Source organism: Nuphar pumila, chromosome 7 (genome assembly GCF_984573655.1).
Source record: "Nuphar pumila chromosome 7, dmNupPumi1.hap1.1, whole genome shotgun sequence".
Classification (NCBI taxonomy): domain Eukaryota; kingdom Viridiplantae; phylum Streptophyta; class Magnoliopsida; order Nymphaeales; family Nymphaeaceae; genus Nuphar; species Nuphar pumila.
This window is the reverse complement of record NC_143255.1, coordinates 114,530,937-114,603,025: the sequence shown is the minus strand read 5'-3', so window position 1 is coordinate 114,603,025 and position 72,089 is coordinate 114,530,937. Positions and strand designations below refer to the sequence as shown.

Here is a 72,089-nt window from a genome sequence, read left to right as displayed (position 1 = left end):
TTGAGGTATAAGGGTGGTTAGCGAGAACGATCAGATCTTCAAATTTGAGGCATTCCTTGGGCATTTTGTTCGCTGACAGGATTGGACTGGTCATCAGGTGTAGACGATGGTTCTTGATCATGAGAGTCATTCGGGTTGGTGGGTAAAGGCTCATGGTCTTGAGTATATGGTGGGATGACTTGTAGTTCAAATATTGGTATGGGTATAACATTATCATCATCGATGGAAGAAGCTTTATCATCTTGAAAAGGAAAATTATTTTCATAAAATTTGACATCTCTACTGACAAATATCTTTTGAGATTCAAGATTATAAACCTTATAACCAACTTGACCATATGGATATCCTACAAAGATGTATTGTTTGGCATGAGTGTCAAATTTATGGGTATGATTGATGTTAAATGCATAACATAAGCATCCAAATATTCTTAAATGATCATATTTGGGTGCTTTGTTGTATAGCATCTCATAGGAAGTTTTACCCATCAAGGGTTTTGAGGGAAGTCGATTTATAAGATATGTTTTAGTAATAACACATTTTTCCCAAAACTTGATTGGTAAGTTGGATTGAAATCGGAGGGCTTGAGCCACATTCAATAAATCTCTATGTTTGCGTTCAATAACTCTGTTTTGTTGCGGAATTGCTACGCAACTATGCTCATGGTTGATTCCATTTTCTCTAAGATAGACTTGCATGTTATTTGAAAAAAATTGATTTCATTGTTAGATCTAATGCCCAAAACATTGGTTTGAAATTGATTTTAAATCAACGCAATAAAATTCTTGATGATATTGAATGTCTCAGACTTATACCTCATACGATATACCCACGTGCATCTAAATGGGCTTCTGACATAGATGGAGTTTGATATATACTTTATATGTCGCAATGTAAAAATTTGAATGGTTTGGAAGATGATATGGTCCCATGGGAAAATGACAATTTGGTTTGTTTGGCCTTATTAAAAATGGAACAATGTTCATGAGAAATTTTTTCATTAAATTTATTGGAATCAACAAGAACTTGAAGTTGAGAATTTGATAAATGTCTAAGTCTAAGGTGCCAAATGGAAGGAGATGAAGTATTCAAGGCATGGTTACCATCTTTCTCAAGGATGTAAAGATTTTCTTGCAGCCTACATTGTTTCAATATTCATCTTCAAGTGTGGGTCATGAAATACACAATGATTTTCTTTAAATACGTCCTATGCTAAATCACAGATTAATTTACCAATAGAGATGAGGTTGAATTTGAAATAAGGAACATATAAGACATTATGTAAGGTAATTGTTGATGACAATATGACGTTGCCAATGTCAATAACAGGAAAGGGCGTTCCATCAGGGATGCCGATGGGTGGAAAAGAAATTGGCACAGGTGATGAAAGGTTAGATATTGAATTTGTGATGTGATCTGTCCAATATTCAGATGCAGATAAACAAACTAATAGTTAAGGTATATTACCTGCAAGGTTGGCCATAGATGGAGTGTTTTGGTTTACCTAGATTGACAATGGCTATGATCTTGTAATATTGTTTTTGAGTAAGTTTAGGAAGAGAGGGTCCGAAAATTGGCTTTTCAAGTTTGGTTGTGGAGTGACATACATTGGCATTAGCCTGACTGCTGAAGCGAACATTGAAAGAACCCCTTGATCGGTTAGAAAAACCATGAAGATAATAACATTTTGCCTTGATGTGGCCTAGATGTCCAAAATGTTCGCATTTCAATCTGGTGTGCATCTGGGCTATCTTTGATGTGTCAGCTTTGATAGGCTAATTGCTTCTATCGATTGTTGTGGCAACTAGTTCATGGGTTGGTGTGAGATGAAGGTCACGTTGTCGTTCTTCTTGAATGATCAATGAATAGGCCTTGGACATGTTTGGTAATGGTGTCATGAGGAGTAATTAACTCCAGGTGGCACTAAACTTGTCATTGAAGCCCATTAAAAATTGAATGAGTCTCTCTCGTTGTTAAAGTTCTTGAATGATCTTCATGGCCCCGCATGAGCAAGGTGAAATCTTAACGTATGTGGACATTTCGTCCCATAAACCCTTCAGTTTGGTGAAATACACTGCTACTGAAGATTGTCTTTGCTTGATATTGATTATATTTTTATGGATTTGATATATTCTGAGAGAGTTCGATCGAGAGAAACTCTCATGAAGCTCTGCCCAAACCTCAGCTACGATTTACACATAGATCACATTGGCTGCTAGGTCTTTGTGAATGCAGTTGAGTAACCAGGATAGTACCATATTGTTGCAACGTTCCCACATAGCAATATTTGATGACGATAATTCAGGTTTCGTGATTGATCCATCGACAAAACCCAATTTATTCTTGGCACTTAGTGCCATAACCATTGCTCTACTCCACATCGAGTAGTTGTCTCCAATAAGCTGTTGAGACAGTAGGGATATCCCTAAGTTATCTGAGTGATGGAGGAAAATGGATTAATTGTCGATTCTTTTGTGTTCTCCGATGAACCGACACCGCTATTGATGTTATCAGAAGCCATTGAGGACAACTTGGAGATGATGCACATGGAGTTGATCTCACTTGACTATTACGCGGACCGATAGGATATCGACCCTCTTGATTATTCATGATTTAGTGAAGAAACGAACTATGATACTTCTGGGGATCTTCGGCCAGCACAATAGACTGTCTACCACAATGGGAAGCGAGATTCACCAGTCAGAGATGTCCCTGCTCTGATACCAAGAAAGAAGTTCAAATTGAATTGAATTCCTGATCAATTGAATGTCTTTTACAAAAAGTAAAATACATAAATACAAATGTCAACCTATCGTGGTTGATCGCTTTCCTAAAATGTAGGTAACTAATCAACAAATAGCTAACAACAGATAACGATAAGGAATAAAGATAGTTAACAACAAATAACGATAAAGATAAGCATATGGTTAACAATATTTTTACAACACATTTTTATAGTAGCTAATACTTAGCTATTAGCCTATTACTATAATGATGCTTGTATAACATTATATTCATTATATTTAGTAAATTAATAAAGAGTTGCTCAACCTATTTTTTACTTTAAATAAGAAAGGAAATCATTCGTGCAAGGTGGTTGGGATCAATGTTGTCAGTATCAGAATTAGACATGTATCATATTTCATATTGTATCTTATTGGACCCGTATCTATTGGTATCTGTCTATTTAAAAATGATTTTTTATAAAAAATTCATAAAAATAAAAAATATTAAAAAAATGGAAAACTATAAAAAAATAAAAATTAAAGATTTAAAAAATCAATATAACTCAAAAAAAATACAGAAATAAGCAATCAGCCTGAATAGACGGTGGACGAAGGGTAGTCGATAGGGTTGGTCGAAGTTGAGTGCGGCACCACGACGAAACTGAAAAGGTGAACTGGCGGACAACTTGAAATAAAAAAGGGCAAGAGAAAGGCAAAAACTCAAAAGTGAAAAGACCAGGGCCGCAGGCACTAGGAATAACTAGAAAAGGGGTCGATTCTTTGAATCATTTCGGCCTTAATCGACCTATCGTTTTAAAAGGTCAATTCAGACCCTTGTATTGTAGCAAAAATCTAACGTATGATACATATCAGTTGATACGCACTGATATTGATAACATTGGTTGGGATAGGATTATTGGCCTCAACCCCTCATCAGTCACCCCTCGTAGATATAAAACCTTCGACCCCACCCCCCATCTCCCTCTACTTGATGAGTAAATTTCCTTATCACTTCGACCTTGTAGCAAAGGATGCACACCCTTGGTACTGAAGTCTTAAAGGATGACCTACCTAGGCAATGAAGACTTTAGAACCCTTGTGGTTGTGGGTTAGCTGCTCAACTAATTGGCTATTTGAAACCTCAAATATTTCTTGTTACATTCAATTGTCTTTTCTTCTTTAATGTATTACAAGTACATGCCTTAGTTGGAATAGGATTCAGAGGTCCCATTACATTTTCAACCCCAGCCACAAATCAAGATCGAAGTTGATGCAGGGCGATCTCACAAACAAGAGCAGCATTTGTCATTGTGCAGTGTGTGGATCTATCTTCCACTCGGTTGAACAATGTGAAATGAAGAGACAAATCTCAATTGCTCCTAAAAAAAAGATAGACACAGGATGGAAGCAAGTGAAGATCTCTTAAAGGAGTTGATGCATGATTCAAAAAACTTTGAACCAGCCATATCAGAATCCTTTTATAGACCTCAGTGATGAATAGAGACTAACAACACCTCAAGGAATACACATCAGAGTGCAAGTCTTCCACAATTTGTCTCCAACTCCAAGTACCAGGGAATGGACCTAGATTTTGCCCTACAACAGCGAATGAAACAATACCCTCATTCTTCAGGCAAGACTTAAGTCCCATGGGATCACCGTCCCACTATGTTCCCCGCACAGGAATAAGAAAGGGAAAGAATTGGGATATGCCAGCTATAGGAACAAGGAGGGAAAAGAACATGGAACCAACAATACCACCGGGAGCATGAATCTTCCTAGCAAGCCTCTGAGATGTAGATCAACGGGAAGAAGCCCACGATACAACACTCTAAGGGAAAGAAGAAAGACTCGGTGATCATCAACACCAATTCCTCAGCCATATCCCAACTCAAGACATGCCAGGGGGAACATGAAGTCACATGATCGCAGTCCAAGGATGTTCTGTCAATAATAACAACTGACACGTCAGACAACATGCAAATCGAGGACCCCAACCAGGTAAGTATCTCAAAACTTCCTTCTATCTTCCATCATCTCCTTTCAACGGGGGAAGGAACTTCCAATTGACATCCAACTTGACCCTCCTCTAGATCTCCCCCTACTTGGATTTCCCAACCTGATATCCCTCTTGGAGAACTTGAATCAGACCCATATCAACTCCATTTGGTTAGAAGGAGCATATTGGTGTGAGTTTTGGAAAACCCTTTTTAAAACAATATTTTTAAATAAAATCAAGTGAAAGCCAAACACACAAATTATAAAAACTAGCTCGCACGAGTGGTGGAGTCTTGGTCGATCTTAAGGAACGGAAAATACTTTGTATTCAAACACACAATCTAAACTACTCTTTATTGCCAAAAAGAAAATCAATTAATTGAATTAATAAGGGAGATAATGCAGCCCTCTACGGAGGACTTTAAACAATAATTAATGGTCTTATTACAAACCCAAATAATTGAAATAAAAATAAAAAGTTAATTCTAAAAGAAAGAGAAAATGTCTTCAGTGCTTGAGTCTCCTTGTCCCCTTTGTGTTCCCTTTAATGAAACAGGTAATGCATGTTTTCTTTTGCTCTTTGAGGGCTCCCTGAGGACACTTCTGAGAGCCTGAAGGGACCTCAGAGGGTACTTTAGGGGTACAAAAAGGGCTCTATCGCACATTTCAACGCTTCCCTACAAAACACAAAAACAAGAAACAAAGCAGTACAATGAAAACTAAACAAGAATTTACTAGCTAATGACAAAAAATTCAGCAGAAACAAGATTTGAATTAACTAAACTAAGCTAAGCATAAACTAAACTATGAACTAACTAATAACCTAACATTAAAAGACAAAATAATAAAACAAACTATCTAACTAATCAAAACTAATGTCTAACAAACTAATAAGAGATCAAAACTAACAAACTAAATGAATATAACAAGGTTGTATGGATTTTCAGAATTAAATAAAGCTGGACGTAAAGAATAAAACAAAACTAACTTATGCTAGATATTTAACTAAACACTAAACAAAATAAGAAATTAACTAAAAACTATAAATCAGTTGTTGCTATTCTCTCTTTTTTCTATCTAAACTAACAATATTAAATAGGCTAACGTGGATGACATACCTACTTTGCCTAATTGAATTAAATGAATATTAAGCTACAACAATACTCAGCAAAGAAAAATAAGCAAATGACTACTCTAACCTATTCTCAAGGAAAACGCAAGTAACAAAAAAAAAACATCGGCTATTAACAACTAACTACCTTACATGACAAATCAAAGTCAACTCATTAAAACTGGCCAATTGAATTACACTAACATTAAACTATGGCTGAACACGGCTGCATATCAAATCTAAACGGCTTACCAAAAAATGATACTTAAAAAAAATTGACTCCTATGCACTAATTAAGGATCATGTAAAACAAACAATCGAAGGAAAAAAATCTGAACTGCAACCAAATAAAGTGAATCTAAACTAAATAGTTGTATCCCGAACTAACATTCAACTATCAAAACTATGTTTATTTTAAAACAACAAAACACTTATTAATTAACTATTCAAGAAAACGATTAACTATCAAAATGAAATCTGTATTTTTTTCTTTTTTCTTTTTTTTAGATGCAAGATATGAACTAACCTAATATAAATATGTAGATGATGTGATTCTATAATTTATGCAATGCGAAACAAAAACTATGATGAAAAAGAGGGAGAAGAAATGACCTGTCGCGGATCACCTCCAACGGATGGGTTGAGAAGAAGATGGTTGATCTCAGCTGCACACATGCCTCCCCGATGAAGAAGAAGAAGTTGTTGACGACGAAAGGGGTTTGAAGCAAGAAGAAAAAGAGAAAGAAGAAGAAGAAAGGGGAGAAAAGGTAGAGAAAGAAATAGGCAAAAGGGAAACAGAGAGAGCAAGGGAGAGAGAGAAGAGAGAGGAGGAAAGGGGGGGGGGGGTCCAATGCTGGAAAAAACATCTCATCCTTCTTGGCATAACTATTTATAATGACATATTAGGTTAAAACATATTTTTAAAAATAAGTCTAAATAATTTTCAGTAATTTCCAAAAAGAGGTCTTTTGAAAAACATGTTTCATAAAACAAAACCTCCTAAACCAATAAAAACTTCTACTTAAACTCTTCTAAACTAATTAAAACTCTAATTAAAAATTCTTAAACTAAATAAAACACTGAAAAACGCAGGGCAAGCTTTGAAGTACATGATTTTCTGATAATTTCTATTTCAATATGGTTTCTCGAAACTAATATAAAAATGAGTTTTTGAAGCATTTTTTCACTGGATCATGCATAAATAAAGATGAATAAAATGTGAATATGTATGCATGATCACATATCCAAATCTCCTTCTTTACTGACACGGGAAAGTCTCGAAAAGGAGAATAGGGCATTCCCTCGTCTCAGACAAGGGCCCTACTTTAGACAAGGGGCAACTGCATGTTGAGCTTCTAAAACTCATGTAAATACTTGCTCTATCCAAGCTCTTAGTCTAGAAAAAATGAGGAAACATCCTTGCAAAACCCAAAGGCTATCAATAAAGGAAGGACTTTGCAAGAGGATGCCCTTATGTCAGACACCGAAGAGCCCTCATCAGAACCTCCTAAAAAACCAGGATTTTACCCCTCACCATCCTCGTGAATCTCTATCATGGAATGTCTGGGTTTTTGCCACTAGTTGGCCCGCTGACATATTTTGGACACTGTAAAGTAGTATCAGTTGGACCTAGATTTTCTTTTAGAAACAAAGATGACAAAAGATAAATTAGAGCTCTTATTCAAGGAATTTTTAGACTATGGAATCATAGGGAATTTTGACAATGTTGAAAACAACAAAATTCTATGTTTTTTAAACAAGAACGTTGTAAAGGTTGAGGTGTTTTTTTCATTAAATCAGATTATAATAGTCTTAATGGAACACAAAGAGCATCTGATAGTAGCTTCAGGAGTGTATGGTTGGAATATTGCATCCCAACGAGCCTCTCTATGGCAACAAATGGAAAGGCATCTCAAAGACCAACATTGGATTATAATTGGGGATTTGAACACCACCTACCATGTCATAGAAAAGGTGGGTTCAAAACTAGGTCACGTCATTAATGACCAATTTAACAACTTCTTGGCTATTTGCGGTCTAGTCAAAATTTCTATGCCAAACGCTTCCTTCACTTGGCACAATCATAAAGAAGGCTAAGGATTCTGGGCGGGATCGATGTCTCGTGAATGGCCCTTGGATTCAAAGATTTCTGAACTCAGAGGGCCTTCTGCTGCCCACACTCACATTAGACCATAATGGAGTGTTTATCAAATCTGCTCAGTACATCAAGTGCTCCCCCCTCCCCCCCTTAAGTTTTTCAACTACTGGTCCAAGGAGGAAGAATGTGAGCAAATTATCCAAGCTAATTCAGACCAAAACATTAGGGGTTGTGTGATGTTTGCCTTGACTACCAAATTATCTAATACCAAAAGGGCACTAAGTCAATAGTCAAAAACAAAGATTGATAGTGTAATGCCCTAAAAAAATTAACTTGGAAAATTTAAGAAAATTTTAAAATTTTTATAATTAATCCTTTTTTAGAGTTAAAATGATAGTACAATAGAATATTTGTTTGAAAATATCAAGTTAACGAACCTTGTGTGGGTTACAGGCAAAATATCCAACAAATGAATTAGGTCCCCAAATGTCTCGGATTTGGGTTCACATTTCCACACAATCAATTAAATCCATAATGATTCAAACCAAAGATTAAAATTGAAATAGTTTTATATAAATATCCATATACAAAACACCAAAATGTGATCACGAGCGAACAGAAAGAGACAGTAGAATCTTGACATCGCCATGTCATCGGGTCATCGCCTGTAGCTAGGGGTGGCAATCGAGTCAGGTTGGCGGGTTGACGGGTCAACACGACAGGTTCGCGGGTCATCATACCTCAACACGAACCTGACCCGTTTATTAAACTAGTCGGCTGTGGCAAACACGAACCCAGCCCATTTATTAAATGAGTAACCCGACAAGACACGATTAACCCGTTTAATAAACGGGTCAGGTCGGGTAAACGGGTTGGCAGGTTGTCAAGTCGGTTTTGGGTAAGCGAGTAAACTGGTTGGCGGGCAGGTTGGCCGGTGGGTCAGGGTTGGGTAAACGGGTTGGCGGGTCGGGTTAGGTTCAGGTAAATGGGTAAACGGGTCAACGAGCCACTACCGAGCAGTGCTCCAGTCCCTGTCGTCCATCTTCGTCGGGAAAGCCGACCGGCTCCACCAGATCGTCACCATCATCTCTGAGGCCGCGAAGCAGTCGCTGAAGAGGAAGGGGCTCCACTTCCCACCCTGGCAGAAGCCCGAATACATGCGCGGCAAATGGCTCTCCCCCTACGAGCGGACGAAGTCGAGCCAGGGCGAAGAGGAGAAGAAGGCTGCCACCACCATCGCCGTGAAACCCTCCGACCTCTCTACCACCAGATTTTTCGACGAGTTCGAGTTGCGCTTTAGCGACAATCTCGGCTAGGGAAAAGACGCCATCGGTGGTGGTGGTCAGATGAGGGTGGTGGTGACAGAGTGGACACCGCCGATGATCAAGCCGAAGAGTGCCCACAAGGAAGGCAAGATCATCGCCGGATTAGCCTTTGTTTTCCGAGAGAAACCCTAAATCCCTAATCAAGTATTCAAAAGGAAAAAGGACCCAAAGGTAAATAAGTAAAAGGGTTGGCGGGTCAGGTTCGGGTAAACAGGTTGACCCGCCCGCCTAACCCGTTTATTAAACGGGTCAGACGGGTTGGCAGGTTGGCATACCCTTAACACGAACCCGACCCGTTTAATAAACGGGTTAGGCGGGTCGACCCGTTTACGACACGAAACCGTTTAAGCTGAACCCGAACCCTCCTAAGAAGCAGGTTGGCGGGTTGGGTTGGCGGGTCATGTCAGAAATTGCCACCCCTACCTATAGCAGCTATTTACTCATCACTTGGATTCAATAAAATGGGTTAGACTTATGAAAGCCTAATAGGTATAACAATGTCACATAGTTGTACATAACTAATACATGTATGACGAATAGTCATGCATGTGTGTGTGTGTATATATATATATATATATTTATATATATATATATATATATATATATATATATATTAGTCACATCAATAATATCATAATACATGCAACTTGAACAATATGTTAACTTGTATAAGCAGGGCATCATTTTCATTTTAATTAACAGTGTGAATACCAGGTCTTTGTTTCGATATTATCCTACCAACGAGAAATCATATGATGAATACGTAGAGACAGACTAAGACTATTCGAGGGTTTATTATCTTATGTACATTCATACCCTAAATGACTAGTTGAATCCGCTCCTAAGGGAACAATGTAATAATCGAGAGAGAAATCTTCGGAGGCCACTTGTTTGGATGCATCCCACTCTTCTGTAGAAGAACATGGATCTATCACCTAGGATAAAATTGGTAGTCTGCCCCCTAACTCCGTAGGTTGGGGACCAACCAAGTTATTATCACTGGAAGCATAATAATCACTCAAATGTCCTACAGTGTTTTGTACCACTTACACTCTCCGAGGTAAGACGACTTGTGTAGATGGATTGCAAGTTATTGTTTAGAAGGTTTATTGTATTACCTTACATGTGCCTAATCAATCTAGCACTGATGGCTCAGTAGCCCAAAATATCCTTCTAGGGTACTATCCATCCTGCCATTATAGGCATGAGCATCTATCTCCTAAAGGTAGTTATTTCTTTAATTGCTCGGTCATTTATTACATTTATATGCTCGGGTATAGAAAATTATATAAGCATCTTGCCTATGAAGATGATCTAAAAAATATATGTGCATGATATTTTTTATAGTATTGTGCATTAATGCACAATGAGATTTGTCATAAAGCCCAACTCATCCATCAATATACGGACATGTCTCGCATGTCTTATAGTACAACAATGATGATAATTAAGCCAGTTTTAAAAAAAGATCTACACTTTCGTATATGAAAACTAGCAGGAGTATTTAGGAAAGTATCGCCATCAAAACGATTTCTCGAACCTCAAGTCAAGGTGGATCCAGGTTATTCCCATATGCATTTTGAAGAACTTGACATACATGTGACTGAAGCCAATATAATTGAAGTCTCACATTTACCGGTTCAAGATAGATTCATTTGTATAGTTCTAAATCATATAAAAAACTCAATCTTTTTTAACAACTTTCAAAGTTTGAACTACGCAGTGTTAATGTTTCGTAAAGTTTGATATTTGAAAGTGTCTGATGCATGCAAATGTAAATTATCGTGCACATGTGAACATAAATCTTTTGTTTATTTCATAAATTATCGGATGCATGCGAACGTAAAATTCTGCACACATGCAAACATAAATCTCTTATTTATTTTATAAATTATCTAATACATACAAACATAAAATCTTGTATGCATGTGGACATAAATCTCTTATTTATTTTGTAAATTATTGGATGCATACGAACGTAAAATCTCTCATGCATGCAAACGTAAATCTCTTGTTTATTTTGAAAATTATCAGATGCATGTGAATGTAAAATCTCGCACGCATGCAGACATAAATTACTTGTTTATTTTACAAATTATTAGATGCATGCAAATATAAAATTTTGTTTGCGAACTTAAGTTAACATACAAAACATGTGTTCGTAAGTCGATGTATAAATGTATTTTTGAATAAATGAATTAAAGTACGCATATGCACATAAAAGTGTGTGTGCATAAGTAAATCATGCATAATCTAAATAAAGCGAGCATACACAAAACTATGTAAGTAAATAGATACATGTGTAATTTAAATAAAATAACATCTGCATAAATAACAACATAAATAAATACATGTATAATTTAAATAAAATAAATATATGCAAAACTAAATACGTAAATAAATGCATGTATAATTTAAGTAAAGAAGCATAGTATATAAATAAATGCACACAAATATAACAGCATCTACATAGATGCTATCGTAAATAAATGTAGACCTAATTTAAATAAAGCATCTCTACCTAAATAGATCATATATATATATATATTAATTAATTAATTAATATTGATATACTTAATACTAGAACAAGATCGTATAAGTATGGTCATGTGATGTGATTACTTGGTGAATCAGAATATAGGCAGAGGCTCGTTTGTGCCTCGTAATTCGTACCACTCGATTCATAAGGTCTTGTATTGTTATGTACGTATGTTGGCCATGGTAAGTGTGTTTGTGACCGTGGGGCCCACCTGACCAGGCAGCGAAGACATTGATTCTCGAGCTGCCGCTTTTTTCTTTCCTTTTTTCCTTGCCTGTCACAGCAAGGGAGCGGAGCGAGGGATACTGAGGGTAGACCTCACAAATGCAAGGGACCACCACGGCAGGGGGAGGGAGAGTCTTGCCAAAAACAAAAAAGGGAAGAAGAGGGAGGGGAAGAGCCAGACGACTTTTCCTCTTCTCGGAGAAACAGAAAAGGGGAGAAGAGAGGAGAGAGGGAAAGCAGTGGGAAGAGGGAGATAACCACGTGAGAGAGGCGGTTGGCTGGGTGAAGAATCGAATGGGGTCCGGTTGGGAGCTGTCTTCCGATAACTTAGTGGCTGGCGGCGGTTTGGGTACTTTGTAATAGAGAAACGAGGAGGAAGAAAGGGGGGCCTGCAGGGTGGTTATTGAACAGGGAACACACCCAAGGGAAATGGGGTTCCTGCTGAACAGAAGGTCGGCTGGGTGCACCGGCTGGCAGGCGATGGTGATAGCCTCCGGTTCACCGGAAGGGACAAGGCTCAGCAAGATATCGAGGGGGGGTAATGTTTTTGATGAAAAACTTTAGGGGAGAGGGGGGTTTAAATAGAGGGTGAGGCGGTGGGTGTTTTTGGTCCAACCCAAACGGTTTGTTAGGGTGAGAAAGAGAGGGTGTCTTGGGCGTTGATGCTTAGATTTGGATTGGATCCAACCCCAACCCATAGTATTTAAACATTTTGGGTGGTGGGTGTGCATATGATTGGATTTGGGTTGAATCCATTTAGATCCAACCCCAATCCAAAGTGTTTAAACACTCTTAAACAAAACATGTGATTTGGGGTTTGATCGGATTGGGTTGGGTTCATTTGGATCCAACTCAATCCATCATACTTTTATTATATATATATATATATATATAATTGGACAGTCTATATGTATCCAATTCTTGGCCTGATGTGTTTAACAATTTGGATCTCTTCTGGATATAACTTGTTTTGTGATTGGATTCACTTAATGGATCCAAATCTCAAACTTATGGTTTGATTAACCTGGATCTCTTTCTAGATCCAACTCAAATCTAGGCTTGTTGATTTGGGCTGATCATCCTCTCCAAGACTTTCTCATTATGTTGACCATCACTTTTGTAATGACTTTGTATATAAGGTTATATAGACCTATAGGTTGAAATTGACTTAAATGGTTGGCTCCCTCATTCTAATAAATCATGACAATATGAGTATAATTGATGCTTTTAAACTTTGAAAAAAAATTATTGACTACCTTCAATAAATCCTCTCATACAATATGTCAATATTTTCGTAAAAAAAACCTTGGGAAACCATTAGGGCTCGGGGCATTAGAGGCATCAAGCTCAAAAACCGATGTCTTAATCTCCTCTAGTGACAAGGTTTATGTCAATTGATTATTCTCATTGAGGGAGACCCCTGGTTTCCCGCATGCCAAAAAGTTGAGTCATTCTCATAGGGTTTTCTGGAAGAGATCGGTAAAGAAGGCCACTGCTTTCTTCTTGATGTCTTCTTGGTTATTGATCTGGGATGAGATATGATTCTTCTTTATATTGTGGTTGTAGATGGAGTGGAAGAATTTTGTGTTTTTGTCTCCCTCTTCTTGTCAGAAACATCAAGCTTTTTTATGCCACATAGATTCTTTCATTTCTTGGAGAGCTTGGAGTGAGTCACGAAGCTGAATTTGCTTCCTATTTCCCTACTTTCAATTCTTCTTGACAATCCTCTAATTCTTTTTGAACTGATTTGATCCTTTATGGTGTGTTGCCTATAAACTCAACATTTTTTGTTAAATTTTTTGAAATAATAAGGGGTTATCCTAGTACTTTTTGGATATAATTATCAATGATTTTATCAAGTTATTTAAGATGTATGAGCTTTTTAAATATCATTAGATTTGGATCTCGATGGGGGGCCACAAAGATCAAGCCTCATGAAACCCATTTCAAAATGTGCATTTGGGATGTCTGAGATCCACTGAATCTTCTAGTTAATTGAGTTTGGATCCAAAGAGAGATATGAATGTTTTCTAAAACAATATAGTAAAGACTAATGTCCATATAGGCCAAAGCATTCCTATTGACCCATGAAATGGTGGATTCATTGCTCTTGAGTAAAAAGAGAAATCATTTTTAAAAAAAAGACCTTGCAAATGCGATTTCTAGGAGAAAATGCTTCAATTTTTATTTTTTATTTTGCCCTTAGTTGGATTGCTAGAATCATGCAATTCGTGAGAACAACCTTGTATGTTGTCATTGTAAATGGTGAAGCAACAACATAGTTTAAGGGAAGCAAAGGCATTAGGCAAGGGGACCACCTGTCCCAAGCTGATCTTTTGAAATAGGACATATGCAGTGCAGAGCTCTACTGAATGGAAAATGCATCGAGTGTAGGAACGTGCGGTATGTGTTCGCTTGATCAGTGACGTGCGGTGGTAGCACGACATGCGATAGGCATCAGTATTGTCGTTAGTGCATTGCTGTGTGGTGGCACAAACGTGGAGCGTTGTTTGGTTAAGTAATGATAGTGGATCACAGATTGTTGCCTTTGGAGATTTGGTTAAGGATCTTTCGGCTTGCAAGAAGTCCCACGCGTAGCGGTTGAATGCAATGAGGTGCATATGGGTTAGGGCTAATTCCCTCAGGAATCACTTTAGGTGGTTTCAACCGAGTATGGTGACTCAGGGCTAGGCAAGTGAATGCTTAGGCACAGGCGAATGAGTCTGGGTGGTGCTCTTCGTTATGGTGTTCAATCATCAACTGGTCTTCGGATTGAGGGCCGCAAGGTCTTGTTTCTTCAGTAACAAGGTTTTGTTGTGGCGTACGCATGAAGTCACAATATGTTCTATGGCACGCAAGGCTAAGGCAAAGTTTGTACCTCTTTCGAAAGTAATAGCTAGTATGAAACAGTTATGCACCAAGCATCATAAACTACATGGAATGTGTATTTAAAAATATACTTGATTAGCTTTCACTAGACAGTTGCACACGGGGTGGTGCGTAAGGCCAATGAAAATGATTTAGCACATGGAAAGATGTTGGTACGTGGACTTTGGCCGTTAGGCTAACCAGCTTGGCGCGTTGCGGGTTTACGAAGCATTTTATACCCGTAACATAGCGATAGAAAGGCTTGCGGTGGTAAGGAAGGACCATTATGCTGCACTGACTTATTGAAAAAAGTAAGCCCATGACACCACCTCTCCTCTTATTTATTTCTCATGATCATGGAACGCCTCACGATCTCATTGCCTTGTAAGAGAAAATCATTACATCCATAAGGGACTTCAAATGACATCATTCATACGATCCCTATTCTTCTTCTTAAAGGATCAAAAGCGCTCTATTATTTTTTTTTTTTTTAAAGTATGGTTTCCTTTGAAAGGGCTTCAGGCTTGCAGACCAGTAAAGAGAAAACAATCTTCATCACATGCAATTTGACCCCTGATAAAGTAACGACAATTAGGGACTGGAGCGGGTGGCAGCCCAAAAATCTTCCAGTCTTATATCTTGGCCTTCCTCTTTTCAAAGGGCAACTCAGGAAACATCTATGTGACTCACTCCTTATAAGATTTTGTTCCAAACTGAGACATGGAATGGAAGACTGTTATCTCTAGCAGCCAAAGTTATCCAAGCATTCCTATATATTAGATGGGGTCTTTTGGGCTTCAAGTGTAACAAATTCTGGTGAAAAAATCACCAGACATTTCTTCTGGCAAGGTACATCAGAGAAGTCAGGTCCATTTGATAAGTTAGGAAAAGGTTTGCAAGCTCCTTTTTGAAAAAGGTTTTGACATTCAGAACATTCAGGAAATGAACAAGGCATGTATAGGCAAACGATTATGGAAAATTGTGAATAATCATCAATCACCATGGGGCCAACTCATAAAATGCAAATACCTTCAAAATGAATCCATTTGGGTACCTCAAAATAGTATAAAATCCTCCTATGCTTGGAAAGGCATCACCCAAGGAGCATGGGAATTATCGAACAGGTAAAATGGGAAGTGGGTGTAAAAAACCAGAGAGATTTCTGGTTCGACCTTTGGTGTGACCAGGGGCCACTAGTTAATCATCCCCCGCGGAGTACTAAAGGGGTTCTATACCACAATTTACTGGGACAGAAGACAAATTACTACATGACCACCAATTGCTCTCCTCAATGTGTTTACAAGGAAGGTATTCTACGAACACCTCAAATTATGTGATCTAAGGTAAATAATAAAAAATGGAATCCTGCAGGCATTGATAAGCTAATCTGGAACCACAAGGGAATTTCTCGATCAAGTCTGCATGGGAATCCTTAAGGGCCAGAGGACAGGAAAATCAGACTTTCAAGAAAATCTTGTCCAAAGGTTTTTTTTCTCAAGAGTTGCTTTCACACTCAGATGGGCAATGGAGGATGTTCTGCTCACCCAAGATAGGCTACAACACAAGGGGTTCCAGCTCCCCATTCGATGCAAACTTTGCAAAGGTGCAACAGAAAACTCGGTCCATCTATTCCTAAGATGCCCCTTTACAGCTAGGATTTGAAGACAGATTACAGACTTACTCGGTGTCACATGGCGACCACCAGAATGCCATAGACTCCTGTTACTCAAAGAGATTCAAGGATAAAATAGTAGAGTGTTGGGAGGAGAACTTTTCAGGTGGTGTAAGATAAGAAACACCCAAATCTTTGGTGTCTCTGCCCAAAAAGATTACAATAAAATGAAATCAGAAAGCATTCATATGATTAAAGAACAAGATGAAATCACAATCGGCTGGAGGCATTTGTGTAAATGGTTTCCGCCCAAACCGGGATGGATTCAGGTATCCATTACAGGCATATTCCACTACCATTTGCATTACAGATACATCATCATCTGTAACCACTCTGGTGGCTTCTCAAGAGATGGGTGCTTCTCAAACAAGAGTCCCCTACACGCCAAGGAGTGGTTGGGATGGAGTGTTGTCTTGAAACAGGTAAAACACAATGCCAAAGTATTGCTGGAATCAGGCAAGAGAGACCTACTAGCAAGAGTCACAAGGTTTTTGAAAGGTAGAGATCAGGGAAGAGATATCCCAATGAAGTTAAAACTTAAAAGCCTTTTGTACAGTTTTGATTTTATTTCTGTAGAAACAACAAAATGCAAAATCACATTGCAAAATTTTTGGCCAAAATGGCGAGGCGGGATCCAAAAATCATGAAAAGATCACCCCAGACTGGTACGTGCCTTGGTTTTCTACAAAAAATACAAGTACGTGCGTTAGGTGTAAAAGCTTTCTTTTTGCCTTTTATTGGCTAAATAATATTCAGACATTTATAAAAACATGCCTATTTTCATCTATTTACAAGTACACACCTACCTTTTGAAAAATATAGGCATTTTATAAAAACATACCTAGTTTGACCTAATTACAAATACACACCTATCCTTTAGAAAATATACATTTAATGGCATGAATTTCTCTCTCTCTCTCTCTCTCTCTCTGCGTGTGTGCAGCCCATGATGTCTCCGTTACCAAATATTAGCCTAAAAATAATTTGATATAGAGTTTTTTTATTCAAAAGGTTAGACGTGTATTAGTAAATACATGAAAGGGTAGGCATGTCTTTGAAAGTTTTTCGTTTAACGATTTTTGTTCACTCAAAAATAATCAACTCATGATTTTAAAGCCAAGTTTCCTATCCCAATGCTGCTATCATGGGTTTTATGGTGGAAACATATTTTTGTTATGATTCATTTATTAAAACTCATACACCAATCAAATCGATTTAACTAGAAATTTTGTTCCTCGTCATTAAATTTTATGACACTACATGTGACCAGTGTTGTGAGAGGTGCGCCTAGGTACCTGAAGCGTACGCCTCAGAGGCGAAGCACAAACTTAAGGTACCGAGGTGCTTTAGTGAGGCGTTTGAGTCTTGAAGCGCACGCTTCACATGGATGAAGCGCACGCCTCACGTCGAGGCGCGCTTCGCTTCAAAAGCGTACGCATCATGTTGCTCTTCCATCTTTGATGCGCGGTAGCCAGAACCTCAGCTTTTGGCGGCTCGTTGGAGCCGAAGTTGGTGGTGCCAGCAGCTGCAGTGGATGAGAAGAAGAAGCGGCCAGCCTTTGGGCTATCAAGGAACAACAATGTTAAAGACGAAATATTGTCTTTCTCCTCTGCGATCGTCCTTCCATCCAGGGTGAAGTCGGGGAGAGACTCGGACCACTCCGACCTCAAGGCATCGGTGCGGGAGGCAGAAAGTTGTCAGGTGGATCTCGAGAAGCAACCGAGGAAGCGGGGTAGGAAGCCAGCCAACGGGCCAAACCTAATCGAAACGGTGAGGAGTTTACCTCTTAAGATGCCTTGGCGAAAATCCAGAATACGACAGGGATTACGGTGAAAGATGGGGCTCGACTGGGTCTACAGGTGATAGCATCTCGTCGTAGGCCTCCGGCGATTGGCGCTGAAGGAAGACAATGGCAGTCGGCTTCCGATCGGCGCTCAAACAGGGGAAGGAAGAAGAAAGAAGTGAAGGGAGAGATGAATGATAAGAGAGACTGCCGATGATGTGGCAGTGGCGTCGGAGGTCAAGGCTGGCTGGCCTTCGGTCGGCGTCCGAATAAGGAAAAGAAAAGGAGAAGGGAAGGGGAAGAAGGAGAAAAGGGGAGGAAGAAAGTGAGTTGCGAACATTGAACAAAAAAAAGAAATGGGGGTTTAGGGTTTGTTTACCGTGTGAAGGTTTGGATCGAACCCGGTTTGATCTTAACCCAAAAGATCTAATATAAAGGGGAGGAAGAAGGTTTGTTTACCGTGTGAAGGTTCGGATCGAACCTGGTTCGGATCGGATCCGGTTCTGTTTCAAATCGGCGAGGGCCGATTCGATCTAAATTGGCCGATTCAGACTGATTTTATTTGTTTCTATCGCCCAGAGATGATGTTTATGCTTACGTTCATCAATGGAGGTGTGCAACTATTTGTTCATATAGAATTTTTATTTTGATCATGAAGCTTACGCTTCAACGCCTCGAGGCTCGCTTCATAACAGGCTCAACGTCTCGCTTCGCCTCATCGCATTTAACAACCTTGCATGTGACATTAATGTTTTGCCGTTCTAAAAAGATGTTTAATCATGAAAAGTATCTAACGTAAGGCATGTTTTCTATGTTTCTTTAGTAGGGTGTAGGAGTTGATTCTGTTTAAGACCTACATGATGTTAAACCTTTTATATTAATGTTAACAATATTAAACTAATTAAAATAACCAAAATGCTCTTAAAAGTAATTATTAAAATGCATGGTTACTGCTTGGGATAAAGTGAGTATTTTACTTTAGAGAAAAATAAAATATTAGATATAATTTTGGAACATCAAGATATCTTTTTGCGGCAGTTATTCTCAACAGTAGGGGTGGGCATCGGGCCTGCCTGGCCTGGCCTGCTAATGGACTGGGCTGACACGGTCAACTGCTTGAACCATTTACTAACGGGTCAGGTTTTGCCCAGTTATTAACATACTCGGGTTTGGAGAGAACCCAACGGGCCAATTTGAAGCTGTTGACCCAATCTTAAAATGCACAAATGCTTGACTGAAACTAAGTGTTTATGAGAATAGCTGCAACTAATTATCAATTAATGTAACTAATTAGGTAAATAATAATAATTAACAAATAGCAAGTTTTCATGCAACTAATTAAGTAAATAATAATAATTATTAGTAACAGTTAATTTTTTAAAATTTTATATTATTAAAAAATTTAATAAATAACTCAAACCTATAGAGCCGGTCTGGTAGCCCGTGGGCCAGGCTCGAGCCTAAAATCATGGCCCAAACACGGCCCATGGCGGTCCGGGTCGGCTTGGCCCATCGGACTGCCGGCCGATTGCCCACCCTTAGTCATCAGTTTGCATTCGGGTTTACATCCCTTTGAGGAGGTTTTTTCATTATTATATGAAAGAATATCTTTTAATAATTTGATTTTGAAAAATAAAATAAACTTTTTTAATTTCAAAAAATAACAATTTATTTAAAAAATGCGATTAATGTTTTATTCATTTCAATCAGTTAAATGTTACTAGCGTTAATATAAATTTTTTTAAAGTAAGACGAGTCATGTATGCATGTATACCCATCAAGCTATTAAACCAATTCATTACCATACGTAAAAAGAAGAACCAGTGTTTTTTTTTTTCTTTTGTTTCTTTGATGGCCGATTTCCCCAACAACCGGTCCACGCCAAGGAAAAGTGATTGTGTAAAAGCCTCACCAGCAAAAGGGCATAGAATTCCATGTGAAATAGGGAAGAGAGAAAACTACAGTCTCTGTCTACAACTTCCCTTTCTTTCTCACAAATTTACCCACATTATTCTGCAGGAAAAGTCCGCCTCTCTAGAGAAAGAGTGAGATTTCCTAGCAGGGAAGAGGAAGAGGAAGAGGAAGAGGAAGAGGAAGAGGAATTGGTTTTGGTGGTTCTTCTTCTTCGTCCTCTCTCTTCTGGGTGCGTCGTCGGCTTGGTGGGTGGGGATTGGTTAATGGGGGCGAACCTGTCGAGCCTGACGGACGGCAGCGGAGCGCCACTGAAGTCCGGGCTGAGGGACATCCCCGAGAGCTGCATCGCGGCCGTGTTCATGTACCTCAGCCCCCCCGAGATCTGCAAGCTCGCCCGCCTCAACCGATCCTTCCGCAGCGCCGCCTCCGCCGACTTCGTCTGGGAGTCGAAGCTCCCCTCCAACTACAGGTACCTCCTCGCCAAGCTCTTCCCGGAACCCCTCGACTCCCTCAGCAAGAAGGACACCTTCGCCATCCTCAGCCGCCCCAACTCCTTCGATGTGGGCACCAAGGTCTGATTCATCCTCTCTATCGCCTGCCCACATGCCTCGTTGTCGTCGTCGTTCGGAGTTCAGTTTTTTTTTGTTCTGTCTGGGGTATCAGTGGATCTTGACGAGATTGTGATGAATTTGGAGGCATTTTTATTGTGAAACAGTCATTTTGAATCATAGATTGGTCTTGGTGCCGTTTCATAAAGGAATTTGGGTTGTTCGTGAAACTGAACCTAGTGGAATATCGGCTCGGAATTGGGGTTCGGCGTAGTTTTTTTGTGGTTTGCTGCTCAATCCTACATTGATCTCATGCTGTTACCGTTCAGAATTGGGTGAATCGAGAAAAAAACACACTAGGATGTGGAGGAGGTGAGGATGGGAAGACAAGTTACTGAACCCAGCAAGATTATTGGCATACTTGGTTAATGGTTGTAATGCAACACTTAACTTTTCTAGTGGGCTGCTTAACCCTATATCAACCTCGTGCTGCTCCATAAAGAATTAGGTGAATCATGACCCTGAACCTAGCAAGATTTGTGATGTATTTGGGCGATGGTCCAAATTCAATCTACTGACAACCATGGCGTGCTTTTCACTCCTTGTATGGCACTTGTAGGCTAGTGGCAGATTGAGTGGGTACCAGATGTTGATGTTGGTGGCTGCATGTTTAAGCATCTACAAATCTACGCCTGATCAAATAATTCTGCATGAACTATGTGAGGATTCTGCAGACTTTCCAATTTTGCAGTTTGTCAGCAATAATGTGCCAATAAACGTTTAGAAGTTAAGAACACGCTAAAGAACTAAATTGATTTGCGAACTTCTAATATAGGTTTTGCTTATAGTTTCAAGTTGAAGAAGAAAGACAAAATAGCTAAAGCCAGAAAGCTCTTTGGATACTTAGTTGGAGAATTACTGATCATGTTGGGTTGATCAAACCTGTCTTTCAAATTGTCAGATATGCCCACTTGTATTTATGCTAGTGTTTATGTTTTGTGCGATGGATTCAGCCCTCGTTTCTGTCTCTCAGTATCCTTCATGCCTTTTTAAGATGATCCATCTCTATCTAGCCAAGACAACTAAGAAATGATTAGTGAAATTACTCATAGGGACACATCTATCCAGATAGAGGACAGTCTAGATTGATTCATACTTAGATCTCTCTCCATATGAGTATCTCTTTGATAGATATTGGTTTCACAAAAAGGAGCAATGCAGTTCGCATTTGACCTCTCTTTGATGAGTTCCAGTACCAGCATGTAGGACATTCTCTTACTGCTGAAGTTTGAATGATGTGTTGTTTACATCTATCACCTAATTCAAAGAACTGCTAGCTGGTCTATTTCATGGTCAATGTGCTGAAAAAATCTGGCTGGTTCATATGTATTTTTAAGAACATTCTAGAGCAATCACAAACTAGAGTCTAGATAATCTCTCCAAGTTCTCTCTCTCTCTCTATTTATATATGTCACCTACTTTGGATAGATTAGGCAGACAAACATCCTAACCTATTTTAGTGAAGGAATGACATATTGGTTTACAATCATCCATTAGTTTGTTAAGGATTAAATGCAGACTTCGATGTAGATCAAATGGCTGTTCATGCATTTTAATCTTTGGAAGCTCAAATAGAAGCTCATTTACTTATGTTTTCTCATACAAATCTCTTATATCTAGCCCTTGGGAATCCCATTTCCATACCAACTCAAGATATGCTTATGGTAGTCTATGTACTAATGATGGGAAATCATAGAGTCATTCGTGCAAATAGGTATAGGGATTGTAATTCAATCAGTTAGAGCACCAAAGTGTCAAGGCGGAAGTTGCAGGTTTAAGCCCCATCAGTCATGTATCGCCCTGGGATCCTATCAATTGATTTATTTATTTCTCCACCTTTTGCGTAAAGGGGGAGACAGAGTAGGATCTAATTTCCAATAGAAGGATCCTTATTTCAAATTTCTTATCAGGTAAAGGAAGCTCAATTACTAATTGGAAACAATCTCTTCATCACGTCCAAGGTGCAATTTGGATTATCAATTTATTCAGCTCAATCAAGGAAGGAAGATACATATACTAATAAAAGATCAAACAAAGATGTTGTCCTGTTTTTAGGCTGGAGAAGAGAAAATAGAACAAATAATCCTTTTTTTTCATGTTTCTGTCATTCAAGAAGATTAGATCATCACAAAACCTTAGCTTAGAACTTAATTTGTTTTCTAGTTCACTTCTACTATTTGGATATGTGACAAGTGGAGTATTGCTTGAACATTATTCACATGATATATATATATATATATATATATATATATATATATATATATATATATAATGTGTATATATATTCTATGTCATCATCATCATGCCTTATCCTGGGTTGACTTTGACCTAGCCCAACTATGAATAGAGAATATGTATATATATGTTACAAACCCTTTTCTGCACCAGGTCTGACCAGCGAGATCCGCTTCAGCCAAGACCTGCCCAGCTGAGACTGCTCCGAGGGAGTTTCCTTTTCTCTCAGGACTCCCAGAGAAACCCACCCAACCGTGAGCAGCCCTCCTAGAGTTCTCTCTAGGGCGGAAACTGTGTATTTTTACCTTTTTGCCCTCTTGTAAATCTATAAACAAATGTACTTTGCTTATTTTATTTTAATAAGTTTATTCAAAGATTTCTCTAAGCTTCATTCTTTATTCGTGTTCTTGTTCTCTAGGGAACGTGTTTTCCCTCGCCTCTCTTCCACGCCCTTCATCGACTCTGAGGGAACACCTTTTCTCCCTCTCTTGTCGTTGACCCCCATCCACCTCACGCTTCCCTGTGTAGCCGACCAGAAGAGACGACTTCCTCTCTCCCCCAACACTCACTCCCTTCTTGCTCGTGGTGCGTGCCTCTCTCTGAAGCCATGCCTCACGTTTAGCTCATCGAAATCCGTAGAACTGTCCTCTGTGGGAGTCGGGTTCTAACAGTGGTGGTATCAGAGCACCATTCCTGGAGCCCCACCGATCAACCAACCGAAAGGACATTCGGCAACAAAGGCCCACGCCCTTCTCAGTTGTACACAACAGATCCAGCCATAACCAAGAGTGATTTGCATCAACTGTGACAATCTTCACCCAAGATATCTCCTCCGATCATTCCAAGGAGATCACATCGGCATCAGGTTCTTCGATTCACGTACTTTCAAATTGTTTTTTGAATCGTTATAATCCAACCTTCGATGACCTCGATCAAACTTCCGAAAGTCAGGCCAAATTTTTGCCTCTTCTTAGGAAGTATCGACACAACTGTCAGTCCCAAAAAATGACCTTAGTTAGCCCTATCTGTCCTAAACCGAACCCAATTTATGGATAAAAAAATCATATCCTAATTTATAGATATTAGTTATTACCATTTTATCGAAACCGGTCAGATCTAGTGTTTGAATCCTGGTGACTTAATATGCCCATTGGTGGCTTTTGTGATCTTTTGTATTTGCCATTGTTTGGCTTGTGTATTGTCCCTTTGTGGACTTGTGCTTGTGCACTACTTTTTGATCATTGTATGCCCTTGGTGGCCCTTTTGTATTGCTCTTGCTTTCATTACATGGTATCAGAGCCAAGATATGACCATCTTGGTTTTTGGCTTTTAATGATGGATTCAAGATCATTTGATTGAGGTATGGCTTGGAGATAAGAGAATCTTAATCCGGTAAGTATTTTAAAATCTTTGTATATTTTTCGTTTTCGTTGCCTTTCTCATGCATTTTGTATGAGAAAGCATTTGGTTATGGATTTTCTTAAAGAAATTTATTAAGAATTGTTTGATTGTTGTTCCTTCAATTTTTTTTTGAAATATTCTATTATTTTTGGTTGATTATAAGCACATGATTGAGTTTTTTGGAATTTCTTTGTATATGTTTTCTTTTTTTTCAAAATTTATTTTGTTTTTGTCCTTATCTTAGACTTTGTTTAACTCATATTGGTGTTTTTTTTTAATCTTACTAAATATTTTAATATGATTTGAAATATTTATTTTAATTTTGTATAATGGTTTTGTGGGTGATCTTATGAGATCCTGCTTAACTTGTGTTTGAACTTTCTTTGACATGCTCTTATGTGAAACCTAGATACTTTATTTGAGAAGTATTATGGTTACATGTAGTTGCTTCGTAGTGATCATGAGTATCTTTTTATTTTTTGGAAATTTGAGTTTGTATACATGATTTTGTCTGATTGACATATGATCTTTGTGCACTTGTGATTGCCTTAAAGTTTGCAACCATTAATGAATGATTTTATTATTTGTGCATAAAGTTTTAAGCATGTTTTCTTCATGTATGACTTCTTTTTATTATGAGAATTATGCACTCATCCTTGTGGTATTTACATTGAACTCTTCTATGAGATTTATGAATGTATTTTAATGTGCATTTCAAACATTATTAAAAATATTTATTGTATTCTCTCTTGTTGGCCATTTAGTAGCCCTTGTGATTGGGCCCATTTTTGGCTTGTGTTTGTGCCTCTTGTGAGGTGTTTATTACATTAGTTGTTTTTGTAATGAAGTATGCGGAAATATAACCCAAGAATGCAAAAGCATTAACAAAGTCCAATAATGGACAAACACGATGGCACAAGAGGAATATAAGAAGTCCACAATGGGACAATACAAAACCTTTAAAAAGGTAACATAAACAAGTAAAGAATAAGATTTTTATCGAAGAGAGCTTGAGAACACTTGAGAAATATAAAGGGGGGTCATCCCTATTTATACACATCAAAGGAAAGAGTGAGAGACCATTGGGGGCTCCCATATGGAGTCGTTGGGAGCCCCCAGCGATCATATTTATGACCGTTGGGGGCCCTAACGACTCTATGGTGGGCCCCAATGTATTTAAAAAAGAGAAAATAAAAAACAAAAAATACATTTAATTAAAAACGCAAATCTAACTTAGTAAAATAGTTGTTTCTAGAAACAACTATGTGAAATGACAAAAATACCCCTATTGTGTGTGTATATATATATATATATATATATATATATATATATATATATATATATAAGAACATATATTTTAACATCCTCCCTCAAACTTTACGGGGAAATAATCGAAAGTTTGTTAAGAAGAAAAATAAAACGCGGAGCCGAAAAAGCTTTAGTGAAGAAATCCGTCAACTGGTACTCTAAGGTGACATATGACAAAGTAATAGTTTTTCTCAAATATTCACCACGAACATAGTGACAGTCCATCTCAATATGTTTAGTATGCTCATGGAAGGTGTGGTTGCTTGTGATGTAAATTGCAGTTTTGTTGTTGTAGCACATCTTCGAAGGTGTGGAGATGACTATGCCCATATCACTAAGAAGACTTTGAAGCCACACAAGCTCCATGGTTGTAGTGGTCATTGCACAATATTCGGCTTCAGTTGAGGATAGAGATACTTTGTGTTGTTGCTTGCATGTTCATGAAATCATAGTCGCTTAAAAATACTCAAAAACCTGTAGTTGAGACTCTATCATTGGGATTTTCACTCCAATCAGCATCTGTATAGGCATATAAATCAAATGAAGAGGATGAGGAAAAAAACCCTTTGGTTATAGTATTCTTGATATATCTGATAATTATTAAGACAACGCTCATGTGCATAGTGGTAGGAGCATGTTGAAACTGACTGACGGAATAAACTGCATGAGCAATGTCTGGCCGAGTGATGGATAAGTATATGAGTGACCCAACAAATTGGCGGTAAGGGGTAGGATCTTCGAAAAGAGTCACATCTTCTAGCCTCAATTTGACGTTAATGACTTCTGGGGTTTATATCTTCTTATCGTTTGAAATACCAGACTTAGTATAAATGTCAGCAACAAGTTTCATTTGAGAAAGAATGTACCCTCTAAGAGAGTACGCAACTTCAATACCCAAGCAGTATCTTAAGAAACCTAAATCAGATATATCAAAATTTTCTTTTAAAACATTCTTAATCTCATTGATTCATTGCTTATCACTTCCAGTGATAATCATATCATCTACATAGAGTAGAAGAATAACAACCATAGAACCTGTAATTTTTACAAAAAGAGCACTGTTAGTATAATATGAATGAAAACCCAGATGAGTCATCACATTTCTAAATTTATCATGCCAAGCTTTTGGAGCTTGTTTTAGACCATATAAGGCTTTTTTAAGTTTAAGAATTTTTTCTTTTCCAATGCAAACCCCCGGCGGAGGATCCATATAAACTTCTTTATTTAATTCACCATTTAAAAAAGCATTTTTCACATCTAGTTGATAAATAGGCTATTGTTTAATAGATGCAATGGCTATTAGAGTCTTAACACTAGTCATCCTAGCAACGGGAGCAAATGTTTCTTTGTAGTCAATACCATATTCTTGAGAGTATCCCTTAGCCACTAGTTTAGCTTTGTAATGTTCTAAAGACCCATCATTCTTGGTTTTAACTTTGAAAACCCATCTGCATCCTATGGATTTCTTTCTTATAGGTAATGAAGTTATCTCCCAAGTTTTAACTTTTTCAAGAGCATTAAGTTCTAAATTCATAGTTTCAACCCATTGAGGAAGATTTTTTGCTTCATTATAATGAGATAGTTCATGAAATGAATGTAATGCAATTAAACATGACCTATATTTTGGTGTTAATGTGTCATAGGAAACAAATCTACTTGGTGGATTGGAAATCCGATTGGATCTCCTAAGAGAGGTTTCCTCTAAGTTTGAATTTTAAGAATATTTTTCTAAAGCATGTAGTGGTTTTCTTTGATTATGCCGGGTATAAGTTTGCATAGATCTATCAACAATATCATCATTTATATGTATTTCTTCTATATTCTCTGTAGAAGGTAGATGATATGCATAGACACCTAGAGAGAGAGAGAGAGAGAGAGAGAGAGAGAGAGAGCTGCAAAATTAAGAGAACTCATTAAAGTGTTATTAAGGCTAATCTCTATGTTAAATAGAGAGAGGCCAAAAAGAGAAATTACATATAAGTCCCTCATTAAATTAAAATTTCAGATAACCTCTAATCTAAGAAAACTTAAACTTAAAACCTCTTAATCTCAACACTCCCCCTCAAGCTGGAGCATAGATATCAATCATGCTTAGCTTGTCACAACATTTTGAGAAATTTGGTCTAGCAAGAGGCTTTGTAAACATATCTGCAACTTGGTCCTCCGACTTTAGATATTTGGTAGAGATATGGGATATAAGGTACATTGTCGTGTCCCCTTGCGTAGAGCAATACGCCTGTTATCATCATCATGAAGATCACTATTGTCAGTAGTACTTACCTCAAGAGAAGAAGAGGATGGAGGCACGAGCAGAAGTGGAGTTCTACGTACATATACCAATGGAGGGTTATTAAATCGTGAAGAGGATGAAGTTTGGTTCGGTACCAAGGGCACAAATTCTATAGGAAAAGGAGGTATAGGTAAGGGAAAAGGGTCAGCTGGACCAACCTGCAGCGGGGAACCGGAACTAGAGAAATATGGAGTGGATTCCAAGAAAGATACATCCGCACTGACATACTCTCGGCGAGAAATAGGATCATAACATCGATATCCCTTTTGATTTTTTGGATAACCTATAAATATGCATTTTGTAGCTTGAGCAAATAATTTATCACCGTCAGGACCAAGTTTGTGTACAAAACAAACACATCCAAATATTTTTGGTGAGAAAGAGAAGAGTGGGTCATTAGGTTTTAGGATATGTAATGGAATTTGATCACCCACAGAAGATGAATGCATGCGGATGATCAGATAACAAGCAGTGGTAATCGCATCACCCCAATATAACGCAGGAACATTGGATTGAATCATATTGGTCATGGCAACATCAAGCAGGTGCCGATGTTTTAGCTCAGCCACCCCATTTTGTTGAGATGAATAGGCACAGAAAGTTTGGGGTTGAATGCCATGATCTTGGTAAAATTGTAACAAAAGTTTTGATTTAAACTCAAGAGCATTATCAGTGCGAACAATCTTGACAATAGATTCAAACTGAGTTTTTATTTCAAGAATTAAGGATTTGATAATACTTGGAACTTCAGATCGTTCTTTTATTAAAAACACCCAAGACAACTTAGAGAAGTCATCAACAATAACAAGATAATATCGACACTGAGTCCTAGTAGGAATCTTACTAGGACCCCATACATCTACATGAAGAAGTTCAAAGACTTTATGAGTAGACTGACTCTGACTTGAAGGGAACGAACTTTGATGATGCTTGCCCAACTGACATGCTTCACACTGAAATGATGTAGTGGAAGGAATTTGAGGAAAGACAGAACGAAGCTTTGACAATGAAGGATGACCAAGACGTCGATGCCACTGAACAGGACTGGATGAGTGTTCCACTGCAGCATGAACAGTCCCCACTGGATGATGTAGGTAGTAGACTCCATTTTCTTCATAGCCTCCACCAATCTTCTTCCCCGTCAGCAAATCCTGAAAATGACAACCCATCGGATCAAATATCACTCTACAGTTTAATTCTTTTGTAAGACAACTAACAGAGAGTAAACTTTGAGGAAAGTTGGGAGCATAAAGAACATTTTTCAACTGTAAGGAGGAGGATATAGAAATATTTCCCTGACCAACAACCGGTGAGGAACTCCCATCGGTTAATGAGACTTCTCGATGAACAGTAATATCCTTTAGATCTGAAAAAACAAGCTAATTTTCACACAAGTGTCTGGATGCACTAGAGTCAATAATCCACTTACTGTCATTCGGATGAAGATGATTCCCTGTTGAGTAGGCAACACCGGCTACAGGAGGGGCGAAACTCAAGGGGCGAAGAGCTATCAGCTCATCATATTCAGCTCGACTGAGGGTGATACTGTCACTTGCAGAGATATTATCATGTACATTTGTTGCCTCTAGTGTAGCTACATTTGCTTTAGGAGCATATGACTTTGATGAAGAAGTGGTTGGCCGACCATGTTTATCCCAACAACGATCTTCTAAATGTCCAGATTTTCCACAGAATGTACATTGAAGCTTTCCTCTGCCTCCTATACCTCGGCCACGACCTCGTCCTCTGATATTCTGAATATTTCCACGCCCATAACCAGATGAGACAACTAGAGCAGATGACTGAGTCACATGCTGAGATTGTGGAAGAGAGATCGCAAGTCTACTCAGACGATTGTATGCATCAATAAGAGTAGATACATCTGATCTAGTCAACATTTGGACTTTTGCAACAGAGAATTCTAAAGATAGACCTGTAAGAAACCGAGCAACCATAGTCTGTTCTTGATGATCCTTTTGCTTTGAGCAACAAAGAGGCCTGTGAGCATTGAGTCTTTCAAATGCAACTTTGACGGAGGCATAGTACTGGGCCAAGGTCTGATCTCCCTGCTGTAAATTATATATCTCTTGTTCGACTTGCAGGATACGACTCACATTAGTCTCTTGTGAGTATGTATCTCGAAGATTATCCCACATCTGTTTGGTTGTATTATAGTAAATTAAACCATCTGCAATATGGGGTTCGACACTATTCATGATCCATGACATAACTATGTCATTATCTTCATCTCAAGTAACATATTTTCTCACTTTTTCAGTGGGTTCGTCTTTCAACAAAATATGTTTTCTACGATGTCCAGATACCGACATCATAAAAGTTTTGGACCACCTGGAATAGTTAGTTTCATTCAACCTTACAGAAGAGCCGTACGAGAAGGGATTGGCAAAAGCCTTATACTCCCCAATATGTTCAATTTTGGAATCACATTTCGAAGTTTCAGCCATACTGAAGATTTAATACTATTTCAGCTGCAAAAAAAAAATTAGATTCACTCACTTGAACAACAAGTTTTATAATCACGCGTCAGGCAAGTCCGCGATTACACAGATTTCCACACCAGAGATAAAATCTGGACAAGCTTCAAGCAACACAGGGAATATCGTGTGTTACCATCACGCATCAGCCAATATGACCACCAGCAGCTGTACCCAACACAGACTGCCACAACAGTAATGAACAGCAGCCCACAAACAGGGATATTTTTCAACACAACAGAGAATCATGTCTGCTGCCCAACACAGAATCCCACGACAGTAATGAACAACAACCCACAAACAGGGATATTCTCCAACACAGCAGGGAATCACGCCTGCTGTTTCCACGACAGAAAGACAACTGATACTAACATGCTTCTTTCACAGCACGCATGTTAAAAAAAAACACAACACAGCAGGGAATCACGACTGCTGAAATCCATATTCAGAAATAAAACAACCAACTGAAATCCAGGGAATCACGATCAACGATAATATGCAGACGCAAAAAAAAAATCACGACAGCTGCTGCTCCCAGACATATAAAGCTCGACAACCAACAAGAATTTCAATTCTTCAGGGCACAATTAAAAAAAATCAGTCATATCTTGATCACAAGCAACATCACAGGAAATGAGATTGCCGCTGCTCCCAAACAGCAGGAAGTCACGGCAAAAAAAAATTCAAAACTCAGGGGCTCGATGGTTATGGCTACCAGACCAAAGACACACATCCACATCTGCTCCCTTAGATCTGATGCCAGATCTGGGTCATGACGTTGGTCAGATCCCAAATCTGTTATCAGATCTTACACACAAAAAAAATTGCACACCTGATTCCAATATTTTTTTTTTCGTTGGTGTAGATCAATCACTATCGATCACGCTCCCGAGATCAATGACTTTGATACCATGTAGAAGGTAGATGATATGCACAGACACCTAGAGAGAGAGAGAGAGAGAGAGAGAGAGAGAGAGAGAGAGAGAGACGACTGCAAAATTAAGAGAACTCGTTAAAGTGTTATTAGGGCTAATCTCTATGTTAAATAAAGAGATGCCAAAACGAGAAATTACATATAAGTCCCTCATTAAATTAAAATTTCAGATAACCTCTAATCTAAGAAAACTTAAACTTAAAACCTCTTAATCTCAACATTCTCATTATCATTTCCATTGACATTTAGGGGATTATCCCCTCCGTCATCCATGAAATTATCATAAGAGTTTAACTCTTCTTGAGATAAAAGATCAAATAAAAAAGTATATTCAACTTCATCATTGTCTTTGGTCTTTTCAAAACCATTTTCATTTTCTAAAAAGGTTAAATCTTTAGAAACATATAGTTTGTTGTTTTTAGGGTCAAAACATCTATATCCTTTTTGGTTTTCTCCATAACCCAAGAATACACATTTAATAGCTTTTGAAGACAATTTATCTCTTTTATAAAAAAAAGACAAAGCACTTACAACCAAAGATCCTTTATCTATTGAAGTCGGGTGTTCTTTCAAATAATTTTTCATAGGAGGATATGTTTTGTAAGAACGATGAGACCATTCTATTTATTAAATAGGTTGATGTGAGAGTGGCCTTGGCCTAGAAACTTTTTGGAATGTCTTTAGAAATAAGTAGTGTCCTAGTGGTTTTTAACATGTGTCTATGTTTATTTTCGGCTAATCCATTTTGTTGGGGGGTTCTATGACATGATTTTTGATGATAAATTTCATTTTATTCTAAATAACTTTGAAATTCATTTGATAAATATTCACCACCCGAATTGGATCTAAGGATAGAGATGTTTGAAAATTGATTTTTAACAATCATATAATTTTTTTTAAAAAAGGAAAAGACATCAAATTTAAAATTAAGAAAGTATATCCATACATATCTAGTGAAATCATCAATAAAGGTTACATAATATGAGTATCCTCCTTTTGATATGACGGGAGAAGGTCTCCAAACATCCGAATGTACTAATTCAAAAGGTCTCTTAGAAACAAAAGGTCTATTTGGAATAAAGGAGTAGATTTCATTTTTCCAAAGATATAATCCTTAAAAGCAAAATTTTTCTCATTAAATTTTTTTTTTCCAAAGAGAAAAAAGTATATTTTAGAGAAACTTGGATGTCCAAGTCTTTTATGCAAGTTTCAATATTTTATCTTGGACATAATTACAAAAAGAGTTGGTAGAAAGATTTAAATAGTTCATGTAGTAGAGATCTCCCTTCCTATGGCCTTGTCCAATCAGCTTCCCGGACTGGAGATCCTGCGCGGAACAACCCTTAGATGAGAAGAAGATTCCACATCCATGATCGAAAATTTGAAAAACAAAAAGAAGATTTAAATTTAGTCGTGAAACAACTCTTACATTTGGCAAAAAAAAGTTTTTAGAAGAGTTTAAAGTTCCAATACTTTTAATTTGTAAAGATGTTCCATCGGCAGTTGAAACTTAAAAGGTTTTTGAATTAGTGCATAAGTTGGATAAACCATTCTCAAGAGATGTCATATGAAAAGAAGCTCCCGAGTCAAAGATCCAAGAAGACATACCTTGAGGTGAAGAAGAGGCAATTGCGGCACCCGATGTAGATGGGGATTCGAGTAGAATTTGAAGTGCCTCCGATAATTAAGCAAGCAAAAAGAAATCATTTCCTTTGGTTGGTTCTTCCTTCCTTGGTGTAGCTTCTTCAACGAAAGCAACCTTGTTCTTTGGGGCTTCATGTAAGTTGGGACAATTAGGCCAGATATGTTTTGGTTCATGGCAATGATGACAAATGACTTTCCTATAGCTTTCATTATAGCCATTTTGCCTCTCAATGTGTGGAGGTTTGTAAGTTTTAACATAATTGTCGGGCTTGAATACAGCTAATACTTCATCTCCTCCTTTTATCATGTCAAGACGAGTTTTCTCTTGGCATATTTCGGCAACGACATCTTCTAAGGAAAGAGGTTTAGATTTATGAAGAAGGAAAGATCTAACTTGTTCATATTCGAGCCTAAGCCCGTGTAAAAATTGAAAAAAGTGTTCTTTTTTCATTGTTTTCTTCTAAGTTCAACATCTTCACTAACAACCCACTTGGGTTCAGGAAGAGATAATTCATCCCACAAGGGACTAAGGGTGCTAAAATAATCACGAACACTCATGTCCCCTTGCTTCATGGTACATATTTTTTCTTGAAGAAAAAAATTGTTTTGTAAGGTCTTTTTGAGTATACATACCTTTCATAAAAAACCATGCCTTGTTTGCCTTGCGGAATTTGGCTACGTTGGCACATATCTTGAGCTCCATGTTGTTCATAAACCATACAAGGATTTTTGTATGTTTACTTTCTCAATCCTCTATCTTGGATTGGTGATCTTCAATGGCTTTGGTGCGTGCATTTTCTTCAAGAGCCTTTTCTTGTCTTCCTTTCATTTTGGTAAGTTTGAGTTGTGGTTCCGGAATGAAGCCCATCACGTATCCCTAAAGCTTTTTGCCATTGAGATTGTTCTTCATGGCGGATGCCCACATCATATAGTTGGTGCCATTTAACTTGAAGGATAGATCAATCCTATGTTCATTCTCCATAGTGACTTAGAATACGAGCAAGCGATATGAAAAAGATTCCCGAATCACAATCTATCAATAGATAGCTTTAACGAAAATCAAGAGCACAACCTTGCTCTGATACCATGTAATGAAGTATGCGAAAATATAACTTAAGAATGTAAAAGCATTAACAAAGTCCAATAATGGACAAGCACAATAGCACAAGAGGAATATAAGTAAGAAGTCCATAATGAGACAATACAAAAGCCTTAAAAAGGCAACATAAACAAGTAAAGAATAAGATCTTTATTGAAGAGAGCTTGAGAACACTTGAGAAATACAAAGGAGGAGAACCCCTATTTATACACATCAGGATCTTTATTGGGGGCTCCCACATGGAGTCATGGGGAGCCCCCAACGATTCTATGGTGGGCCCTTAATGTATTTCAAAAGAGAAAATAAAAAAACAAGAAATTCATTTAATTAAAAAAAGAAAATCTAACCTAGTAAAATAGTTGTTTCTAGAAATAACTATGTGAAATGAAAAAAATACCCCTATATATAGTACATATATTTTAACAATTTTATGAGTGTACTTGTTGCACTTGAATCATTTGTGCCCTACATGCTTAGTGTATTATGCTCATTAACTTTTGAAAAAAGTTTTTTTTTTTGTGAGGCCTCTCTTTAGAGTTTAGAGACCTTAGTGGAATTTATGCCTTTGATTGTGCTGGTTCTTGTTCTCATGGCTCTTTAGTGATCATTAACTTGTTTTTACATCATGTTACCTCACATGGAGATTTAAGCATTATGCTTGTAACTTGTCATATGATTGCATCTCTATTGCATGGATTTTCTAAACATATTCGAGGATTCAAACCCTTGTTATTTGACTTGATTTGAAACTTTTATTGTCAAATCAGTTATTGTCTCCTTCATCCTTGGAAAGAGATTTCCAAGGTTTTCTTATTGCCTCTTGGTTTTGTCTTAGTCTATCTCCTTTTATTCGATGCATCCATTATTTTGTTTGGCCTTTTTGAGGTGAGTTGTGTGCATCTCGTTGTTGTGGAACCAGAGATATTCGTTGGGGTGAGTTGTGTGTACCTCATTTTTTTGTTAGTTTAGATTGCCGATTTATGAGTGCAGTATTGGCACTTGTCTTGGCTTTGACTGACAATTGTACAATTGTTTGATCTTTGGTTCTATGAGTGAGTTGTATCACTCAGTTGTTTATATGGCCCTTGTTGTTTATTGGATGTTCGTATTATTCTTTGATAGCTAAACTATTATTTTCTTATGACCATTGTGGTTTCTATGTATTAATATTGCAAAATTGATTGTTCGTACCTTGATTTGAATATTATTTTTAAATCATAATTTTTATCTCCTTATTTACATTAGTTTGTTTTTTTATTACAAGCTCTCGTATACCTATCTTGTTTTCTTTCTTTTCCTCTTATTTGAGTGTCATTTTTCTTTGGACATGGAATCTGTCTTACAACCATGTGTGGTGAGTTATATGCACTTGTTGTAGCTGATGGTATTGTTTGCGGTTTTACAACAATTTGTGAGGTGAGGTGTGTGTCCTCTTGTGGTTGTAGCATATATTTGTTGTCAGTTTAGATAGTTTGTATTGTTGGTGCATGGTCACTGATATGGTTATTGCTGACATTTGTGGTCACTGATATGGTTATTGCTGACATTTGTTTTTGATCTCTTGTCTTAGGCGTTGATACACTTAAATTTTTAGAATGTTGAGTTGAAGGTCAATGAAGTGATTGTTTGTGGTGAGCAAACTATTGTTGAGATTTGCAAATATCATTTCTTTTATGATTTGTTGGATGTGAGATTTTTGAAAAATCTCATGTATTTTCTAATCGTTTCCGCTGCCCTTTTGCCTTTGTATGGCAAATGGTTATTCATTGAAATATTTTCATGCATTTTTATGTGCATTAAGTATGCTTTAATTGCATGTTGGATATATATGTTGAGGGTATTTAGATTTGTTCCATGTTGGTTAACTTTCATTTTTTTATGAATTTAATTAGTTATTCTTTTATTGTGAGCTCTTACATTTAATATGCATGTTGTCGTGTTTTGCTTAGTATAGTTAATGATTCGTACCTTTATATGAAATGTTTACTTAAGCCTTTGGGACTATTTATGCAAAATTGTTTATATTTTCTTGATATTTTATGTCTAATATGTGCTTGTCTTTTGGACTTTAGTAGTCGAAATTCTAATATGATCAATATTTATGTTTTCTTGAAAAATATGCTGATTTTATGGTTATGATTGTCTAAACTAGAATTTTTAAAAATTGCTTTTGAAGTGTATTTCTTGTGTCTATCTTAATTGCTATTATACCTTGTTTGAATTATTGCTAATTTTTTTTTTAATTTTATTTTTAAATTATTGCTTAAAGTTATTTTTCTTGATATTCGCTTTTAAAATTGTTTAGTTTATATATGGTACTTTTATGTTTTGTTGGCATGCTTAACCATCCTCTCTTTATATATATATATATACATATATATATATATATATATATATATATATATATATATATATATTTGGTTCATATCGCTGACCCCAATTGTTTTGGGATGAAGGCGTAGTTGTTGTATATATATATATAAAATTTGATATTATATCTATCTACTTTAATTTGTGTTGTTCAAAATATATTTGTTTTGAAATTATATACATATAATCTATAACTATTTTTAATTTTTGTTTTGTTAAAACTTTCTCTTAAAACTATTTAGTTAAGATATTTTCCTTTGTATATGTTGAAGGATGGATGAGAAGCACCGAACCTTGGGTAGAGGAAGAGAGAGAGAGAGACGGCTGTACAGAAAGTAAACTTCGTATTTTATTAGGGCAGCTACTCTCTATGTTAAATAGAGAGAAGCCAAAAAGAAGAAATTACATCTAAGTCCATTATTAAATAAAATTTCAAATAACCTCTAATTTAATAAGGCTTAAACTTAAAACCACCTATTCTCAACACTCCCCCTCAAGCTGGAGCATAGATATCGATCATGCTCAGCTTGTCACAACAATGGAAGAAACTAGGTCTCGCAAGGGCCTTGGTAAAGACATCAACAACTTGATCTTCGGAAGATACATGATCTGTGCAAATATAACCAGCCTGAATCAAGTCACGTACATAGTGACAGTCAATTTCAATATGTTTAGTCCTTTCATGAAACACTGGGTTGTTGGCAATATATGTAGCAGCCCTATTGTCACACATCATCAACATAGGTAGGGATACTTTCTCCTGAAGCTCGATCAAGACTGATTTTACCCACATAATCTCAGCTGCAGTCTGAGCCATTGCTCGGTATTCAGATTCAGCACTCGACCTGGCTACAACTGTTTGTTTCTTACTCCTCCAAGTAACAAGATTTCCTCCCACAAACACACAGAATCCAGATGTTGACTTCCTATCTTCAACCGATCCTGCATAATCGGCGTCAGTGTACGCAACAACGTCCAAAGATGGATTTCGTTTAAACAACAGACCTTTACCAGGAGATGCCTTTAAGTACCGAAGAACCATCATAGCTGCATCCCAGTGAACTTTTGTAGGTTTGTCCATGAACTGACTGATTTTACTCACAGCTAATGAAATGTCAGGTCTAGTAACAGTCACATATAGCAACTTACCCACCAAGGATCTAAAGCTGACACTGTCCACATACTCAGACTTCTCATCGAACATGTGAGTTTTGGGATCCATTGGAATATTAGCTGGCTTAGCTCCTAGCATTCCAGTCTCTTTTAATAAGTCCAACACATACTTTCTTGAGACAACACTAAGCCCTCTTTGTTTCTTGCAGCTTCGATACCCAGAAAATATCGAAGGTGACCAAGATCTTTAGTAACAAAGTGTTTCTGAAGATGATCTTTTGTGGCAGAAATATCTTGGGCACTGCTCCCTGTTAATATGATGTCATCGACATATACCACCATAACAACAATTTCAGCACTGGTTTTCTTGATAAACAAGGAGTGATCTGAAGCTGACCTGACAAAGCCAAAACTCGACATTACCTCAAATAATTTGTGAAACCATGCCCTTGGACTCTGCTTCAGACCATAAATAGCCTTCTTCAACTTGCACACCTTCTTACACTCCCCCTGAACCTCGAAGCCTGGGGGTTGTTGCATTTAGACAGTTTCATGCAAATCCCCATACAAAAAGGCATTCTTGACATCCAACTGAAACAAGGGTCATCCATGGTGCACAGCAACAGAAAGAACAAGACGAATAGTGCCAAGACGAGCAACTGGGGAGAAAGTTTCAAAAAAGTCAACACCATAAGTCTGAGTATATCCTTTTGCAACCAACCGGGCTTTGTACCGTTCAATTGACCCATCCGAGTTATATTTAATGGTATATACCCATTTGCAGCCAACAATATCTGCATCAGTAGGAGGATCAACCAAGTCCCAAGTGCCCCTAGAACATAGGGCATCCATCTCATCCTGCATAGTCTGCATCCATTTGGGGTCGAATAGAGCCTGACTGTGATGAAGCGGAACAGAGGAGGCAGACAAAGCCGAGATAAAATTCTTCATAGAAGCCCCAAGATTAACTTCAGAAACAAACTGAGAAATGGGATGAAGGGTGCACTGTCTTTTCCTTTTTCGCAGAGCAATAGGAAGATCCTCATCAAGAGCAGAAACTTCAGTATGCTCAGAGATACTTGCCTCAGGAGAAGGAGATAATGGGGGCATGGAGGTAGGTGGTAACCTGTGAGTATACACTATAGGAGGGTTTCTGTATCGAGACTCCCCAGAGGATGGAGCCACAGGCTTTGGAGTGAACGACTCTAAAGGAAAAGGGGGAATTGGCAAAGGAAGGCCATCACCCTGACTCTCCTGTAACCTTGGAGTAGTACTCGAAAAATAAGGAATAGACTCAAAGAAGGTAACGTCCGCACTGACATACTCTTTATGAGATATAGGGTCATAGCAACGATATCCTTTTTGGTTCTTAAGATACCCAAGGAAAACACATTTAATAGACTGCGCAGCAAGTTTATCTCGATCAGGACCCAGCTTATGCACAAAACACACACATCCAAAAACTTTAGGGGGGATAGGAAAGAGAGGAGCCTCTGGATGGAGAATTTGAATTGGGATCTGGTCTTCTACAGAACTTGACGGCATGCGATTTATAAGAAACCCGGCTGTCAAAACCGCATCGCCCCAGTATGTAGCAGGCATATTGGATTGAATCATAAGGCACCGAGCAACATTAAGGATTTGTCTATGTTTCCTCTCAGCCACCCCATTTTGCTGGGAGGTATGGGGACATGTAAATTGAGGTTGAATCCCATTAACAGAGTAGAATTCAAGTAAGTCTTTGGATTTGAACTCAAGAGCATTATCAATGTGAACAATTTTAACACATATGTCAAATTGAGTTTTTATCTCTGCAATTAAAGATTTAAGAATGACAGGACCTTGAGACCGATCTTTTAAGAGGAACACCCACGATAGTCTCGAGAAGTCATCAACAATAACTAGATAATAACGACATTGAGACCTATTCGGAATCCTACTCGGACCCCACACATCTACATGAAGAAGATCAAACAATCCTTGACTTGATGGACTCTGACTGGAGGGAAAAGAGCTTCGACAATGTTTTCCCAATTGACATGTTTCACAATGAAAAGAAACTGAGGGAGGTATATGAGGAATGACACGACGAAGTTTTGTCACTGGAAGGTGACCCAAACGATGATGCCACAATAGTGGACTTGAGGATGATGTAACAGCAGAATCGGCCGAAATCTCTGGTTGGTGCAGGTAATACAGACCACCTTCCTCATAGCCGCCACCAATCCTTCTTCCCGTCAGCAAGTCCTGAAAGGTGGATCCCATAGGATAAAAAATCACTCTACAATTCAACTCTTTTGTCATTCGACTGACGAATAATAAATTCTGTGAAAACGAAAGAGCATGAAGAACATGCGACAATTGAAGAGTAGGGGTAATAGACATGTTTCCCTGCCCTACAATTGGGGAAGAGCTACCATCAGCAAGACGTACCCCTTTTTGACCTGTCACAGGTTTTAAACTCAAAAAATTGCTCGAATTTCCGCACAAGTGACCAGAGGCTCCAGAATCAATGATCCACCTACCACCTTGACCAGATAGGCCATCACCTGCCGAGCACACAACCTCCGCAACAGAAGACTTTGAATTGGATGATCGTAAAGCAAGGAGCTCGTCATATTCAGCCCTGCTAAGAGTTACATAATCATTGGAGGAATCTGCATCTGATTTAACCACTTGAGCCATAATATAAAGTAATGGGCTTAATTCACACAATGCAGGAGCAACCACACGCACATACCCACAATCAACTACGAACCCGACTATATCAAGTTTTGACTTCACCAATGAAATCCAAGGATGGCTATAGGTTGTAAATCAAGATCACACATCCAACACGACTTAGCGTGTGTTACCATCACACATCCGCCACTACGACAACCAGTAGCATTACTCAACTCAGACTCCCACGTCAAAAGACAAGGATCCCACAAACTGAATATTTTTCAACACCGCAGGGAATCACGCCTGCTGATTCCAAAAAAAATATATTAACATGCTGCTTTCGTGTTGGATGTGAAATCAGTCAGATCTAATTCTTTCTCCCCACGCTTGCTGCTTCCACGACATGAGTACAACCAAAACTAACATGTTTCTTTCACAAAAAAAAAATTACGACAGCATGGATGGTAGGAGCTGTCAATGCAGTCTCCTTGTGGTGATACATAAGCAGGTTCACAACTCAGAGGTACTTTGAATAAAAACTGGTAAGGGTCTGCCTAACTTAGCTTTCAAAGAAAATCACAAAAAAAAATCACGACCCAGCAGATAATCACGACAGGTGCTGAAATCACGACAAAAGCTGAACTTACGACAACTGTAAATCATGACAGTTGCTGCTGAAATCATATAGGTAGATGTTGTAACTCACGACAACATGAAAAAAAAAATGCACGACCCTGCAGAAATCACGGTAGATGCTGAAATCACGACAGATGAAGAAGGAAGATCATTTCTTCAAGGGACACGATACAAAATCACGGCAGCAGCACATACAATCTGTTATAAGCTGCCACACCCAACAATCACGGCATGGCTCAAGGGTTACGACTGCCAGATCTGAAGCCACACTCCCACGATGCTCCCTTAGATCTGATGACACATCTTAAAAGAAAACTGACCTGATTTGAATATAGATCAATCGTAGATTGTTCACGATCGATCACGCTCCCACGATCGACTGCTTTGATACCATGTTGAAGGATGAATGAGAAGCACCGAACCTTGGGTAGAGGAAGAGAGAGAGAGAGAGAGAGAGAGAGAGAGAGAGAGAGAGAGAGAGAGACGGCTGCACAGAAAGTAAACTTCGTATTTTATTAGGGCAGCTACTCTCTATGTTAAATAGAGAGAAGCCAAAAGGAAGAAATTACATCCAAGCCCATTATTAAATAAAATTTCAAATAACCTCTAATTTAATAAGGCTTAAACTTAAAACCACCTATTCTCAACAGTATAGTTGGAACCTTTGTTTTTGTTCTCTAAGCAGGTTCTTAAAAATGATAAGGGTTGAGAAAGTAATTTTCGGATGCATCATAAAGATAGAAATTACCAATTGAAGACATTGGAAGATTTAAATTCTTTCTATTGTTTTTCTTGTATTTACAAACTTCTGGTTACTCACCATAAGTTTGAGGGGGAGTGTTAAAATATGTTGTATATATATCAGTGTTATAAAAAACATGCCTTGAGGCGCAAAAGGCACGCCTCGCTTTGAGGCGCGGCCCTCTGTGCCTCAAGGCGCAAGCCTGAGGTGCAATTTTTTTTTGTTACAACAAGATTTCTGAGGCATAATCTTCTTGAAACTGGTTATGGCCCCTAGGGATTTGCATTTCTTTAGTTTTTATGAGTAATTATTGGTACTGTTCTTGTAAATGAAATGTTGGCTGCTTCGTTTATGAGTAGGGAATCTATCATGCTCCATTGGAATTAATTTCTTTTCATAGAACCCAACAACTGACATTGATTTTGATTTACAGTAGTTTGAATTATTTCTTATGAACCCAGTAGTTGACGATGATTTTGATTTCAACAGCTTGAACTATTTGCAGTTGAATTTTTTGTATTATTTATTTTATAAATCCTAGCATGTTAACGTTAATGTTGTTAAATTTACAACATCTTGATTCTTATTCAGTTGGAATTTCTTTTCATAAAACCCAACATCTTAGTGCTAATGCTGTTTGTATTTTTCTTTTTCATACAGTTTGGATGACTTGTCAAAAACCCCAGTAGGTAGCGTTAATTCTAGTTTTGATTTCAGCAGCTTGATGTCCTTTGTAAAACTGAATATATATATATATATATATATATATATACAGTAGTTTTATCTTTATTTTATTTGTGGGTGTTGGTTTTAATCATAACACAATATATAGATGTTTGCTATAAAAGTTATGTTGCTAGAATTTCTGTTGATAAATTCATTATCGATAAAGTGTATCTCTGCTGGAATTTCTGTGGATATAAATCCCTATGGTTAACATGATTGTTGCTGGGATTTCGGTTGAGAAAATCTCTACTGTCAACATGTGTTTCTGTTGAGATTTGCCTTGAAAAAGTCTCTATTGTTTAAAGTATATTTCTGTTGAGATTTTTTGTTGAGAAATCCCTGCTATAACATAAATTACTGCTGAGATTTTTGGTTGAAAAAATCCCTATAGTCAATGTGAAATTCTGTGAGATTTATGTCGAGAAAACCTTAATGTCATGTATTTCCAGTTATTTCAGTTATGTAATCAGTTTCGTAGAATAATCTCATATATTTTAATTTTTGTAGGTGAATCTCATATATTTTCCAGTTATTTCAGATATGTAATCAGTTTCTTAGTATATTTTAACTTTTTTTGGTTAATCGCATATATTTTCCAGTTATATAATCAGTTTTTAGTTACCTTTATATGTTAATCTCATATTTTTTAGTACTTATTTGAGATTTTCTATTTCTTATTGGTTGTTATTTCATCAATAAAACATTTCTTTATTTATTTGTATTTTTAGATATTTTTTTAAAGTTTAAAAAAAAAATTTGAGGCTTACTGTTTATGCCTCTCCTCGGTTTTTGGTGGAGCGCCTCGCAACGCCTCAACACTTTTCACAACACTGATATATATATACAAAAAACAAAAAACAAAAATAATAAGAACAAAAAAAAGTCCCTAGTGGACATACATATTTACAAGTGAAAAGATTATTTTACCCTTTAGTGGGCATTACAAAGAACATGAAGAAAACACACACACACACACACACACACACACACACACACACACACACACACATATATATATATATATGTATAGTAATCATATGTTTAACATAATTGTCTTTTTCATTTTTTTTATTGTTATTTTTTCTTTTATTATTTTTGGTAAGTGCATTATGGTCCTTTGGACCGTATAGACGTTAGGGTCTCCCCAAAGGCTATATTTACCCCTCTTTGGCCCTCTCATGTGTATGAATAGGGACATCCCTTTGTATGTTATGCATTTTTTCATTGCTTTTCTAAGCATTTTCTCTTAATAAAGATATATTATTTTTTGTGTTTGTGTTCTTTTGTGTATGCCCATTGGTGGCTTTTGTGATCTTTTGTATTTGCCATTGTTTGGCTTGTGCATTGTCCTTTTGTGTACTTGTGCTTGTGCACTCCCTTTTGATCATTGTATGCCCTTGGTGGCCCTTTTGTATTCCTCTTGCTTTCATTGCATTTGTCCTTCTACACTTACTAGATCTTGTTTAATGAATTAACCGTTCATTCATTATGAGGATATACTAAGGTATATTAGCTGCATTATTTCTGACTTCAGCTACCTTAGCTCATCCATCATGCTATGTGACCGGTTACTTCCATAGGGTTCCTTGTAGCATCAAAGAACACAATTTTTGCTGATGAAAAGGTGGTAATAGTATACCAAAAGAGTGAATTTCACTAGTTAATGCTAGTGCTTCACTGTAGATATTGTATTTATTAAATATCCATAGGGGATTTGGATTCAAGCTAGATGGGAACCCTTGATTTTCTCTATTAGATGTAGTAGTGCCTTTTTCATCTTCTGTAGTCTATCAGTGGTGTTAGATAGTGGCACAATTGACATAACATTGTTTCTTAGAGGAATTGAATGCTAACCTATGTAACATGGACTCTTCTAGCAGCTCTCCGCACCCAGTGCGATATTTGGACATGGCTTCCTTTGTGTCAGGTGAAGTCAACCACACTGAGGTCCAAAAGTAGATTTAATTAACCCTAACCAAGTCTTTATATATATATATATATAAATGCACACACATACACGTAGTGTTAACTTAAAACTGTTAAAAACTATATATATACCCTCCCTCCCTGCACTCCATGCCCAAGTTTTTTTAAAGTGCCGCCGTATCCACACCTGTATCTGCACTCACACCCATGTGAGATAGATTCTGACCATGGTGCAATTATGTTGTAAATTGTTGATTTTGCAACATAAGGTTTATAGTTTCACTGGCATGCATCTAATAAATAGCTTAACTTACGGTAATCTGTATTATGAAGTGCCTTTATCCATGCCATCATTGTTTGCCTTGGTTATAAATAATTTCGTTGGCATTGTAAAACTTGGTTGGTCCCTGTGCATTTTGTACTTTCTTATGCTGCCACACCACCCACAGATAAATTTCATCATATTACCAAAGGAAACTTGGGTTCTTAGTATCTTAGTCCATCTGGTTAAAAGTGCTCCTAGCTTGCCTAGTCACCTAGGTGACCTAGGCATTGGTCCAGCAGTAGCACGTAGATGGGGGTGGACTAAAAATTAAAGTATTGAATGTTGTAAATTTTTTACTCATAACATTAACAGATCACAATAATTTTTTAACCATAATTTTCTAAAAAAAATCAATCTTTCCCATAACTTGTAAGATTTTTTTTTTCATTATTGATAAATAATGCATTTATTTGTGTTTCTACTTTATAGGCAGTGCATTTGTGCTACCTAGATCTTTTGACTGCATAGACTTTACATCCATCTAGTAAACAAAAGAACTGGACTCCAGTGTCATTACTACAAAACTAAGGTGTTAACAATTCATTGTTGATCTTCAGGAAGTTTGGTTGGAGAAGACCACAGGTGCCGTCTGCTTGGCAGTTTCTTCTAAAGCCATGCTGATAACAGGAATTGATGACCGCAGATACTGGAATTTTATTCCCAGTGATGAATCCAGGTAGAAATTCATTATCAATGAATTAGGAGAATGTGTGGTAGAACTGCTTTTTTACCAGTATCTGTTTTCTTGGCCATTTTCAGTCAACATGGACCTCAGATCAGTAAAAAATATGTGTACTATTGCTAAATCAACTAAGAAAAGTGTTCTTTTGTTTGTTTGAAAGCGTTTCTTTTTCCTTTTCCTTTTTCTTTTCCTTTTCTCCTGATGCCAATAACTGGACGTTCTTTGGACTGTTTTTGACTGAACAACTTGGTTGAGCTAATAATTGGGTCTGGGTGTTCATAGGATAACCTGACAAGCTTTTATGCTTTATGTGTCTCATTTGAGGACTAACTGAAAGGTCTTGGACCGTTCAACCACCAGACCAGGTAGTCCAAGGTCTTCCCAAGTCTTTTTGCTCAAGTATGTGTGGTGCGTGACTTGGATACGTTGTCAATTAACATTGACTTTTTTCCAACCTTTGATGCTCTGTAGCAAAGCTAGAGGGACTGCTAGGTTAGAGTTGAGCCTTCTGTTAGTTTATGTTGTTCAGTTACAAGGTGATACCATGGACTAGATGACTACACATCACAAGCTTTGTGTTTTTTTTCTTTAACTGAGTGCCATTTTCTTTAAAGGCAAGGTGTTTCATGTAACTATTACAATGGCAATTAAAACCAAGGAGCAATTAGGGGTGGACAGCTTGTTGGCTTGGGTTCTGGGTCTGAATTGCTTTTTTGTTTTACAACTTTTATGATGAGATTCTCTAACCCAAAGTTATAAGTATTGTATCGTTATCCGTATTGATCAGTCCCAAAGTAACACCTTATCGTATTGTAAACGTATCGTAAATTTTTAATAAAAAATTATAAAATTTTAAAAAAATCTAAAAAAATCAGAAAAATTTAGCATAAATTATAAAAAAATCATCACATAAAGCAATGATGAATTGCACAAAATACAACCATAAATTCACATATGATCCTAAAACTAAACTATCTTCTAGAGCCTATTTGTCAAACATCAGGATAATATTTTCTCAGTTCTGCATCCAACTGTCGCTCGATGATCTCTTTATGTTGGGCCATTTTTTTTGCAAGTGGGTTGTCATCATCATCTTCAGAATCTGGAACAATGGTTGGAAGTCCTTTAACTTTGCATTTTTGTAAAATTCTTCTTTGAATTTCTTCTAGTTTAGCGATAACATTAGCATAAAAGTGGCAAAAATAAATGAAAAATCACATGGTCGTACATTTTGATCTTGACTTGCAATATGTTGCTTAAATCTATGCAGCCTACCTCTAATAATAGTACTACAAAACAAACATATCAAATTCAATGGTAACCTTAGTCGTTGTACATCATTAATGCTTATGCAGTATTGCCATGCAGGATCATCTATAATATGACATGAACGTGAAGACGATATTGAAGGATCTAAAATAAAACAAAACCAATTAAAAAACTCAATAAGAAACAAAAAAATAAGAAGCACAACTGCCAAAAATAAGCCAAGCTTGAATATCTCATGTTCGGTTTGTTCAGCTCGTTTACCAGCCCTACTTACACCCCTAACCACAGCTGCCAATTATGCCTTCAAAAACAAAACTTCTTTCAGCAAGAGAATTTTAAAAAATTTAATTGTTTTTCACAGCATGGCTATTATTTTACATGATACTATATCTGTAGCCTTCCATTTGTTGTATGCAATTCCCAGTTTCCTCAGTGTCTGCCTTCTCATGCCTTTGGGGAACTTTATTATTTCTCTCTGAGTTCTTAGAAAGGTAAAGATAATCTAAACAAATATGCTCAGCAAGTTCTTCAACTATATTTTTTAGTAATACCTGTTTCACCCATTAAAGGGATGATAAAAATTCAAATTACACGTCCACTTGCCCTTCATCATTCTTAGGTTGTAGGGCTTAAAGTTGATGTCAGGCAGAGATTTCTTGAAGTGGAACTTGGAAGGTTTCTTGCCAGCAGTCTTTCAAGGTTTGCCTCTGCATCATGGATCCATTCAGTGCCCCATGAAGAAGCCTGGTATAGGATGGAACCTTGTATATCAAGTGGATCAAGGAATTATTTTTCTTGAGTTATACTTTCAAAGCAGGGAGTGAAAAGTGTGTTAGATTCTTGGTAATGTAGGTTGACACATTCAGGGTCTGACACTTTAGATAAATGGATATATCAGCTAATTAGGTTTACCTGGAGGTGCAATCATTATGCATTGTCCACTAAACATGCAACATTGTTGAGGCATTTGTAAATGCCACTGCTGCTTACACTTGTCAAAGCCATCTTAAATGTTGGTTTTTCTCTCTCATGCCTGCTGCATTTCTAGTAGCAGCAGTATTCCTTCATGCAATTCTTTAGTGGTTGAGAAGTTTAATCACACTCAGTGTTATAAAAAATGCACCTTGAGGCGCAAAAGGCATGCCTCGCCTTGAGGCGCGGCCCTTTGTGCTTCAAGGCGCAAGCCTGAGGCACAAAATTTTATTTTATTTATTTATTTATTTATTAAGATTTCTAAGACATAATCAACAAGATTTTTGTAGGTTAATCTCATATATTTTCCAGTTATTTCAGTTATGTAATCAGTTTCTTAATATATTTTAACTTTTGTTGGTTAATCTCATATATTTTCCAGTTAGGTAATCAGTTAACATATAAAAGTAACTAACTTTTATATGTTAATCTCATATTTTTTAGAATAATCTCATATATTTTAACTTTTGTAGGTTAATCTCATATATGTTCCAGTTATTTCAGTTATGTAATCAGTTTCTTAGTATATTTTAACTTTTGTTGGTTAATCTCATATATTTTCTAGTTATCTAATCAGTTTTTATATGTTACTTAAAGTAACATATAAAAGTAACTTTCTTTTATATGTTAATATCATATTTTTTAGAATAATCTCATATATTTTAACTTTTGTAGGTTAATCTCATATATTTTTCAGTTATGTAATCTGTGTTTAGTTATTTTTATATGTTAATCTCATATTTTTAGTATTTATTTGAGATTTTCTATTTCTTATTGGTTGCTATTTCATCAATAAGGCATTTCTTTATTTATTTGTATTTTTAGATATTTCATCAATAAAGCATTTCTTTATTTATTTGTATTTTTAGATATTTTTTTATAATTTTTTAAAGTTTTCAATTTTTTTTGAGGCTTACGCTTTATGCCTCGCCTCGGTTTTTGGTGGAGCGCCTGGCTACGCCTCAACGCTTTTCAGAACACTGATCACACTGTTTTAAGATGATAGGACACTTGCTTGCTTTCAGGTTCCATGAAATTGCGTATCTTCAGCAGATATGGTGGTTTGAAGTAGATGGTGAGTTCGAGTTCCAATTCCCAGCTGGAACATACAGCCTTTTCTTTAGGCTCCAGTTAGGACGGCCCACCAAGAGACTAGGCCGCCGTGTCTGTAACTTTGAACATGTCCATGGATGGGATCTAAAGCCGGTACGCTTTCAACTCTCAACATCTGATGGCCAACATGCGTTCTCCCAGTGCTATTTAGAAGATCCTGAGCAGAGTGGAAGCGAAGGGGTCACGAAACACATACGGGGGAACTGGATGAATTATCATGTGGGTGACTTTGTCATCGGGTGTTCTCATGCTCCCACCAAGATTAAATTTTCAATGACTCAGATTGACTGTACTCACTCTAAAGGTGGTCTTTGTGTGGATTGTGTATTGATATTTCCAAGTGAATATACTGGAAAGAGACAATTTTGCTAGGTTGGAGGTATGGTATACTCCTTAGAAAGGAAATACAGAGGCCTGGGAGGAGCTCAGTATTCTCGTCGGTTTTTGGTTCGAGGAGCAATTCTGCCAGGATGGTAATGTTTACTAGTGCGGTTATTTTATATAAAGTTATTTTTCAGGGTTCTCTTTAATGTATAAAATGAATTCATTCTCATCACAAGTTTGATCTCGAGTTTCCTGAAACTGCCCGTGCAACACTGATGTGCATCGAGGGGATTGTGTTGGTTGTTGGTTATCATTTGTGTTATAGTATTTTTGTACTCCATTGGCGACTTGGATTCTTTGTGTATTGGGTTATATGTAATGTATAAAATGAGTTCAATTCTCATCAAATGTTTATGTGAGATTTCTATGGTTTCATGCTGGTTTCATCTATGGTTACATAATAGTATATCTACATAAATAGGTACCGTAACACAGGTTTTGATTTGAAGTTATGCCAGATATTGTTGGAGCTGACTCCCTTTAAGATGGTAGCAATTAGAACTGGGAAATGAGACGAGCGGTTCGTGGTTCGGCTCACAAAGAGCTCGTCCATATTTGTAAATTAGGTTTGACATGCCAAACATGAACAATAGGTATTTGTCTAAGGTTGGCTGGCACATGATCATTAAGTGGTAATAAATATATGTTGTATCAATGTGAACAAGTTAAAGTGTTTGGCTTCAAGCAATAGGCTAATAGTTCAAATCCAATTGATTCTAGTTTTGAGACAATATATATATATATATATATATATATATATATATATATATATATATATATATATATATATATATATATATATATATATATATATATATATTAAATGAGAGCTTGCACTTGGCTCAATATGTCTAGAGTTCAAATCCTATTATTTCCAGCTGTGGAACAATGTATTTTTTTGCATAGGAGCTAGCTCAAAATCTGTTGATTTAGTTCAAGCTCATCATGCCTTTCAATTCAGCTCAACAAGTCACAAAAGCTAGCACAGCTTGAACACTCCTTGTTCGGCTCACCTGGCAGCCGTAGTGGCAATCTTCCTAGTTTTGTGTCGTTGAAAATCTTCATAGTGTATGGGCTCACCTATGCGCTTGAGTACGCTAAGAGTAGCTATGAACTTGATAGGTGCGATCTAGGTACAGATAGGCATGAACCATCGACCAAAAGAAAACAAAAAAGAAAGGGCCTTTGCAGCAGCGAGCAAACCCCCTGCTAAAAACTTTTTTTTGTTGATATGTAATCCTCATTTTGCAGTTGGTACCTCTCTCTCTCAAGGTTTTTAAAGGTACAAGGTGTTGAAATCTATAACGATATAGAAGGATATTGCCTATTACACATAGCAGTTTTCAAAATAATTGCTCATTTCATGGAGCGGTTGCAATCCCAAAGATTATCGCTTTTAAATAATGTGATAATCTATACTTTTCAAAATTATCATTTATCCTTATCCGATTTTGATTATTTCTTATATTGGTTATATGTACTTGTATAAATGTATGAGTTAAAGAGATTGAATAAATTGAAAAAGTAAAAAGGGAAAGAGAGAGAGGATGTGAGAGTTTTTTCTCTTACATGACCTTCAGTCGAACCATTCTTCATTTCTCCTCTTTAATCTCATTTAATTTTTATTCAATCAATTTTTTATTTTTTAACATGGTATCAGAGTAAGACTGGATCCATCTTTTCCAACTTGAAGTCTGCAGTCTTTTCATAGACAAGTTTGTACTATAATCATCACAATATACATATTCTAACGATTTTGTTTCAAATTGTAACCTATCTGATGCTTCATTGTTGTGTTATCACCACTGAAACATTGATTTGTTTAATCATCTCCATCATACACTATGAAGGTTTGCATAGGAGCTAGCTCAAAATCTGTTGATTTAGTTCAAGCTCATCATGCCTTTCAATTCAGCTCAACAAGTCACAAAAGCAAGCACAGCTTGAACACTCCTTGTTCGGCTCTTTCGGCTCACCTGGCAGCCATAGTGGCAATCTTCCTAGTTTTGTGTCGTTGAAAACCTTCATAGTGTATGGGCTCACCTATGCGCTTGAGTACGCTAAGAGTAGCTATGAACTTGATAGGTGCGATCTAGGTACAGATAGGCATGAACCATCGACCAAAAGAAAACAAAAAAGAAAGGGCCTTTGCAGCAGCGAGCAAACCCCCTGCTAAAAACTTTTTTTTGTTGATATGTAATCCTCATTTTGCAGTTGGTACCTCTCTCTCTCAAGGTTTTTAAAGGTACAAGGTGTTGAAATCTATACCGATATAGAAGGATATTGCCTATTACACATAGCAGTTTTCAAAATAATTGCTCATTTCATGGAGCGGTTGCAATCCCAAAGATTATCGCTTTCAAATAATGTGATAATCTATAGTTTTCAAAATTATCATTTATCCTTATCCGATTTTGATTATTTCTTATATTGGTTACATGTACTTGTATAAATGTATGAGTTAAAGAGATTGAATAAATTGAAAAAGTAAAAAGGGAAAGAGAGAGAGGATGTGAGAGTTTTTTCTCTTACATGTTGACCTTCAGTCGAACCATTCTTCATTTCTCCTCTTTAATCTCATTTAATTTTTATTCAATCAATTTTTTATTTTTTAACATGGTATCAGAGTAAGACTGGATCCATCTTTTCCAACTTGAAGTTTGCAGTCTTTTCATAGACAAGTTTGTACTATAATCATCACGATATACATATTCTAACGATTTTGTTTCAAATTGTAACCTATCTGATGCTTCGTTGTTGTGTTATCACCACTGAAACATTGATTTGTTTAATCATCTCCATCAATTTTAGTAGATATTTTTATGTTTTCAAGTTGAAAATTCTCTTCGTTCATCCTCTAACTTAAGAGGGTGTGTTGAAACATATAACGATACAAAAGGACATCACCTATCACAAATAACAGTTTTCAAGATATTTTCTTATCTTAGGGGGTGGTTGCATTACCAAATATTATCATTTATCAAGAAAAGTGATAATTTATAGTTTTCAAAATTATCACATATCTTTATCCCATATTGATTATTTTCTATATTGGTTATAGATAAAAACTCTTTGTATGTATCATGTACTTCTGTAAATGTGCATGTAAGCTGAGAGATTGAATAAATTGAAAAAATAAAAAGAGAAAGAGAGAATATGTGAGAGTTTTTTCTCATGGATGTAGGTCTTTTGCCGAACCACATGTATGATTGTTATTTCTCTATTTCTCTTCTCTAATCTCTTATTTAATTTTTATTTAATCAATTCTTTATTTTTTTAACTTGAAGCGTAAAGAAGCATTTTTCAAATATATTAGCAAGTGTTTATGCTGGCTGTCACGATGCCTTCATCTTAGTACCCTCACCGCCTGTGTATAACTGTTTAGTTATACACTACTGGTCCCAAGCCCAGATAAAGGAGGAGGGTTGCGGTAGGCCAGTGACAATCAACATAAAAACTTAGTCACACCCTATGAATATAAACCGATATGAGAATTTCGTTGGAGCGTTCCCTACTGAGCGATGTGATATACTCTATAGGCCCGGAGGCAGTGATAAATGGGTAAGGGTTGCTAGGTCGTCGCCCAGAAGCAATGCGTCACACCGATGCCCGGGTGTGGTGTCAAATAGGAAAGGAGTCCCTCACTTTGTTGGACGGGTGAGGGTAAAGAAGATAGTTCAAGACCATAAAATTAGGTTAGCCACTTGGAACATAGGGTCTTTAACTGGTAAGTTGGTAGAGTTAGTAGATGTTATATGTAGGAGAAAAAAAAATATTTTATGTCTACAAGAGACCAAATGGGTAGATGAGAAAGCAAAAGTGATAGAACCTTGGGGATATAAGATTTGGTATACAGGAATAAATAGGAATAGGAATGGAGTAGGGATTGTTATTAGTCGTGAGTTTATAGATAATGTAGTTGAGGTCCGTAGGAAGGGTGATAGGATTTTACTTATTAAATTAGTATTAGGTGTATTATTAATATTATTAGTGTTTATGCACCTCAAGTAGGTTTAGATAATTCCATTAAGCATCAATTTTGGGAAGATTTAGATGGAGTAGTACAAGAGATATCTTATAGAGAAAAGCTTTTCATCGGCGGTGACCTTAATGGACATGTAGGCAATAGTAGAGATGGATTTGAGAGTATCCATGGAGGCTATAGTATAGGAGAAAGAAACGAAAGTGGAGGAAAAATTTTAGATTTTGGTTTGTCCTATGATATGATCTTAGCAAACACTTGGTTTAGGAAGAGGGAGTCTCACCTAGTAACATTTAAAAGTGGGGTTAATATGAGCCAGATAGATTTTTTCCTACTTAGAAAGAGAGATAGGGGTTGTTGCATCGATTGTAAGGTTATACCGAGAAAAAGTGTAGCTACACAATATAGAGTCTTAATTTTAGATCTTAGAATTAAAAAATGCTGCAAAATGGATAGACATAGGATAGATCCTAGAATTAAGTGGTGGGCACTGAAAGGAGCTAAACAAGGAATGTTTGTAGAGCAGGTAGTTAAGGAAGTTGATTGGTGTCTCGAGAAGGATTCAAAATCAATGTGAAATAAGATAGCGGGTGGCATGAGAAAGATGACTAAGAAAGTATTGGGTGACTCTAAAGGCGATGCACTGCTAAGTAAGGATACATCATGGTGGAATGAGGATGTCAAATTAGCTATTAAGGTTAAAAGAGAGTGTTATAGAAATCTAAGTAAGAGTCGTGATAATGAGAATTTGAAGAAGTATATGATAGCAAAGAAGGAAGCTAAAAAAGTAGTTTGAAACGCGAGTGATAAGGTATATAAGGAGATTTATGACAAGTTGGATACCAAAGAGGGCGAGAAGAATATTTATAGGCTTGCAAAGATGAGAGATAAGAAATCAAGGGATCTGGGTATGGTTAGATGTATCAAAGATGAAACGCAAAGGGTTTTAGTCAAAGATGAGGAGATTAAGGAGAGATGAAAAGATTATTTTGATAAGCTATTTAATGAAAGTCATGCTCAGGATCTTGGAGACTTCTCCATTCCTTTTCATTAGATGAATCATGATTTCATGCATAAAATTCAAAAGAAAGAAATTGCAGAGGCTTTGAAGAAAATGAAATCAAGAAGGGTAGTTGGCCCAGATGGTATACCTATCGAGGCTTGAAAAATACTTGGGTGAGAAAGGTTTAGAATGGTTGACAAATCTTTTTAACAAGATTTGGCAGACAAATAAGATGCCTAATGAGTGGAGGAAGAATACTTTGGTGCCTCTATATAAGAATAAGGGTGATATACAAGATTGCACAAACTATCATGGTATAAAACTCATGAGTCATACTATGAAACTTTGAGAGAGGGTGATTGAGTATAGGTTGAGGAAGGTTGTCATTATATCGAAGAATCAATTTGGTTTTATGCCTGAAAGACCAACTATGGAAGCTATACATCTTTTTAGACAACTTATTGAGAGATATAAAGAGAGGAACAAAGATTTGCATATGGTTTTTATTGATTTAGAGAAGGCATACAATAGAGTACCTAGGGATGTTCTCTGGTGGACAATGATGAAGAAATGTGTTTCTCTCAAGTACATTAGTATAATTAAAGATATGTACGAAGGAGTAGTAACCAATGTCTGCACTTATGGAGGAATGACAACCATTTTTTCTATAACGGTTGGGTTACATCAAGGATCTGCATTAAGCCCTTTCCTATTTGCTATAGTGATGGATGAACTTACGAGACCAATTCAAGAAAATGTGTCATGGTGTATGTTGTTTGCTGATGATATTGTTTTGATTGATGAGTCTGGAGCTGGGGTTAATGCTAAGTTAGAATTATGGAGACAGACATTAGAAGCAAGATGTTTTAAGTTGAGTAAGAGTAAGACAAAATATATGAAATGTCGGTTTAGTAAGCAACGAAGTAGTGATGGGAGTGTAGTGAAGCTTGGTGAGCAAGAAATACCGGTGGATGACTGTTTCAAATATTTGGAATCTATCATTCAAAAGTATGAAGAAATTGATGGAAATGTAAATCATAGGATAAAGGTTGGGTGGATGAAATGAAAAAGTGCAACTGGAGTGTTGTGCAATCGTAGAATGTCATTGCGGTTGAAGGGAAAGTTTTGTAGGATGATAATTAGGCCCGCTTTACTATATGGTACAGAATGTTGGGTTGACAAGAGACATCATATTCAAAAAATGAATGTAGCTGAGATGCGTATGCTTAGATGGATGTGTGAAAATACAATAAAAGATAAAATTCGAAACAAGGAGATACGTTAGAAGGTAGGCGTTGCATCTATTGAAAACAAGATGAGAGAGAATCGTTTACGGTGGTTTGGACATATTCGGTGAAGGCCTAATGATGTTCTAGTTAGAAGGATGAAGAAATGAGAAAATATATTAGTTAAAAGAGGTCGGGGTAAGTCTAAGAAGACTTGGATGGAGATGATAGGAAAAGATATGAATGCTTTGAACATTATTAAGGACATGGCATTGGATAGAAATGATTGGAGGAGAATGATTCATGTAGAAGACCCAGAATGATTTTCTTTTTTGGTTTATATCGCCGACCCCAATTATTTTGGGATGAAGACGTAGTAGTAGTTGTTGTTGTTGTTGTATTAGCAAGGCATAAGCATGCTTATTTTTTAAAATTTAAGTTTTAAAAAATTAATAAACACACAACTACTAAAATAACTAGAATAAATTAAACAAAAAAATATTATATCTAATTACAAAAAGCAAAAATAAACTTAAAACATAATTTTTGGTGTCTCTTTCGCACTTTTTAAGAAACTTTTTTTACTCAAAATATAGCCAAAAAAATTTGGTAAATGAGCTTTTTGGAGAAAAAACAACAAATGGTTAAGATATGAAATATAGTCCAGGACTCAGTGGAAAAAAAAATCTAACGAAAAAGAAATACAGTTTAGGAAAGCATATGACTGAGGTATTTTTTTATTACCTACCCCCTTAAAACTTATAAAATTACGTAAGGGCCTAAAACAAGTACCCACCATAAAAAGTAAAAGGTATAAAAGGGAAAAATCAGTACTCATTTTAAAAGCTAAATGAGGCATGGGCCTCTCCGAGAAACTCACGCCTCATGTGAAATGGAAAGCTGAAAAGGCACAGGCCTCACTTTTTTCCCGTTTCCTTCTACCACCGTTGTTTCATCTGGGATCTGCGGCGGATCCGACGGTGGTGAAAGAAGAGAGTCGAGGGAGAGGACGAATCCGGCGGATCAGAGGTGGAAGGCGGGAGGCGGAGGGAGAGGAGGCAGGGAAGGAGCAGCGGGAAAAGGATGACATGTGGTGGCGTGGTGGTGGGGACGACTCTTGTTTTCAACAAAGTTTATATATTTTACTGGTTTTACATATTCTAGTTATTCTATATTATATATAATATAGCGAGTGATAGCTGCATAACTCTCAGGTGCACAGCTGCCTGCGCAATTGCGCTGACCGTCCATCACGGGGCATGATAGACAGCCACAAAAAAAAGCAAAACCACGCTATTTGTGCATTTTTGCCCTTTTACGCAGGTTTTGACCGTCGCTAAAGTAAAGGTCTTAGCGGAAACTGAGACCTTTAGGTGGACAAAACCACCTCTAAAAACACTAAAACTCGCAAATAGCGCGTTTTAGCTTTTTTTTAGCATTTTGCATTAGCCGTCTATCAAGTTCCGCGATGGATGGCCAACACAATTGCACAACTACTACTTTTTTTCTCTCTTTATATATATATATATATATATATATATATATATATATATATATATATATATATATATATATATATATATATATATATATATATATATATATGAATGACTTTCTCTACCCTAGGTACTAAGCTATGTCTTTGGGGATGAATTCAGGTGGAAATGGCTTGTAGGTGGTCAGAAATCAAATCTGAGGGGATTCAGACCATGGTTTAAACACAATTGCTCATCCTTGAGTGACTCGGCCGGGTCATGATAACTTTATATTTTATATAAAAGATATAAATATACCTTTGTAATATGTATATTTTATAATATTTTACCAATATATTATATATAATATTCATTATATGATATTTTTATAATATATTTAATGCATAATTTTATTAATACATGTATGACCATATTTTTATATATAATATATATATATATATAGGCATGACTCGCATATAGAAATTGTCAGATGCTCAAGAAACCCATCTCAATTATTTGAGAAACTATGACATCTCAATTATAAATTGAGTATCAATTCGTTTCTGTCAATATTTTTACAAGTTATAGTTCAGTGGCTAGTGATTTGAACAGAGTTCTTGTATTTTATAATTTATAACTTTGGGCTGCTTGCTTCTTATTCGGTGCAATCACCATGGTACCTTTTCTCTATAGTAAAATTTTAAGAAATGTTAAAAAATTCACCTAAACTTTAAGTCGTAATTAAAAAAATAAACTTTTTCATATTCTTAATAACATACCTAAATTTTTTTACTGTTAATAAAAAAATGAGGATTTGCTTCCATTAAATGCAAGCTCCAGTTATACCAAAACATAGATCTGTTTTTATTATCACCAAAACTAAAGTGCATTTTTGAAACATTTTAAAAAAAAATATTGTCTTGAGGATAAACAAGTAACCTTATCCTATTAACTCAACTTGGGTTAAAAGGGTTTCCTATCTCCCACCTTTATCAAAGTGGGTCGTCAAAGAAAAGTCAAAACTTAATGAGTTTAATGGGGAAACCTGAAACAGGTCTTGGATCTCTTGATCTTAGATCAATAGGTGTTAATAAAAATCCAGGTCAATTGTCAAATAGTATTATTGTATTGGGCCTTGGATTTTTGTTTTTGGGGGTTTATCTCTTGAGATTCGTATTATTTGGATTAGCTTCCTTTAGGAAGATCTTTATAATTTGTTATTTTGATTAATGAATGGGTTGGGGTCTGCCTAACCCCAGCTTGCCTATCCAAAAAAAAAAAACTTTGGGTTAATGATAACCCAAGTTAATTTGATGAAAATGTGCTTTTAATTAATGAAGCTTAAATTTAGGTGTGTTTTTAACAATATCAAAAAAACCCTGCAATTCTTTTATATCACCAAAACTTTAGGCATGTTTTTTGAAAATTTCTCTACATTTTATCGTTAATTTGCAAACCTCTGAAAATTCTTCTCTCCTGAGAAGAAATGGTTTCATTTCTCAGGTGAAAGAATGCTTTTCATACTCTATTTTTGTTTTTTTATAATGAGGAACCCTTACCAAGAACAGGATCGCTTAATAGGCCTGTACCCTTGTGAGGTAGACCCCGGGTGAGGGTGACACCCAAGCCCTTATGGAGCCCACTAATTAGAGGTACCCGCGCACCCTTGAGAGTGAGAGTCAAACTAGAGACATCTGAATTCATCAGTCAGATTCATTAAAGCAAGTAGGATCTGATTAATTGTTATTATCGAAGGCTAAAGGCACCTCAAATCTCATCTTCAGAAGATCACGAATGGTCGTTCTTCACAAATGTAACTGACAGCCAAATGACTCCTCAAATCTCGTATTCAGAGGATCACGGCCAAATGACTGTTATCTCACGATAAAGACTCCTCAAATCTCATGATTGGTTAGCCAAATGCGCTAACTGTTTGTTATCTTTTATGTAAACCGTGTATGGCTAAGTGATAAAAATACCACAAATGTAGTTATTGTAAAACTTTCCTTTAATAAAAATTAAACACACATCTCATGGTAGAGTGTGAGTGTGCATTTCTCAAACACTGTTCTTCTTTCATAGTATTAGAGCCACCTTCTCCAATGAGCAAAACAATGACATCCAATTCAGCAAACTCGTTTGTTTCAATGATATTCACTACGTCAGCAACTCACTGGAATCCAGTGGCAAGTCTAGTCTCAATTAAACTGAATCGAGAAAACTATATTCTTTAGCGTTCGCAGTTAAAGTCAGTCATGGTGAGTCAAGACCGCTTAGATTTTGTCGATGGGTCATCTTCTCAACCCATTGAATTTGCCACCGACAAGGAAGGAAGGAAGATAGTCAATCCTGACTATCACACCTGGCAAAAAGCTAACCAGCTGGATCACAACTACCATCTCCAAAGCAGTCCTTGGACAAATCATGAGATTTATGTCTGCCCGTGATGCCTCGGTAGCGTTGGAGAAAGCCGATGGTTCGCAGTCACCATTACGAATCATGATGTTGAAGGAGTTAACTTTTATCAAGAAAAAATCAATGGACATATTCACATATCTTAACAAAATCATATTTTTATCTGATTTGTTGGCTGCCACGCGTTATCCAGTTGATGACACAAATTTCATTCAGATAACTCTTAATGGACTGCCCATTGAGTATGAAAGGTTTGTAGCATCTGTTACAACTGACGCTATTATTCATGACTTTGCTGATCTGCTTATAAATCAAGAAAAGCATCTTCTCCTGTTGCACTCAAAATCATTTGAACCTCAAGAATCAACCCAAACTGCCTTTTCTACCACTTGAGGTAGAGGCCGAGGACGTGATTCCTACAGAGGTCACTGGAATCAAGGAAGGGGACACAAGCGCAATTCTTCCTCGGACAACAACTTTAATCAAGGTAACTCAAATCAACAAGTACATGTAACCTATCAATACTGCAGCAAGTGTGGTCACACTGCAAAAGACCGTTGGGACATCCTGAAGGCTTTTTCGGCTGTCCATGAAACAGAGTGTTGACAACTATTGGTACCCAGATATGGGTGCTACTAATCATCTGACGATGAATGAGTAGAACTTTAAAAATAAATCCCCATATCAAGGGAGTGATGAGTTCATCATGATAGGAAACAGTAAGACTCTCTCTATTTCTCATACAGAAGACATGGTCCTTTCATCTAAGGATCTCAATTTGCACTAAAGAATGTTCTCCATGTTTTTGCCATCGCAAAAAACTTATTATCTATTGGTCAATTTACTACGAATAATGACTATATTTTTTAATTTACTTCATCTCACTTTATTGTTAAGGATCGTCAGACTGACAAGATTCAGCTTCGGGGATCGAAAACCAGTGTGGACCTATATCCAATCAAGGCAAGCATTGATTCTTTGTTGATGGTTGCATATGCGAGAAAACACAGATCCTTTGATACATGGCATTGGTGGCTTAGACATGCCAATAAGACAATTGTGTCATTCCTTAAATCTAGCAATGTTATTTCTTTTAATAAAAATAGGCAAATAAAAACTTGTGTTGATTGCCTCGTTGAAAAGGCTCACAAACAACCATTTAGTTACTCTCAATCCAACTGTCTGGGGCCCTGTGCCTGTGGATTCTCAGAAAGGTTTCCGATATTATTTGCTATTAGTTGATGATTACTCAAGCTTTTGTTGGTTATTTCTCATAAAAAATAAATCTCAAGTGTTTGACTGCTTTAAAAAATTTAAGTCCATTGTTGAAAATCAAGTTGGTTATGCTATTAAATCTTTTCAGTCTAACAATGGTGGAGAATTTACAAGTTTCGAGTTTGAAAGCTATCTTCGAAATTATAGAATATTGCATCGTTTATCATGCCCTCATACACCTGAACAGAACAAACTTGTCAAAAGTAAGCACAAACACATTGTTGAAACCGGTCTTAGCATGCTCAGTGGAATAAATTTAGCCTTTGCCTATTGAGTTGATGCATTCCGAACAACCACCTACATCATCAACTGGATGCCAACTCTAGTTCTAAGACACCGCACATCGTATAAGCTTCTCTTCCACCACAAACTTGACTATACTCACCTGCGAGTATTTGGTTGTCTTTGTTATTCCTTTCTTACACCTTATAACAGGTCGAAATGTCAGCCTAAAATGCTACCGTGTCACTTTCTTGGTTATGCATCATATCATAAAGGTTATCTTTGTTTTCATCCTCCAACTGATCACACATATATATCTTGACATGTCTATCTTGATGAGTCATCTTCACACAGTTCTCGGGACACATCGACCTCGCCTCTTCTGTCATCTTCAAACTTAACTCGGTGGGGCATTTCCATATCAGTTGCACTTGGCATCTCCACCTCATCTATGTTGTCTCCTTCCTTGTCTTCACCATCTGTATGTCAGTCATCCGATTTTGGCCCTTACCCCTCTCTTATGTCTCCTGTACTTGTTGTGAACACTGGGCTTGATCCACCTTCTCCACTCAATTCATTGTCTCCTAATCCTCACCCATCTCCTACCTCGCTGCCCGCTCCCTCGGTATCTCTTGATTCATTCTCATTTAGTCCCGCTCCACCAATGTTTTATACGGATCCTTCTGTTTCTACATCTAGTCTAAGCATCCATCATCTTCCTGATCATTCTCATCCCATGATCACACGACCGATGACCATCTCCTTAAAACCCAAATCATTCATGGCCTTTCTCTATCCCCTTATGCTTACCGGCCTTCATGCCTCCTTTCCTGAACCCAAACCTTCTACCTTTAAATAGGCGTCTCAACTTCCCCAATAGGAAAAGTCTATGGCAACTTTATATGATGCTCTTATGTGCAACCACACTTGGCACTTGGTCCTCCTGCAATCTCACTTTAATGTAATCTCACTTTAATGTTATTGATTGCAATGGGTTTATCACATCAAAAGATACTTTGATGGCACCATTGCTCACTATAAAGCTCGTCTTGTGGCCAAGGCCTTTTATCAGGAAGAAGGCATCGATTTTTTTGAGACTTTCAGTCACGTCGTTAAGCCTATTACTATTCGGGTTATTCTCTCACTTATTGTTTCCTCTAATTGGGTTATGCATCAGCTCAACTTCAACAATGCTTTTCTCAATGGATATCTCGATGAAGATGTGTACATAAGCTAACCTTCTGGGTTCACAGATGTAAAGTTTTTCAATCATGTCTACAAACTCGACCGTGCTATCTATGGACTCAAGCAAGCCTCTGGGCATTGTACCAACGCTTGAGCACATACTTGCTTTCTCATGGATTTACGTATCTCAATATAATTCTTCATTTTTCATTTATAAAGCATCATCTACTTATCTTTTTACTGGTCTATGTAGATGATCTCATCATCATAGGTAATTCTCTAGACGCCATCACTCACGTTATCGAGATTGAATGATAATCATACATATGGAGGCCAAATCAGTCCGTGGTTATTTGAACCATTTGTTGAAAGAAAAGTTTTAAGACTGTCACATGAATCAAGTACATTGAAATAAAGGCATATGCAGGTTTCCACAAGCTTAGAGTTTGATGGATGTTTTTTTTTTTTCTTTTCTTTTATACACAGAGGAACCACCACTATGGATTGGACATCCTTTGTGGGCTGAGAGGTGTAATCTTGGTCGTATACTTGAATTAGTGCCCGCAGTGTAAAACTCCGCTGGTACTCTCCCTGCCCAATGAGAATACACGTAGAAATATCAAAATCTTTAACTCTAACTTCAAAGCCTTAAGCTGACCCACCTAGCTAGGTGTGTGAAGTCCACGCAGGCCTTAGGGTTGCGGGCTTACAACTAACCAAAAAAGTAACCCTAGATTAGTAAGACACAAAAGCAAGAATGACAACATGAAAGTTAACTTGATAGTTCAGTTTCAGCCATGAGTGCAGTCCTACCATATATTTGATAGTGTGTCAAAACAACATTCAATTGTCTTAAGGGATCTCTCCCACTTCGATATCAGGGACATGTACTGGGTGAGAATAGAGAACACAATTAACCCGAGGCTTGAAAGCTGGCTGGGACATCGTCTAGCGGATACAAGTAGGCTTGTCTTGGTGATCCATGTCTTGGCTACTATACCCTCCCACTTAATGCAAATTTTTTATATGCCTTTGAGTGTGGAGAAAAGAATTGAAAAGTCCTTTAAGAAGTTTATTTTTGGAGCAATCATGCACCACACCTCATTCCTTGGGATCTATTATGCAAGCTCATTCATCATGTGGGGTTGGCCATTAGATATCTGAAAAAGTTGAATTTGACATTTCAGCTTAAGTCACTTTGGTCTTTATGTGTTGAGGATATAGAGTGGGTCGTGCTTATGAGGAGAAAATATAAACTAAATGGTTGGACATGGAGGTGGTCTCAGATTGTAGTGGAAGACTAGATCTGGTATTTGAAAGGCATGGAGTAGGGCACTAGGATATTTTATTGTTGGGTGTAAGGTGAAGGTTGGAGCAGATTATCACACTTTGTTTTGAAGGGATTCGTGGCTATTTGACTCACCCCTTATGGAGGTTTTCCTTTGTTTATATCAGTATGCTAGATACAAGGGTTGCTTTGTTGGTGATCATTTGTCGACTAATGAGGGTTGGAATGTCTCTCTACACTCCAACCCCTCCCCACAACAGAATGGTTGAAACTTATGGACTTACATTCACCTTTACTATTGAATGATACTCCTGATAGGTTGTGGTGGAAAGCTCCCTCTAGGCCTAATCTTAATTTTTCTCATATTTATATCTTTATTTCTTATCCGCATGAGTTCTCTCAAGGCATGGATGATAAGCCTCACCTTGAAGTCTCTACTTTTACTAGTGAGAATGTGCATGAGTGGATCTTTAAATTCAAGCACTTCATTACCTGTCATAATGTGCCTCTAGAAGCATGTGTTGTCAAAGTGGTGACCCATTTTGAAGGTGACACTCTTTGATGGTACGAGTGACTTGACCTCATACATGGAAAGCCCATATGAGCTAATTTTGAGGACCAAATCACGAAGAGATTCAGCATCTGCGATAGTCATCTTTGGAGGTCGTAATTCCTGCATGACAGTTCTATGAAGTTGAATACCCTACTGACAAATTTTCCACCAAAGGTGATTCCTCCTCCAACATGGCCATTATTGATGTCACAACAGTGCACCATGAACCAGGAGCATAACCAACCAGGTTGGCAGCTCAACCAGCCTACATCACATGGCTATAGTTGTGATAACAACCAAAATTTTTGCAGCACCATGCATGCAAAGGAGGATGCCCTTGTGTCGAGCAAGAAAGCACCCTTGTGTGCAACAACAGCCTAGAGCACCCAACCAGCAAGAATCAATGCTCTCTTGGGTGTGCAGGGCATTAAAACCAAGCTACCCTTGGCTCGACCTGACCAGCAATAAATTACAGCCTCTTGCCCTCTCCTGTTGTAACTCGCCAACTTAGTTGTAAGGAATGCATTTGCGAACACGTTAGGGTCGCCAATCGAAGTGTGTGCAAGCACTCACATGCCTATAATCTGACATGATTTTGTGAGTAACGTGTTCTAGCCTAGAACAAGGGATGAGCACACTCAATAGGCCACCCTGGATCTAATTGAGCCATCAAGCTACGCTTACCTCGACTTCATTACAATGGGTACACCATATCAGAATATGGTATTTGATCCCAGAAGAGATCAACATCATGTGTGCCACTTGCTTGAGGGAGTTCCTACTATCATCTTGGAACTTTGCCTCTATAGATTGCAAGCTAGTAGATACGTCAAGCTCATTATACATGGTGCCACAGACTGTTGTCAGAGTGTGCAAATAAAGATCTTTAACCCTAGTAGAGTGGCAAAGTGGACCCACTTTGGGGAGAAAGTGGTGCAGAGCATGGTGGCCTATTATGACCCAATTTTTAAGAGATACCCAAGATCCGTGCTCTAAATCCTAGATTTCATCTAATGCCCATAAAGGGAAATTTCAGCTTGTGTGTGGGGTCCATTATGTTGATGTTTAGGAAATCAATTCAATCTTCTTCAATCCATCATCCAAAAGGGTTCTCCAACCCTCTATCTATATAGTGGAGGCATAAAGTCCAATCTTAAATCAATTGTGACTTAATAAAAAATCCTACCAAGAACACCAAACTTGATAAGAGATGGGCTCCTAGAAGCCAATCTCTATCCGGACTCTTGCATTAATTAAAACTCCTAAACAATTAAGAGACACAATTAAGTCTCTAGCTAACTAGTGATTAACTAATTTCCTAAAAGATTCAAGAAACTTTTGAAAGTGGGGGATGTCCCATGCTGGTATATTAGTTTACGCTCCTATGGGGGCCCTGCTGGTTGGCTCTCCTTGGTTCTGATGTGGACATGTGTCAGGCTCTTCTTCTTATATGAACATGTGTCCAGTAACTTTTTTGCACTATATTTTGCCATATAATCTACCATAATATATCGAGGGTTCAACTTCTCAAATAACATTTTATGCATCACTTTCACCAGCTATTATTTATCTCATGGCATCACTATCTACATCCTTTCCCATCGATATGGTATAGTCATCATCATCGGTATCATTCGATTCTTCACTGTCAACGTGATTATTGCTACCATTAATTGACTGTTCGGTTGCACAAACTAACTCAAAATGCATCGTGTTTATCATTTTTTTTATTTCATGCATTCAATATGTCTACATTGCCGATATTCAAGATTAACCATAAAAACTTCACATCAATCATTGCACCTATATCTCAAGTATAAATTATAAAATCCAACAACTTATACATAGTTTTGTCATCTACCCAAGAAGGCTAGATGTTGTTCAAATTACTTTGATAAAGATCACTAACACTGGTTTGCCCGCGTGGTTTCACATACTCTGCAATGATTATTTGATTATATACAACATCAATTGTTCATTCTTCATTGCCTGCACATCAAACATTTATATCTCTAATCGGTCTAGGCAATTGTATGCCCTCTGTGTGCCTGAATTCAATGTTTAAGATATCAATATCGTTCACTGTTTGGGACAGTTGGATGATTGTCAAAGAACTGAGCTTGATAGATGGTGTCTTAGATAGATGTACATTCTCCATAGAATTCCCATTATTCAATTCATCAACTGCTTCTTGTTTAACTCCCAAAGCAATAACTTTTTCTTCAACTTTATGAACAACTGAGTAAACATAGCCACAAAAATAACATTGATTTTACATCATTATAATGCCCCAAATATATATCAAAAAATTTTAGAGAATGATTTTTTTAAACCAACAAAAGTGATATACAAGTCATTTACAAACCCGAATAAACTTGAGTGAGTTACAATCAAACTACAACACACACATGACTAAAATAGAGCTCTTAACCAACCATTTATTAATTTAAAACATTCAATCATAATAAAATCAGAGTCTTAACACATTATTAAAATGTCTAAAATGCCTAAAATGCTTAAGAGTCAAACCATAAGCCAAGTATTCAATAAAAAAGCGATGATGTCCGTCCTGGCACCACCACAAGCATATCGCATCACCAACTTACTCATTGCCTAAAAAATGGTAAAAGTAAGGGGTCAAACTATGCCCCATTAAGTAACACTCTAACTTACAAACAAGGAAATTAATTTCAAGAACATACAACATGCAATTTACATATCAATCAGACACATATCATAGATCCATATTACCTATACACACATTTGAGCATATAGATAAATAAACAATATTAGGTTACTCTTTAGCATAGTACCTACATTCAAACTTGTCAGTAATCAAGATCATGTACTATTGCATACAATCATTCCATACATCTCAACATGTAGAACATATGAAACATGTGAACCTTATCTGTAATGCATTGTTTCTCTTTTCTTGCCCTCTAAGGGTACACTCTCAGGGACTCAACTTTGATCAAACCAATCCGATGGGGTGTTCGTTATGCCATGTATTTTATTAACCCTATGGATTCAAAAAGATTTGCAAACACCCACTGAATCGGCCAACAACTGAGAGACACTCTAGTGATTCAGGGAATCGATTCTTACTCTACAGAGTTGTAGATCTACCAACCTAAGCTTTATCAAGTAGTTTTGGTTCCTTACACCGAGGATGAGAAACCGGGAAGACACCTCGCTCTCCAAATTAATCATTTTTTCTTTGATCATGTATACTGCGTACCCTCTCTAAGGTAGACATTGGTTTGAATAGGTACTTAGTGTTGATTAATTAAACTCATAAGTCAACTTAAGTGCCTCATCACCATGGGCTTCCAATCCGAGTCTTCTTTGGGATTTTCTAACAACAACATAAAAAAATATCAACCCATTCAAACTAAGCCCTCGGTAATATATTCCCATTTTGGGATACCGTCAAGTCAGACTTGCGGTAACATACTCTCCTTGAGAGCACCCTTCAGTCACACCTGCTTTGAGGTTTAAGTGTGTATGAGAATGCTTTACAATTATTCACTATATGGTGTACCGCAGTGGTTCCTCAGAACCTAGGCTCCCTCATAAGCTACGAGCACATAGGGTTTCTTATAACCCACAACCCATTCATCATGGCCATCATGCATACACCACTCAATCACAATGCATGATGCACATGCTCATAACATAAACCATTAATATATATCTCATACAATTAAACACTACATATGGTTCATCTCATTATGCATATCACATTATATAAGTGTGGCATTCATCATAACTATCATGCATAAACATTCATCATGGCCATTATTCATAAACACTTATTATGCTGTCACACATCAATTTCATAAAATTATCATATTGTACATTGATCCTCAAACTGACTATATACATAAAAATTATCCTATGACTGATCCATCATGGATCACCATTGATCATAGTATTGCATTATCTACGTACCTGAAATTCATTTCTGAGCTTATACGATACAGTTACTTACCTCGAACACGAGTTCCAATGAATTAGACGTCTCCTCCACTTGATGAAACCTTCAAGTGAAGCTCTAATGGCTGCTAGAACCTCCTTCAAAAATTGAAGAGAGAAAAATAGAAAAAAAGAGAGAGAAGGGGTGGTGACGCCCCCCCCCCCTTGTTCTCTTCTTTTAAGGTGAAAAGGGGCTTAGTTAAAGCAAGTCTTTGGCTTGCCTTAGCAGCCAACAAGGAGAGGAGAGAGAGGGATGGTCAACCCCCCCTCTTCCTTGTTCTCTTTGCTTTCCAAAATTCAACACTTGTTGGATTTTTCAACTTTCCTTTTTACTATTTTTTTTCTTTCTTCCTTCCTTCCTTGACTTCCCAAGAGGTAGGGATGTCCCATGTAGTCCCTCCTAGCCTTGGTTGCCACATGGCATCCATATGGGTCTCAAGGCTTCTCATATTAAGCCTTGATTCCCATATAGTATGTTTTGATTTTTTTTCTATCTTATTTATTTTTTTTTATAAAATCAAAGAGGGCATTGATTTTTAGTAACTAAGGTCTAGCCATGATGGTGTGGGATCACCTAGAGGGCATCCCACCCTCCTTGGTAGTTTACTTAATTAATTTTATTTATTTAATTATGAAAAACCCAATATTTTTAAATTGGATCTTGGATCCATATTAAGCATTGAATTTCAAACCAAATCCAAGTCCAATAAATTTTCAAACCTAATTTGGATTCAAACTCCCATACTAAATTCAAATTTAAGTGAAATTAATTTCAAACCCAAATTAAATTTGAATTCTAGTTAAATTCTAATTTACATGATTTTAACTTTGGGGTTAAATTCGAATTTCATTTTAACTTTCGATAAAATTTTAATTCACCTAAAATTTTATTTCCAATCAATGTACCACATAAATTATAATTTACAAGCATATTTAAATAAATAAAAGTTATATTTAAGATAATAAATCATCTTTATTTATTTAAATAATTATAAAAAATTTATAGGTATTACAATCATCATCATGCAATACACCTATCTATATATGTTGCCTATCTATGTTCAGAGAAAAACTATATCGGATGATTATTAACTCTTCTATATATTTGGTTTTACGAGATATCAAAGCTATAAATTCCTTATAGCTACTATTTTGTAGACCACTATAGATCTCAAAGTAGGGCAGTTAATGTTACAATAATATATTTTAACCCTTTCAAAAGTCATCATTAACTGCCTATGCCAACCAAACAACATATTATTTATCTTAAAAAACTAGCATGCGAGAAAATGTCATCCATATATACTTTATACATTCAATTAACAAAATTACCTACAATAACCACTATTAAAACCAATTATCCCCTATTCAATGATTGTGCACAGTGAACCCTATCCCCATTACACCAATAAAATAATAATAAATATTAACTAAAGGACAAACAAACATAAATGATCTATAACATAACTAATATACATATCTATAAAAAAAGTCCTAAATATAGTAAATCCTAAACGATAAATCTATTGGCAAATATTAAATAAAACACAAAGAAACATACAAAAAATTCACAGTAACAACCAAACACAAATAAGTGTATATATATATGGATCTATTAAATAATCATATCTAAAAAAAAGTTTAGGGTAAAATAAACTAGTATGCATATATATATTGTTTGTATGAAAATCACCTTTTGACCTAACCAAAAAAGTTGATGAGAATGATGATATTGCAACCTCGTCAAAATGCAGCACCTTAGCTTCGCCAGAAGGAGATAGGAACAATATTGAGGGTTCTACAAGGAAAATACGATTCTTTTCTGACACAAAAAAAATAAAATAAAAAAGAGTTTATATATGATTCAACAAGCATGGGAAATTATGCAGGTTTGCATGCCAAATATTTGCACTAATAGTCACATATTTGTGGATCTCTTTATTATAGAAAGGAAGTTCACACGGTATCTCCCGAATTTAGTATGATATATGTGACTTTAGTCCAATATTCGTGAAGTTACGAGGTTCAATTTAGTAGGAGGTTCAAAAATAATTTTATGTGAATTTTGTGAGAAATGTGCAGATTAAGTAGGATATTTGCAAGGTTATGAGATTTATTTTAACAGGAGGTTCACTCATTTTTTATGTGAATTTTGTATTATATATGCAAATTTAATCAAGTATTTGCGAAGTTTCAAGGTTTGAAATTAACAGGAGGTTCCCACATTTTTATGCGATTTTTGTATTATATATGAAAATTTACTCAGGTATTCACGAAGTTTTAAGGTTTCAGTTAATAGGATGTTCGCAAATATGATTATGCGAACTTCGTGATGTATGAAAAAAAATGTGCAGATCTCCTTTTAAGTGGGAGTTTGTGATATCTGATGAGTGAAGCGATATATCATCTTTGTGAGTTTCGCACATGAGAAGGGTAAAAAGGTCCTAACAAAGTTGGTTATTTGTGATTTTAGACATGGGGTAGATTTAAAAAATTATAAGGCATTTGGGAAAATGTATCATTTTTGTCATGCAGTTCGGTCATTTTTTGTATAAGGATGGGAAAACCACCCTCATGATTAGAGACCTAATCACACTAGCTCAGCTTGTTGTACTTACGCTCACCTTTACAGCGGTGCAAACCCGTGGCACACCCCTTGCACTGGCTTCGGCTGACTAAGGGATTATTCCTTACCCTCATTAATGTAAGGATAACTTGTTTACAGTTATACATGTAGGATTCCAATTTGCCCTCCAAGTGCAATGGGCCATAAGGGGCTCACCGGTCTAGTTTTCAACATTCACCCGCAAATGCAGGGAGAAGGATGCAGCCATTAAATTAGCACCACCACTGAAGTTTCAAAGTATATCCTTGACATCCCAAATTGAACAAAACACCAATTTTTTTTTTTGGAACTAGGAGCAGCACCCGTGACTTAACCTGTAAATTAGCTCACTTCCATAAGGGGAAACAGAGTTTAAGAGTAGTCTAACACCATAGTGGAAGATTATTCCTTGGTCTTTTTCTATACGCTAAGCTGATGCAACTCCCTACCTTAGTGTAGTTTCCACAGCGGAGGAACCAATGCTTTCTTTTATATTTCTATTTCAATTCCAATGGAAAGTCTCCACTGCTGATATGACTTTATACAGCTTTCCCTGTTTTAGATGGCCAAGTGAGAACCTCTGCTTTTCTTTTTGTAGAACAGCTAAGCATTTCACTTGGGTTAAAAAATTTTCATGATCTTTGTAGTAGAGAGCAACTACTTCACATATATACCACTTGAAATCATTTGGAAATTTTGAATTTTGCTTGGCCCATGGACATGGTGACCTCTGTTCCATTCTCCTCCAGCTATGGTTGTAACTCTCATAACAATTAAAAGTAACCACTCTAAAGTTCTCTATCAGAATGGAATTTACACCATTATCAACTATCTAGCAAGCACTAACATCACTTCTCTTATTAAGACACTTTCCTGGTCACTGTGAACATTCAAAGACTAGCTAGCCCCACTAACAACCTAAATGTGGAGAATACTAATTTAGTAACAAAAACAAAACTTTTTCTGTTTCTAAACATAATGAAAAGAAAGGACCCCAAGGGTTGCCCACATAGCCTCAAGCTTGGCGATAGGGAGCTTTCCCCTTACCAACAAGGCTCTGCTTGTCTGGTAGGAGCAGTTAGTGCACATCACCTTGTGTTGGGACGTTGCAAGTTTGAATCCCAATGGTATCATTGTATAACTGATAGGGGTCTGCCTAACCCCAGCTTGCCTTTTAAGAAAAAAAAAAAACTTTCCCCTTAATCCTAGGGGTGGCAATCGGGTCGGGTTGGCGGGTCGTGTCGGCGGGTCAGCATACCTCAACATGAACCTGACCCGTTTATTAAATGGGTCGGCTGTGGCAAACACGAACCTGACCCATTTATTAAACGAGTAACCCAACATGACACGGTTAACCCGTTCAATAAATGGGTCGGGTTCGTGTTAGCGGGCAGGTTGGCGGGGTGGGTTAGCGGGCGGGTCGGGGTTGGGTAAACGGGTTGGCGGGCGAGTTGGCGGGTCGGGTTCGGCTAAACGGGTTGACCCACCCGCCTAACCCGTTTATTAAACTGGTCAGCCGGGTTGGCGGGTTGGCATACCCCTAACACGAACCCGACCCGTTTAATAAACAGGTTAGGCGGGTCGACCCGTTTACGACACAAACCCGTTTAAGCCAAACCCGAACCCGTCCAAGAAGCGGGTTGGCGGGTCGTGTCAGATTTTGCCACCCCTACTTAATCCCAAGTTT

General features: G+C 37.0%; 1 protein-coding gene across 1 annotated transcript; it reads left to right on the top strand.

Annotated features, from left to right (window-relative positions):
• The first annotated feature begins 20,366 nt into the window (after window positions 1-20,366).
• On the top strand, window positions 20,367-49,543 carry LOC149833021 (F-box protein PP2-A15-like). Its single transcript, XM_090014849.1, has 3 exons — window positions 20,367-20,831; window positions 45,333-45,451; window positions 48,724-49,543. Exons 1-3 carry the CDS (start codon window positions 20,523-20,525, stop codon window positions 49,181-49,183), a joined length of 888 nt encoding a protein of 295 aa, XP_089870975.1. The 5' UTR covers window positions 20,367-20,522; the 3' UTR covers window positions 49,184-49,543.
• Window positions 49,544-72,089: the final 22,546 nt, after the last annotated feature.

Coding starts and splice junctions, on each gene's coding strand:
- LOC149833021 (XM_090014849.1), top strand. CDS start 20,523: ATGGGGGCGAACCTGTCGAGCCTGACGGACGGCAGCGGAGCGCCACTG. Junction 20,832..45,332: donor CCTTCGATGTGGGCACCAAG/GTCTGATTCATC, acceptor GTTGATCTTCAG/GAAGTTTGGTTGGAGAAGAC. Junction 45,452..48,723: donor ATTCCCAGTGATGAATCCAG/GTAGAAATTCAT, acceptor GCTTGCTTTCAG/GTTCCATGAAATTGCGTATC.